General features: G+C 40.0%; 4 protein-coding genes across 8 annotated transcripts; 2 read left to right on the plus strand and 2 right to left on the minus strand.

Moving 5' to 3' along the window:
- Positions 1-292: 292 nt before the first annotated feature.
- Positions 293-17,063, minus strand: txndc16 (thioredoxin domain containing 16). 4 transcript variants are annotated; one of them, XM_026158263.2, is made up of 20 exons: positions 16,624-17,063; positions 16,185-16,355; positions 14,824-14,906; positions 14,668-14,741; positions 13,592-13,666; positions 13,249-13,370; positions 12,667-12,757; positions 10,488-10,656; positions 8,704-8,873; positions 8,560-8,620; positions 8,358-8,469; positions 8,090-8,236; positions 7,680-7,739; positions 7,117-7,315; positions 6,757-6,893; positions 5,663-5,741; positions 5,072-5,213; positions 2,982-3,169; positions 2,683-2,873; positions 293-914 (listed from the first exon to the last, which is right to left on the minus strand). In XM_026158263.2, the coding sequence occupies exons 2-20, from the start codon at positions 16,339-16,341 to the stop codon at positions 724-726; spliced, it is 2,448 nt and encodes an 815-aa protein (XP_026014048.2). In that variant the 5' UTR covers positions 16,342-16,355; positions 16,624-17,063; the 3' UTR covers positions 293-723. The 4 variants fall into 4 exon arrangements, with proteins under 4 accessions (XP_026014048.2, XP_026014045.2, XP_080153206.1 ...); XM_026158260.2 differs by having other exon boundaries at positions 8,325-8,469; XM_080297080.1 differs by having other exon boundaries at positions 8,325-8,469; positions 16,185-16,372.
- Positions 17,064-18,739: 1,676 nt separating this feature from the next.
- On the plus strand, positions 18,740-31,072 carry gpr137c (G protein-coupled receptor 137c). The gene is made up of 8 exons (XM_026158264.2): positions 18,740-19,463; positions 26,444-26,493; positions 26,798-26,905; positions 27,058-27,196; positions 27,873-28,022; positions 29,445-29,570; positions 29,662-29,786; positions 29,876-31,072. Exons 1-8 carry the CDS (start codon positions 19,089-19,091, stop codon positions 30,156-30,158), a joined length of 1,356 nt encoding a protein of 451 aa, XP_026014049.1. The 5' UTR covers positions 18,740-19,088; the 3' UTR covers positions 30,159-31,072.
- Positions 31,073-35,710: 4,638 nt separating this feature from the next.
- acp2 (acid phosphatase 2, lysosomal) lies at positions 35,711-46,150 on the minus strand. Its single transcript, XM_026159551.2, has 13 exons — positions 45,960-46,150; positions 43,968-44,063; positions 43,553-43,639; positions 43,234-43,294; positions 43,051-43,142; positions 42,864-42,962; positions 41,357-41,446; positions 40,658-40,741; positions 40,517-40,565; positions 38,045-38,133; positions 37,763-37,869; positions 37,470-37,645; positions 35,711-37,357 (listed from the first exon to the last, which is right to left on the minus strand). Exons 1-13 carry the CDS (start codon positions 46,047-46,049, stop codon positions 37,212-37,214), a joined length of 1,266 nt encoding a protein of 421 aa, XP_026015336.1. The 5' UTR covers positions 46,050-46,150; the 3' UTR covers positions 35,711-37,211.
- An 8,778-nt stretch (positions 46,151-54,928) lies between these two features.
- LOC113015828 (insulin receptor substrate 2-like) lies at positions 54,929-66,449 on the plus strand. Of its 2 annotated transcripts, none has more exons than XM_026158179.2 (3): positions 54,929-57,819; positions 58,006-58,487; positions 65,643-66,449. In XM_026158179.2, the coding sequence occupies exons 1-3, from the start codon at positions 55,148-55,150 to the stop codon at positions 65,645-65,647; spliced, it is 3,159 nt and encodes a 1,052-aa protein (XP_026013964.2). In that variant the 5' UTR covers positions 54,929-55,147; the 3' UTR covers positions 65,648-66,449. The 2 variants fall into 2 exon arrangements, with proteins under 2 accessions (XP_026013964.2, XP_026013965.2); XM_026158180.2 differs by having other exon boundaries at positions 58,009-58,487.
- Positions 66,450-71,211: the final 4,762 nt, after the last annotated feature.

The following is a 71,211-nucleotide window of genomic DNA, read 5'->3' on the forward strand; positions in this document are numbered from 1 at the left end:
AATTAGCTGCAACTAAATAAACATCACTGTCTTCATGCTTCCTCCTCGAGCTAGATTCTGACACCTGCACTCCTTCCAGCCCACTTTAACTCCTCAGTATAAACACTACAAATGAAACTGCTGAACCTAATGTAACGAGTCTGTTTTGAAAACGTATGTTGTCGAAGGTACAGATATTTGTTTCACCAAGTAGACGATATGACACGATGATAACACATAAGACTGGTTTTTGAGTTAATGAATGGAATGAACACATTTTTATGAATGCGTTCATAAAAATAGTTAAACACACTTTTTGTTTTCCAAAGGTTTATGACTTACAACGAAATTAAGGGACAGTTTACTGACTGACACATAATTAGTTCAGTTAACTGGCACATGAGCAGCTTTAAAAACAAAACCAAACAAAAACAGCCAATCAGATGCATCTACAAAGTTAAAAGAGTCACAAAATCACAGCAGTAAGAAATCAGACAATGAAACAGTCTCAATAAAAAAAAAATCCAAAAATAACATCCAGGAACAACTGAAAGGTTTAATAGCCAGCATGTCACATTAAAACACAATGGCAAAAATATTATTATTACTATTATTACATTATTATAATAATCTCTCATTAAATACTCAGTAACCCAACATTTAAGCTGTATATTATTAATAGAAAAGAAAACTTAAACAAAGAAACAGACAAATCAGATCAGCAGTGTTCTTTCCATCTGATGTTCAGAGTTCAGAGTGAGCGTGACGATTGTCACCTGTCATGTCCTCTACCACTACATGTTCTTTCACATTAACCTCTTCCTCCTCCTCCTTAGGAGTTTGCTGCTGGGCAGAGTCAGGTTCCTGCATGTCCATAATTTTCAAGAAGTCATAGAACTCAAAAGCAGGTGGCCAGCTATCCTCATCCAGCAAACCTACAGAACAAAAATATTTTATTATAATGTGAAGTTTCATACAGAATTAAAATGAATCATATTGTTAAAAGCATATTTGTCTTAAGATTAGAAAGTAAAACACAGGAATTTTCACAGGAATGTTGATACCTGGTGTCAGAGTGCTGTAACATCAATTTCGTTTGTGTCTTCTTTACTCATCAGTCATTTTAAATGCCAATAACAATATATCAGCAAATAGCTAATATTGGCCGATATATCAGTCGGGCTTAACTTCTCCAGTCTTCTTGAGTTTATTCTATATAGCCCAGGTTGTCCTGTTTTAGCTCCTTGGTTATTAGGTTTCCCTTGTGTCTTTGTCCTCTGTGTCCCTCTCTGTGTGTCTCTGTTTATGTGTGTGTCGTTGTGTCTTCTTTCCCTTTTCTCTTCCCATGTTCTCCTCCTTATGTCTCATTTCATCCCTCCCCTGCCTGTCATTTTTATCCCATGTTTCCCCAGACCGTCATGTCTCTCCTCTCACTCTCTGTGTCTCGTCTCCATTATCTGTTCCTGCGTCCCCCTCGTTATCTCCTCCGTTATCTCCCTAATCCATCTTGTTTCCTTGTGTGTCCTTTCCTCTCAGTTCCCGTGTCATGCTATGAGTTAGTCTGTGTCTTAGTGTTTCCTGGTTTATTTTGATAGTCTTGCGTTCCATGTTCAGTGTGTTTAGTTTTGCTTCTATTTATTTCTATAAATAAATTAAATAAAATTTTATTTATTTATAGACCATTTTTGTTCCTGAAGTTCAATTTATAATCGTCACAACAACTTTTTTCACTTTTATAAAATGACTTCAAATAATAATTTTAGGACTCACTCATATATGACAACCATCGCTACCTGTAAACTAAATGCGAGTCTGCAAACATAATACAGGTTTAACAGCATTTCCAAATCGATGAATAGTAAAAATGAATACATTGCAATCCAGCAGAAGAGTTTTGGTTAAAACAAGATTACAGCAAGTCAAAAACAGAACCTTAAGTCCTGCTGCATTAGTAAAAAGGTTGTTAGTCTGCAGTTTGTGTGCAGAGAATCAATTAAACGTTGTGCATTTCAGTGATGGAGACCAGCATCTTATCTCGGCTCTTGCCTTTATACACTCCAGAGCTAAAAGAGGACTCCAGATAGTTCGGGTTTCATATCTGAACTACGTTCAACAGTTATATTAACAGTTCTCTCACTGATAGAGAAGACTGCTGAATGTGTAGTCAGTCTTTATGGTGGGAATGTGACCACAGGTATTATTTCCATTTAGAAATATCACCAGTACAAGTAATTTCTCAGACTAACTGTTGTATGTAGAAAGGCAAATGTAAATAGACAGAAGGACAGCCTCTTGATCACAAAGGTCAGTCAACAATCACACACAATGTCTGCTTTTGTCGTTGCATCCAGTCTCATTTGATGACTTTGTGCGAGATTTTCAAAATGTGCTTGTAACTCAAATAAATTCCAGGTGACTAGAATCTACAAACTGCTAAAGGTAAATCTGAGGCATAGTTGAATTGTTTATTATTGATTTTTTATTGACTGGAAATTCCATCCAGACTAAGGTGACCTGAACATTACCTTAAAGATTTCAATCTTTAAGGTAATCTTGCACATTTCTACTCTCAATTCTGCTTTTAAGAGTGACCGGTTCATTAACTGTCTGTAATAAGGCAGAATTATAGCTGTATAGCATAGCTGTCTTGGAATTTATGGGATTGTAAACTCAGCTTTAAGCTTTCTCTTCTCCCCTCCTTACCTGTTGGTGACTCAGTACCATCCTCGACCCTTTGCAGCCAGTGAAGGACTGAGGAAGCCACTATGGGGGTGTTGGGTGGGTACTGGTATATTTGGTCTCCAGAGGGCAAGTGTGTGAGGACTAGTGCAGGAAGAGGGGGCATAGAGCCTACGTATGACCCCAGGACGGACATACCAGCTGGAGTGCGTCCACTAAAACAAAATATATTTTTAAAAAAAGTATAAATAAAAAAGTGGGGATTTTGGATTGTGTACACGATGGAAAAATAGAGCAGCAAATAAGCAGAAACAGAAACGTACAGATGGATCCAGCAGGCCAAATATCGCTCCATCGTTTCCCCTTCCGACTCTACTAATGTTCTCATCTCCTTCACCAGCGCCTGGTTCTGCCTTCGCCCAATCTTGTCCTCCTCCTCTCCCACAAACAGAAGGAGTAGGGCTTTGCCCAGCAAGAGGAAGGATGGCAGATTTTCTACAGTCAGCTCAGGCTGGGGATAGAAATCATGAAAAGAGGACGAAGAAGTGCCAAATAACTCAAAGACTTCAAATATCTGCATTTTCACAAACTCAGTCATCACACTACAAACCAGATAAAACACAGGCCAGTGAAATGAACAACATCCCAAATGAAAAAGAGAAGGTTTGACTTTGACACAATCAGCACAAATCTTGAGTTTCGGCTAATTATCCAAAGTTTACACATCACTGGTTTTTGCTGCACCTGCAACATCCTGCAGAAAACCTGCTTACAAAGGTCAGCACCAAGCATGTTAGAAGCAGCTGTTTACTTCCTGTGAAGAAAACTGCAGGTGGAATTTTAAGAGGGTCTGTCAATTAAATAGTGAGATGGCTGAGCCAATATTAAGTGATAAAGATTTACTAAGCAGAGCACGAGTACAAGGCTGCGACTGCAAAATAAACGTATCCATGAGAGTGGACGGTACTGCGAGTCATCTGCTGACAATGCACAAATCTGATTTAATGCTGACCTGTGCAATCTACTATAACTGACACAAATTACTGTCACGTTTCTGTTTAAATACTCTCCGAATTCTGTACAGTTAAAAGGAAACAAAGAGATATAAAACAAAGCGCCTCATCAGTCCCGTCAGCAGCTTTTAACACTAGCAGGGATTTTTCTGAGGGTGCAATTCTCCTTGAATTATATATGACACATTTCAGTCCAGGTCACTCTCTCACCATCATAAATAACACAGAAGCAAGTGTTAATGTCTCCATTTAACTCGTTTTATCAAGTCATATTCTGTGATTGATTGGTGTGAGGTCATCAGCACAGCCAGAGGGGAGAATGTGTCATTGACTGGACTTTTGATCCCAAGCTCCATGGAAGCATTTCCACAGCAGGAATCAGACCCTTAACCCATCTTATCATCCATCAAGGATTATCGAAGCATTACTCTGACCTGGCATGACCTCTGTATTTGGAAAGCCGTAACTAAACCACATGTGAAGCCCATTACCTGAGACTATGATACTATGAACACGCCATAGTGGCTTTTATAAACATCCAAGAATTGTATATTGTATTGTAATGTATTTTCAAGTGGGATTAAGGAGGTCCTCAAAGGCCAAGAAAAGGGTGGAGTGCTCACTCTGGGTCAGGGACAAGTTCCTGCCCCAAGTGGAGGAGTTTAAGCATCTCGGGTACTTGTTCAAGAGTGACGGGAGAAGGGAGCGGGAGATCGACAGACAGATTGGTGCGGCTGCAGTGAAGCGGACACACTGTACTGGTCCGTCGTGGTGAAGAGAGAGCTGAGTGTAAAAGCAAAGCTCTCACTTTACTGGCCGATCGATGTCCCTACCCTCACCTATGGTCACGAGCTGTGGGTAGTGATCGAAAGAACGAGATCGCGGATAGAAGCAGTGGAAATGAGCTTCCTCCGAAGGGTGGCTGGCTTCTCCCTTAGAAATAGGGTGAGAAGTTCAGCCACCCAGAAGGGCCCCAGAGTAGAGCTGCTGCTCCTCCATGAGCAACATGAGCGCTTCCTGGGTGAGGTGTTTTGGGCATCTCCCATTGGGACAAGGCCCTGGGGCAGACCCAGGACACACTGGAGAGTTTATATCTCTCGGAAGCTGGAAGAGGTGGCCGTGGAGAGGGAGGTCTGGGCTTCTCTGCTTAAGTTGCTGCCCCCACGACCCGGCCCCAGATAAGAGGAAGAAGACGGACGGATTATAGTGATTAAAATCAAGCTGGACTTAGTTATTCACTCACTATTCCTGACTGGATGATTGCATTGAAACAAGTCATCCAACTTGAATTTGTGACTAATTTTGCAAAAAATGATAAAGACAAGTGTACACACACACACACACACACACACACACACACACACACACACACACACACACACACACACACTATGGTTTACCATTGGGTGGAGCAGCGCAGTGTTAATGTGTGTGAGCAGCTCTTCAGCAGACGAGGAGGCAGGCAGTGTGAAAGGATGAGTGTGTGTCCTCCAAGATGGAAACACTAACACTGCGGGAAGGTCTACAGTGTGGTCTGCAGCCCTGCATAGTCAACATGCACGCACGCACGCACGCACACGCACAATATAAGTAAAACTAATAAACAATATTTTAAATGGTTAAAATTTAAATATTAAACATTAGAATCACAGCTAAGTTTTTAATGACAGGTATGTCTAAACCTTTACAAAATGTAACTACAACACTGATTAAAGCGTCTTTCCAAAGCCAGGTTGGATTATAGTAGGTACATGTAGGATTTCCACCCCTCAAAAACAAACTGCTTAACTGTCCATCTCCTAAAGCCTTTAAAAGCAATTGGAAATCCTACATTTCAAAGTTAGGAAAAACAGACAACTCATGGAACTATATTTTGTGCTTTTCAAACTTCAGCTACAGTGTGTTTTTCAAAACTTCCAGTAATTTAGGACTTTAAACTCGAAGAAGCAGTTTGCCAAATTGCCTCAACCTTGAAATGGTAGAGCTCGTACCATTTCTCTGCCAGTTCATCTGTCAGCAGTCCAGTCAGTGCGTCTCCTCTCAGGGACTTTGCTGCTTCGGTAAACGCTGCTAAACATGGCAATAAAGAAAAATTTGGAAAGAAAGAGTAAGTAATACAAGATACTGGAAACACACCGTCTATTTAAAATAACAAAGAGGAAAAGACTAAAATCAACAATGAGCAGAATCTGAACTCATTCGTTTGTGTTGTCCAGAACTGAATGAAAGCACAACAACGAGCTGCATTGTTAGATCAGGTGATATATTTCCACATTACCATGAACACTCACACTGCAATTTATTTTGACCGATCGCTCAACTGTCGCAGTGGATGCACCAAGCAAGCAGCCTCAGTGATATCAATGTGAAAATCCTGGGCGACTTCCTTCTGGAAGATTATCTTGTTAATAATTTTACCTCCTCATTACGTACGACTCTCAATACTGTAGCTCCTATGAAAGAGAGAGCTTCCCTTCATTGGTTCCAGTATCTAGTATATTTTCTCTGTATCTATTATTGTAGAGTCTACCTTACAATATAAAGCACTTTGAGATGACTGATGTTGTGATTTGGTGCTATATAAATGAAATTGAATTTATTGTGACAAAGCAGACAGACAGCTACTTTCCCACTCGATTGTTTACCACTCCCATTCATATAGTGATCATGTGTAGTGATCTGCCCCTTATTTATCACCCCCACTTTCCAAACACCAAGATAGCAACAGTAAAAACACTCATCTCATCGCTTTAAAACAGGAGTTCACAAACCAACAGAGGTCACAGTAGCTAAATGTATCTTTTATATATTAGCCAGAGTAAGTATTAGCTGATTACACCTACTCTGTTACTGTAAACACAATGCTAACATTGAGATAGCTTTGAATGTGAATGAGTACAGACAAAAGTGTTAATTAACAGCTACAAAACACCTCCAAGTATTTCTCCCCCACTCCCTTAAAAGTTCTTGTTTTGATTGCAGCTACTGGGAGATCTTCCTTAGTAGTATAACCATAACTAATAGAAGTTTAGCATTTGCACTGAGGCTTCCCTTGCAACAACAATGCACAATAACAACATCTTACCTGTTTGTGTCTGGGCCTCAAACAATCCCACAACTCTGTCAAGCTGGTACCCTGCTAGCTCAGGATGAGGCACTTCCAGAAGGAATGATTGCGCTTCCTCTAGAGTGGACAGACGAACAGGAGAAGCTACACGGCTTCTGGTTAAAAAAAATCAAGTCCACACAAACACACGTGTACATGTAAGTAGACTGACATTAAAAAGACAGCGCTACAAGACTAAACACACCTCCATTTCTATTTCAGGTTAAAGGGAAAGGATTGTACAAGTACACTAACTGCTATTTCATCAGTCCTTGATTTGGACCCGACTGAGGTTAAAGGCTTATATATGACTTCAAAGTTATATTCATGTTTTCTCACATCATGATGAAGCGATGTAGTGACTCACTACCCAGCATTCCTCTGAAGTGCTGGGCCGGATGCTGGGGGTGAAGAAGCAAGACACTGGGAAAGGCAGTGATTGGCTGGAAGGGGACAGCACTGCCTGGCTGAGCGGCGCAGAGGTCGGTCCATTCGCTGCAGTCGACCACACTCATCTGAACTTCGTTGACCTCTGAGTCTTAAGGTCAGTGAGAGCAAATCATGTGTTGATGAGTGAATTTTCTATCCATTGTTGCTATTAATCAAGTTTTGAAATGTGCAAATGAGGCCTGAATATTACATCTGCCTAGATAACAATCCTTTGTGGTTAAGGTAAAAGGGCAATTCATTCAGTACATGGATTTAGACGACTGTATGTTGGTTCACAAGGGGGTTTCATCTTTTGTAAATTTAGACAAACTGTAAAGCACAATAATAGGAGTCATAACTGACGTGGTACTGCCATCCAAACACACTTCTGTTCAAATACAGATCTCTGTTTTGACGTCTGCTAAAATAAACAGTGGAAACATAGCCCCCCCCAAAAAAAACTGCTTGTTTACCTGCAAGTCTCTCTGCAACTTCAATGAAAGAGCTGAGAAAAGCCATTGAAACAGCATCCCCTGGTGGGAGAAAACAGAAACTGCAATTTACTTGCATTTCATGTTCAAGAGGAAAACTTTTTTTTTTTTTTTTAAACATAAAGTATGCCTGGTTCATATAAGAGACATTATATGAAAGAGATGAATTCCAAAACAGTAAATATGGTGGTAGAAGTATAACTTCCATGGACAGGAAAAAGGCTTCATAAAGACTGTTAGAAGTACGGTAAATGAGCAACATTGTTAGAGTTTTATATCAGATTTTTCTGATGATTCTATACATGTAGTTTCTCTTTCCTGGTAAATACTGAATTTGTTGTATTAACTGCCTAAAGTGCCAAGACGCCTCTAAAGCAGCGACTCTGTCTTACATTTGAGGTAGAAGAGCACCACTGTGAGGCCACTCTGTGCTACTGCACTGTGAAAGTTGTCAGACGTCAGTTGGGTAACTGAATCCATGTCCGATAAGGTGCCTCTGTTTTCAAAAACTGCTGCTGCGATTTCATCGTCCAGCTTGCCTGGAGACAGATGCAGACACAAAAAAGTTAATCTCCTGTTCTCATTCTTCCTTTTCTTCATGCTTCTTTCACTCTTGAGTCCCTTTACCAAAATGTGAATCTTCCTCATCATCATCCACACCTTCATTGTCTTCTTCATCCTCCTCCTCCTCCTCTTCATCTTTTTCTTGATCTGCGAACAGCACCAACACCTCATCGAGGCTGTTTAAGGTCAAATACTTTACTTCTAAACTCTGGAGGTGCACACACACAAACAAAAACGTGGGTAAGAATAACAGGTACTCTCATTCTGTGTATTATCTCGTGCCATGTTAGAGTCACACCTTCTCAGGCAGCCTATAAGCAGCATTGTACTCATCAAGGGTTTTCACTGCAGGGCTCTGCCTGGAAACACACAAACCCATAAAAGAAATTATCTTAATGTCTTCATATCCATGCTCGTACATGTAGCTGGAGCTGTTGCACACCTGTGTACAAGCAGCAGCAGGGCGAGGCCTCGCAGCCTCCAGGCCAGCGTGGTGGCCGTATCGAGGTCCAGGTGCTCGGTTGCGGGATGAGAGAAGAGGAAGACCTGGGGAGTCTGCTGGTAGGGGAACTGGGGGGGCTGGACTGAGGAGGGGTCGTCGTACACCTCGGTCTGGTAAGGAAGAGACACAAAGTGTTAAGAGATTCTACTCCTGGTAGTAGGGTGGCTCTTTGTGCACAACATGCTCATGGTTACTTTTTTTGTAAATTTGGTAAGTTGTACGTTGCTTTTTTCTAAAGGTCTACTTACAAAACACAGCTGCAATGACAGCACAATAACCACATGATCTAATATGCTGTGTTCCTGTTAAAAGGGTGTTTTTTCTTCCCGCTGACGCCAAGTGCTTGCTCATAGGTGGTGATCTGATCGTTGGGTTTTCTCAGTATTACTGGAGGATCTTTAGCTTACAATATAAAGCATTTGTTATGATTTGACACTATAAAACTAAATTGACTTGACTTGTGAACTGTGAAGAAGCTTGCGTAGTGAGTCTTATATTGTTATTAAAGCTGCTTTTACAGGAAGCATCGAGTAAGTCCAACTTTTATTCGCACCTCAGAAACGTCAGCCTACAGGTAACTGAAAGAAACGTCACGATATGTGACTACTATACACAAAGAGAACAGGAGGCTGTGTTCTCCTTTTTCTTATGTTCGCTAGCCCCATCAGCAACATCTCCACTTAGAGACACATCAGTAGTTTTGTCTCTTGCATCATTTCATACACTCTTGTTGCTTCTTAATGACTGAACTCCTGAATTTCTTTTTGATCTTGCTCTTTTGTTTTGGACCGCTGAGTTTAACAGGTTAGTTTAGTTTAGTTGTCAGTGTCATGAAGGTTGGTCTATTTTACCCTTGCTAAATCACTGTGGTAACTTATGCTGAAGCCCAGCTTCTCACCGAATCTTTCACTTAAAATGTATTTTAGAGCAGGGATGCCTACTGTGAGGCCCGGGGGCTAGAAATGACCTGCCTAAGTGTCCAATCCGGTCAACTGGAAAATGTACTACGGCGGGGACATCCCTGCTTTAGAGCTATAAAGACTCATTGCTGAAGAAATACACTTTATACATGAAAGTTGTTAAGCCGTACCTTACTAATGCCACTGATTGAAGCCCAGCCAAAGAGTTACAGCAGCTGGAATTGCACCTAACAGAGATCAGATTAGAAAAGTGATCAGTTACATCTGTTGGCCACTTCTTGCCAATAATCTTCGTTTATTAAAATAAATTTCACTTTGACCTGGCAACAAATAAAGCGTTCTCAATTTTTCCTCTATGAGCTTGAACACACTGACTAAATATTTTAATGTATCTGAGGTGTCAGAGCGCTGATGTGCAGCTGTCACATTAGTAACAAACAGCAGGAATGACAGGGCACTGAGAAATAAAACACTTAAACAACTCAAGACAGTATTCTGTTTTTTTGGCATGTTTGTGAAGATCAGAAATTGAGAAGATTAACAACCAACTGCAGCACCGCTGTCTTGTCTTATTTGCATAGATCTGTATCACCAAATGAGCACAGACACTGAGCCTAAAGCAGAAAGAACACTGATAACAACCCTTATCTCTGACTGGGGTTTTGTCAAGTCAGCTAACGCAAAGAAAACTGAACCATGAACTTCACTCTGTTCGCACGACGCCAACAGCTCGATGACATTTTATACGCCAAATAACCTGATAAATTTTGCATTAATTTACAAAGTAATCCTGTACCAGCTTACAACTAGTGGAGCCTCCATGAGCTGCAGGAAGGAGTGGAGGCTTAAGGTGGATAGGGGTTTCCTCATGCGGGTCAAAGGGCAGCGCTCAGAGGTCATTGGGGTCATGAACCCACTGTGAACTCTGCAGTGGAGGAACCACACTCGAGGCGAAGGAGACGATTCGTTTACACTGAAAGACACACAGAGACAACTTCCTGAAAACACAGACTAACATCAAACACATTCATACTGTCGGGTCTTTAGTTTATAACATGAGAAATTACATGAATCCTTTTCTTTGTATCCACACTTGTGTGTTTGTCTATGCATTTCCAACAGGATGTCAGACTTTTCATATTTTCTCCCAAGTATTTGGAGTCAGACCAGAAAAGCAAAAATTATCCTGGGTATGTTAAAAGCCTGTTTCGAATGACAGTCCCTTTGGTTTTCACGCCATGTGAGTTTAAGGTTTTGAGCATGTATCTCTGAGGTCACAAGGCCACAGCAGAGACATCAGCTGTCATCTTAAACTTTCAGTAAATATCACACGAGCTGCTGTAGCTGGAACTACATTTGCTGCACAGCTGTAGGACACTTTGCAAAGAGCCTCAATCTCAGCTTCTTCTTTTCTATGTTGTGTTACGTAATATTCAAAGCGCTTCACTTGTTCCACATTTTGTCATGTTACAGCCTTATCCCCAGCTGGATTCAATTCATTTATCACCTGAAAAATTCTACTCACAATACCCGATAATGACAAGGTGAAAAACATTTGATTTATATTTTCGCAAATGCATTAAAAATTAAAAGCAAAACTAAATGTACACAATTTTTCACAGCCTTTGCTCAATACTTTGCTGAAGCACCTTTGGCAAAATTACAGCCTCAAGTATTTTTGAGTATGATGCAACAAGAAACACTTTTTGGGGGGAGTTTCTCCTCTCAGGCAGGATGGGGAGCATTGGTGCACAGCCATCGGGTTAATCGGGTTAAGTCTGAGCTCTGGCCGGCCCCTCAAAGGTATTCACAGAGAGGTCCTGAAGCCACTTCTTTGTTATCTTGGCTGTGTGTTTAGGTTGTTGTCCTGTTGGATGATAACTCAGCAGGTTATCATTAAGGATGTCTCTGTACATAGCTGGTCCCCCAGTTCGTGCTCCAAAAAACCATTCCCACAGCATGATACTGCCACCACCATGCTTCACCGTAGGGATGGTATTGGCCTGGTGATGAGTGATGCCTGGTTTCCTTCAGACACGGCCCACAGTATTCAGGCCAAACCAAAGTTAGTCCTTGTTTCATCAGACCAGAGAATTTTGTTTCAGGTGCCTTTTGGCAAACTACACGTAGGCTGTCATGTGTCTCTTACTGAGCAGTGGCTTACATCTTGCCACTTTACCACACGGGCCTGATTACTGAAGTGCTGCATAAGTGGTTGTCCTTCTGGAAGGTTCTCCTGGAGCTCTGTCAGAGCAACTATTGTGTTCTTTGTTACGTCCCTGACTAAGGCTACGTCCACACTAGCCCGGATAGATTTGAAAACTGTTTTCGTCTGAAAAACGCTCCACGTCCACACTAGTGTTTTCAGTCGTTTTCACAGAGTTCTGCGTCCACATTGAAACGTCTGAAAACGCTTATGTTCCAGTCCTGTGCATGCGGGAAAAGCAAGACGATTCGACCTGCCTCATTTTTGTCTACCGTTTATTTACTTTCCAGCTCTTTGAAACGTCGCAGTAAAATGTTGAGGAAAAGCACTGAGTTTTTTAAATGGACTAACAATGAGGTGGAGTTGTTGCTGTGAGTAACACAAAAGTACAAAGTTGCAAAAGCGAGTGAGAATTAAAGATGCGTTTTCAAAGCGCATTAGTGTGGACATAGCCTGGTGTGTCTTCTAAATGACATCCAAATGAATTTACTACAGGTGGACTCCAATCAAGTTGTAAAAATACTTATGTACATGTTACATTTGTGTGGGGTTTTTTTTAAATACATTTACAAGAAATTCAAGCGAACTAATGTCCCTTTGTCATTATGGGGTATTGTGTGTAGAATGTTTTAGTTGAAAACTGAATTTAATCTAACTTGAAAGAAGGCTGTATCGTGACAAGATGCTGAACAAGTGAAGCGCTGTGAATACTTCCCAGGTACAAGTGTTGTCATTGACGCCTGCTCTGTACACAAAGAAAGGCCAAAAAGAACATACCCTAGGTGCTTCAACACGGGTCCTCCTGTTATGAGAATAAACTGATATTTGGATCCATACACATAGGCCGTCTCCATAATCGATCTGTGCTCTTAAGAAAAAACAAACAAAGATGATACATTGAATCAATCACTGGGACAATGTGTGTCTTACAAAGTACGATCAAACCTATGAGTAGCTACTAAAAAGTTTACCATCTTTAATTTAGGACTTGGTGATATGACCTCAAATTAACATCATGATTTTGAATTTTGATCGATGAATGATTATGCATACACATACACAGGCTGGTGACCTGTCGCAGGGCTAACACAGAGAGACGGACAACACTCGCACCTGTGGGCAATGTAGAATCACCATCTGCTGGAGTTTTACAGTCGGCTCAGTGTTCGAATTACGCTCTGAGTCATGTGACAACACAAACGGTATGTTTTATAGTTTATATAAGTATTAACAGAAATGAAAAACAAAGAAACAAAAATAACAGACACGGGCAAGATTGTGATTGTCCGTTTTGATTCCTTTTGAATTAACTGCCCAGCCTTACATTAATTACTATCCTTCCTGTCCTTCTTCCCATACCTTGTGTTCCCAGACTGCAAACATAACCAAGCACAATGTCTTTCTTCCCTCTGGCTGCCTTTTCCATTGCGAGGAGGTCAGCGTCTGTGTGGACATACTTTATCTCATCACGTAGAATGGCGCTGGAAGAGAAAAGCCGTCTTCAGTTAAATGCCAGAAGTACACGTTTGGCTCCCTCCTTTCATTTTTTCCCCCAACAAAGCTCACCAAAAGACAAAAAATAATGAGTGACTTTGGTTCTGGTTCAATCTCAGTGGATCATCTGAATGTATGTGATCCTAAAGGGTTCAAAAGTTAAAGTTTCACAAAGGTCTCTACAACACAGAGCATAAGCCTTACTTACAACAAGACTTCGGAGACTATCGAGTTGACGTCAAAGATAGTGTCCAAATCAAAACTCAAGAACTCCTTACCGCCTCTAGCAACAGAAAGACAAGGGCAGATTCAACGAGATTGCAACCATGCAGACACAAAAACCCTCATGAAGGTTATAATGTTCAGTTTTTATTCTCACTGCTGTTGAAAGTCATTGATGAAACTTTATGGACACTGAATGTTTTTTTACAGTTACAAATTCTAGTTTTAAAGGGAAGCTGTTAAGAAGTTTACTGCATTACATTTCAGTTTCCATAATACTTTGTCCACTTCATTACTATATATTAGGGGAGTAGGTAAAAAGGTTGATACAGTAGCATTAATAGTGTATCTCAGTGATGATAGCTGGGATAATACCTTTTGTGTTGATTGTTAGAAATACAATGAGAGTAAAGTTTTCATTAATATGAGCAGTAGCCCTTCCAACATGTAGTTAGAACTTCCTCTGGACTCTGATGCAGAGCATTTAGGGTGGATGCCAACAGGTGGCAGCAGATATTTTCATACTGAGGAGCAACAGAAATTGAAGTGGGGGAGAGACCAGTTAGATATAGTTTGGTGGAATAACTTTGCCTGTTTAACACAGCCAACAGAGTTGGGATCTGATTGCTCATGGAGTCAGGAATCAGGTTGAAGGGAAGCTACGTCTTTTCCTTCTTGATGAGTCAGAGATCAAATTCAAACACAGAGCTAAATTACACCAATTTTTACATTAAATGTGAACATCACTTCCCAGTGTGAACAAATGCCAGTGAATTAAGTTGGAAATCACAGAGAAAGAGACAATCAGCAGATTTATTATCCTTATTTACAGACTTGAATTGTTATTCTTCCATTCTGTTACTGTAGCTTAGCATGATTCACACTTTAAAATAACCGTCACTTATTGTGCTTTGGCTGCTGTAGGTCCCACTTCACCCACGCTCAGAAACAAGCTATTTTAGTTCACTTTGCCCATCCTTTAAAACATCTTTCTTCTGATTGGCTGCCCCTCCATGTTCTGGTCATTTTAGAATGAACACATACTGAGACTTTACAACTCACCTGAACAAAAAAGCAGTGTGCAGCAGCTGTTCCTCTGCGCAGTACGTGTAAACCAGCTCTTTGTTACAGTTCACCTAAAAAGCAACGACAAAAAAGTGATTCAACATCAACTTCAATGACTGATGAAGCGCAGTGCTCACAGGGGTCTACACTTACCTTACCAACTAGTACTCCATAATCCTGAAGAGCTTCAACAGACTTCTCCAACTCCACCAGGAACAGAGAGATGGTCGGAGAGACTGGAAACAGAGGAGGCGACAAAGAGAAACGCCTTTCAGACACGGACTGCTTTCCATTAATCTGAATCCACACGTTTTAATGTATGATGAATTTTCTCTTACTCATCTTATGCTACACATTCACATGTATTAAAGATTTAATTTTTTTTATTAAACTGAACTTTTAAAAAACTAAACCTTAAAAAAAAATGTTGTTTGACATCATTTAATGACTGAATCTCAATCTGTGAACACATTTCAACATTAAATGTGTTTGGATTACAATCAGACTGTAGCTGCTTTGAAAACGTCACTCTAAATACATTTGATTCAGTTTAGAGCCTTAAAGTCATTTCAGCTTCAGCTTCACTCAAAAGTACACATCATTTGCAAGATCCAGCTGTGACAGACAGTTTTCCATTAGTGTGACCGATTACAGCACGACTAATAATTGATCATTGATCAGTGTGTAACATACAGTAAATGTTTGCAGTACTGCCCACACACAGAGTTAGAGTTGTGGACTCTACAGAATTGATTGTGAGCTGGTTATGAATAAACGTGATCGCTGTCTCTGTCCTTATATATTTATGACTCAATAACTGGGAAAGTGTTCATGTTAAGTACACAAAACAGCAAACTCCCGTAAAACTGGTATTTCTGTGTCTGTAAAAACATAACATGAGCTTTGACAGCAACTTTATTACCTTGGAATGGAATCAAAGCATCAGTCACCTGGTTCAGGAGGGGAGGAGTCAGAGAGAAACTGTCTCTGTGAACTAAGCCTGCCAGCAGGTCTAGTTCACAGAATCTGTTACCCTGGCAACTGACTCAGAATTTAATTTAATCGTCTTTCTGGAACAGAAAGCGAGAGTTTCCCTTATTTATGGTGAAAGCAAACCCAGAGATGTTAGCTAATCCTGCTTCCTGGAATAGGGCCCTAGCAGACAGAATGTCACTCACTATTTATGCACAGCCAGAAACAACACATTGATGTTCTGGTAGTCATTTTGGTCTTTTTAACCCTCCAGCATCATCTAGAATCTCTGCAAAGCTCTTCTTCATCTCTTCATGTAGAAGAGATGGCTCTCCTGCAAAAATGCCGCACAGCTCCTTATTTCAGTAAACTGACGTCACGTCAGCATGGCTGCTAATTTCATTAGCATGTTGAACTCATCAAAATACACTTGTTCAGCACGCTTGCATGTTTCACATCACAAGCCTGATAATGAGGAGCGTGGGACCTATGACAAATATACAGCAGCACAGCTGAGATAGCATGAGCAGTGAGCGGCCTACCTTGATGCTCAAAATAGATGAACATCATCTTCCCAGAATGCAATTTCTCATAAAAGTCCGCAGCTGTGTATTCAATCAGGTCTGAAGTGTTGGCCTTGTCTGTGCACCGTCCCGACCTCATCCACAGCAGGAAGACAGTAACACACATCCACATCATGGCTGAGGTGTGTTCTTTGGAAGAAACAATACTGTTAAAGGAGCACAATTGTATATATATATATATATATAGAGTTTGTAATAATCTCAGCTTCTGAAATTTCCAAACTGCGCAGGGGAGCTGTCATATTTGAGTCCTAAACAAGAAAAGGGGACGATTAAGGCTCGTTATTTTTTTATGTGACCCATACCATCTGCTATAACTGGTTAATATTTCTTGTTCGGCTCAATCAAATGAACAGCAGCACGCAAGAAGTGACAAAAAAAGCATGCTATCTGTTACCTGAAGAAGCAGACTGCAGAAAACCTTAAGGCTTAACTTGTTTCTTTCCAAGAGGTAAAAACCACAGCTAAAGCATTGTTGGAGGGAGAAACATCACAGCGATAATTATGAGCAAAAAACTATCTTACAAATATAAAACGTCCAAAAAGTCCAAAAACACCGCTTTAAGATTTTCTTAAAAGCTAATTCTTTAGCTAGGCTTGTTAGCTGCCTATTGATGGATATTCGTGCTAAGGGCTTTAAATAGCTAACAATTAGCTGATATTAGTTTTAAATTTAGAATATGCATGTCGCTATATGTCCGCGGGGAATCTAGGCCCAAACCAAAACTGTTTCCAATGTTATTTTTCGCCTTGATACACAATGAAATCTAAGAAAATAGTTCAAGATGTGACTCTCCAATCTTAGCAAAACACTGTTAAATGCTCAGTTACGACGGCACTTCCGGGAAGCGTTTCAAAATAAAACCACAATAATATATATATTTTTTAAATTTATTTATACGTGCAAGCAAACATGAAAATATAGCATATAAGCCAAAAACAAGGACTGTACAGTTATAAAGAGCTTGAAAGTCAATATCATGTATCACCAGCTATATTCTTCATCACAGCCTCTATTTCTTCTAATTTTTTAAGCAGTCCTCAGGAATGGTTCCCCAAGCTTCTCGAATGACATTTTAAGCTCTTTCTTGGGATGTTGGCTGTCTTTTGTTCTGCTTTCTGTCAATATTATCCAGCACTGCTTCAATAATATCGAGGCTCAGACTCTGGAGACGAAAAAAATCAATGACTGATTAGGTTTTTCTATCCAGGTATACTTTTATTGCCTTGGCAGTGTGTTTGGGCTCAGTGTGATGATGGAAAATTAAACTGCTGCCAATCAGATGCGTTCCTGTTTGTATTGCATGGCGGATCAGAATCTAACGGTACTTTTCTGCGTTTATAATTCAATCAATTTTGATAAGATACCCAACACCACTGGTTGAAATGCACCCCTAAACCTTGGCTGTTGTACCTCTCTTCTAATGACCTCTGTACAAATTGGTGATATTGATTAATATTCCTCTGGAAATGGTCAGGGACAAGGACAGGAGTGAAAATAAATGATAATTCAATTTATTTATAAAGCGCTAAATCACAACACAGTCGCCTGAATGCACTTTATTAAAAAAAGAAAAGAAAAGGAGCTGTGGTCAAAGGAGCTTGCAAAGAAAAGCGTCTGGACTTCTTTAAGTTACTTGAAAACGTTTCACCTCTCATCCGAGAAGCTTCTTCAGTTCTAAGGTCAAATGGTGGAGAGTCCCAGATATAAACCTAGTGGGAGAATCCCCCCACAGAGGGACAAAATGACCCCCTGATGATCCTCTAATCCCCTGAGCCAAGGTGTGAAACTGGGTGTGGGTCCCAATCAGCCAGAGTTTCGGGTTTTTGTCCCTCTGTGGGGGGTTACTTCCACTAGGTTTATATCTGGGACTCTCCACCATTTGACCTTAGAACTTTGCAAGCTCCTTTGACTACGATGACCTGGATGACTGAGAACCTTCACAGACAAAAGGAGCTGTGACTTCTTGAAAACAAAATAGAAAAACAATTACAGGCTGCTCTCTCTTTTTTTTAGTTAACGTAAAGCTAGCATGTGCGTTTATATTGAAACCACAGACGTTTTGGTGCCTCTGACTTTTTCCTTTACCCAACTTTCAGCCAACAGTATCTATCTGTTATCTATCTATCTGCTTGCGAGAGACACCCACTGGCATCCCTGAACCAAACACATTGTGGAAGGGTTTTGACTTGAGCAAATCACCAATCACACGCGCGCAGGGGGCGGAAACTTCCGCAGCTGACATCATCGTCACTCAATGAAGGAAGGAAGTTCTGGAGGTTGGGCGGCCTGATGAGCCAATGAAGCGGTGTTCTGATAATGTGGGTGTGCCACTGACGTTCACTTATGGGTGTTCGGAAAACAGCTACAACCTCCGGCTCAGGAGTCAGATGTTTTCCAATAAAACAAGGCTGGTGAGGAGCCAAGATGGCGGCCTGCGAAGAGCCAGTTTCCCTGTTAATTGGGACCGAGGGGGCGGGTCTATATAACTGCATCACAGCTGATCTGGAGGTTCCCCCCCCCCTCAAGTTGTTTTTTTGCAGAGAGCAGCTTTGCAGAGAATCACAAGGGGACCTCTCTCTTGTTTTCTTTCTCCTCTGTCTTGTTATTTTAACCTGGCGCTTTAGAAAAAAACTAAATCCAGCCTTTTTTTTTCCGTTTTCAGACCCGTAGCGAATTTAAAGCACAGCGCAGTTCCACAATGCCACTTCTTTTCAGAATAAACTGCTTTTCTCGCAATTTTTCACCCGCACCCCCTCGTCTTTTTTGTCACCCACAGTGAATTTAGCCCAGGTCTGACCCACTTTGAAGTGTGTTCGCCTTCACTGCACCTCATGTGTTAGTGCGAGCCGCCGGCGGAGATGTTTTCGGCAGGAGAGGAGGTTCATTCCCAGTTGTTTACCTCACTGAAGGAGTCCTCCGGAGCTGCAGTCTCCCCAGCACTGGAGCTCAGTCTAACTGCCGTCTACACCGTCCTCTACTCCCTCCTGTTTGTTTTCGTCTACCTGCAGCTCTGGCTCATTTTGCACTACGGACACAAGCGTTTCAGCTATCAGAGCGTGTTTCTGTTTCTGTGCCTGCTGTGGGCAGCGCTGCGGACGACGCTCTTCTCTTTCTACTTTAAAAATGTGGTGCAGGCCAACCAGCTGCAGCCTCTGGCCTACTGGCTGCTCTACTGCTTCCCCGTCTGCCTGCAGTTCTTCACCCTCTGCCTGCTCAACCTCTACTTCACACAGGTAAGGGTGTGTGTGTGAGATGTACAGGGTTTGTATGAGATACCAGATTTCATTAAACTGCTGACACTGCAGTTTTCCCTTCTTTTGGCCCTAAATGCAAGCATAAGCACTTACAGTTGGTCAGGGATGCCTTTATCCACCTGTCTAGTGCAAATGTCAGTCACAGGGGACTGGAAAAACACATCATCAGTGAAGGATCCAGTGCTCTTAAGGTCTTGTGCTGCCAGTTTGAAAAGTTTTAATAACAGACTATATGGATGTTGCCACTATGATGTCACTAAATCCTGTCTTTGAAGGCTTGAGCTGAAGGACATTGGCATGCTAACTTTTTAAACCACATGTTACAAACACAGGGTGTATATGACCGAGACACTGAGAGGAACTGGACAGTCAAACGGTAGGTAGGCCCAACCTAAAGAGAGCCTTCTGTACTCTAAAGGGGAGCAAAATACATAAAATGAGCATTATGTTGAATTTTCTAAACTAGATATTAACACCGCAAACTCATCAAGCTACTATTAGGAGTAGCTTGAAGTTCTTTTCTGAACTGAGCGGTTGCTGTTATATTTTAGGCCTGCATATAGAACAAAATGACTGTTTGCACCAGAAATTAGTGAGGGTGGTCTCTACGCTTGGAAAAACCCAGAAACCATTCAAATGGTCATCAAAACAAGTCTTTATTGATATATTCTGAAGTGTCGAAACTGGTCATTGAGAGTACAGTGGAGGTCGTCAAATGTCGTCTCTATGGGGGGAAAGAGGTATAACTGTGCTGCAGGTTTAATAGGGTGATTGGACAGCCTAGAAAGAGATTGGGTTTGCCTAAAGACAGAGAGACTTACCAGGTGAACCAGAAAGCACAGATCACAAGACACACCTGTAGAAAGTAAGAGCTACATAGAGGGACAGGCACAAGGTTAATGGTATGTCAAAGGTTTTACAGATAATACATCTTCTGTGTGTCATGAATTCAGAGCTGCATGATAGTTTATCAGATTCAGTAGCTCAGTGTTTGCTTTGTATTTCAATAAACAAGTATCACGTGTTTCACATAGACATACTTGTACATTATGAATACTTTTTAGCGGACCATGCATCAAAGGTGTAGGCAGCAATTAATTCACCTTCAGAGATTCATTGAATGCACGATAAAACGTGCTGGACTCTTGATGTTTTATATTGCACTCATCTGCCACTTTATTAGGTGCACCTTACTAGTTCCAGTTTGAATCTTCTTTTGACATTCAGAACTGCCTTAATTCTTTGTGGCGTAGACTCAGCAAAGTGCTGAAAACATTTCTCAGATTGGCATGATTGCATCACAAAGTTGCTGAAGATTTTGTCTGCTGCAAAGTCATGAGATTCTCTTGTTCTACCGCATCTGAATGGTGCTCCATTGCACTGAGATCTGGTGACGAAGACACAAGTTTAAGAGTATTTCAGCTTTGTCACATAGTTGTCCTATTACAAAGCTTAAATCGTTGTTATTCTGGTGGAAGCAGACATCAGAAGATGCGGACGGTGTGGTCATAAAGGAATGGACATGGTCAGCAACAATACCCAAGTTGGTTGTAGCATTTTTAACAATGCTCCATTGGTATTATAGGGACTAAAGAGTGCCAAGAAAATATCCCCACATCATTAAAACCCCATCACCAGCATGAATCGTTGATACAAGGTAGGATTGAGCCACGTTTTCATGTTGTCTACATCAAATTCAGACCCTGTTATCTTAAAGTTGGGGTAAAGACTGGAGTGGCACTCGGTGTTTGTGCTGGAAAGTCCCAGCAGATCAGCAGCTTCTGAAATATTCAGACCAGCCTATATGGAAACCAAGAATCATGCAGTATTTAAAGTCACTTTCTTTCCCATTCTTGGATACATCCTCACGTTTACACTTTAGTACAAGGGTGGAGAACTCCAGACCTCAAGGGCCGGTGTCCTGCAGGTTTTAGATAGCACCCTGGATCAACACACCTGAATCAAACGACTAGTTCATTACCAGGTCTCTGGAGAACTTCAAGACATGTTCAGGAGGTCATTTCGCTATTTAGATCAGCTGTGTTGGATCAAGGACACATCCAAAACCTGCAGGACACCGGCCCTTGAGGCCTGGAGTTGGACACCCCTGCTTTAGTAGGTCGTCTCGATCGTCATGCACGCCTGTATGCAGTGAGTTGTTGCCATGTGACTGGCGGATGAGAGCAGGTATTCTTATTAAAGTGGCTAATTAGTGCGAAGTGGTCATTCTCAGATGTAAGAACATTTCTGATTGCGGAAACCTTACATGCGGAAAATACATGTTCTTGTATATTTGGTTTATTAAGCTTTCCTAATTGTTTTTGTTACTTTTGGAGAAACTAAGGCTTGCAGTTTTAGTTGTTATGCTAATAAGCCTAAACACACTTTATGCTGAGCTGCTAATTGTAATGTCATACTTGGCCAATACTATTACTGCTACTACTAAAAATAGTAATAGTGATATTCCATCAATACTTAATGGATGGATATAAAAGTGTCTTCAATCTTATTATTGAAATATTTGTCATAAAGTGACAGTATCAAAGCTATCAATTTGATATAGCCAGTTTTTCATTACGTGGTGTCTAAAATAGCAGGGGTTCCCTCTAAAAATGTATGCGCAGCTAAATAAATATGGCCAGTGTTATCACCATTGGCCTACATGTTCTGGGCGGACTGGTTTGAAGCAGTTTGGGTTGGTTTTGAAAGCTTTGCAAATAGACTCTGTTCATGTCCTGGGGTGACAGAAGGTGGATTGCATTTGCTTCTAACCTCCATTAGTGTTTCCTGTGCAGAAAGTGGATTGGACTCAAGAAAATGTCCCTGTTTGCTGTCACGGACGCAGTTGTTTAACACCTGCTCATGCCAAATGCATCTACGCATGTTGGGATTGTCACATGACTGGCCAGCCCAGTGAACAAACATTTCCAGCTTGTGGTTTGACGTCTGGTCAGAAGCACCTCCACACTCTCGGCTGGTTCACTAATGTCTCATTTACATACAGGGAGAGTAAAAAGGAAGCCCATCCAACTGGCTAAGTGGAGGTTTGGTAATGAAACCAATGGTGTCCTATGACTGCTGATTAGTCATTGTTGCTTATGTGTAAATGCACACAAACTATGCTCCTTTTTAATATGAATAAAATTAGCTTTACATTTCCTTGTGTTGAAATAACAAAAATGAATCATGTCACATATAGTTTTGTTTTGCTTTGTTGTCACTATAGATTTAAATCTAAATTTAAATATACCCATGTTGGAATATCATGTGACAGGCCAGCCCAGTGAATGAACATTTCCAGGTCTGGCCAGATTTGAGTAATATATCTGAATCACATGTTCTTATAGTGTATACAGCTCAAACTGAAAGCTCTCTCTGCAGTAAACTATTGCAGGCTCAGTAATAGCAGAAAACACTTTTTGCTCACTTCTTCTGTTTGACCACCATTGTTATCTCTACGCCAGCGGTGGCTCAGCTGGCCTGCATGTAAGCAAAGTTACTCACAGCAATGAAGCATCAAAGAACTCAACTGTGCTTTGTAAAGAATTGAATAATTTTACAAACTTTCAGCTTTATTTGTCACTTTGCTTGTTACAAAAAATAAAACAGAGTTAGCTGGTAAGAATTGGAATTTGTGGGTTGCGATTGCTTATTGCTTGTTTTCTGCATTAAACTACCTTGTGACAATTTGCATGAATGGATATCAGAAATATGGCTTTGGTTAATATTAACTCCCAGACAAATATTGTCTTGTGTAAATGGGACAAAAGCCAAAAATGCTGGAAATCAATGGCAGACACTTACTGACACTTACTCAGGGTTAACTGGAAGCGTCTTCACTAACCATGTGACAGTGACTCATAAAGGGTCATTTTGCTGACTATCAAAACCCACAAAACGATATCATTTACTGTAAAAACTGTTAAGAAAACTCCACACTTAAAAACATGAAACAAAATCTTATTGTTATTGAAAAATGACCAAACTGGTAAATGTCTTGTCAAAAATAATGAAATTTATTATTCTTTGAGTCCAGGTATGGACCTCTTAGGGTCGTGACAAATGCCCCAGGGCTACTGTAACATTTGTAATTGAAATATTTAGCATTTTATAGATTTAAAAACTTAAACCTGCTAATATATAAGATTCTTATGAAAATATGCAGCATAATAGGAGGAATTCAGATCATCTCGCCATTAAAATAAGGTCCAAATTAAGAATTCTGATCCAGTGATATGTTTATATCCCAGCATAGTGAATATTTTAACTTTAGGTATTTTAATGTTTTGATGCTAATACTTGTGTATTTCTACTTTTGCAGAGTCATTGCTTTTATTTAAGAGTCTAAATACTACTTCTCCATCTTGCAAGGCAGTTCTTAAACATAAAGCAGTATTTAAAAATGTGTGTTGTGTCGCTTTTCATGTTAGAACTCCTGTACGAGAGCACAGAGCTGCACGCGAGCCTAAAAATTGTACCCAGTATTTTCTATGCCGATAGACTGGCATTCATTTCTCAGCAAATACTCTGACTTAACTTGACTTCGTTTCTGAAAATGCATTAAAAAGAGCTTCATAGTATCATCACAGACCTTTAGATCTGCAGGGCTTTACTATTGAAACACATGACCGATTCTTTCAAACAGTATTGAATGATTTTTTTTTTTTTTTCCACCTCACTGTTTAATGTTCACTTGCCTCTTTAGCTGAGGTCTGATATATTATCATGCAACTGCTGTGTGACATGCATGTGTGGAAATAGTGTCTTTCTGATGAGTTAGCTGTGACTCCTGGCATGTGATGTACTTCCCATTATTATACATTTTTTTTCTGCTTCCTACAAAAAGTGTAATGTAGTGATGAGTTTCCTATGCTGAGAGAAAACACAATAACAAATTGAACTATTCTCATTGTCTACTTATTAATAAAGACAAAGTATTGATAAGTGGACATTTTATATAGATGGGTTTTTTATTTTTTAATTCCATAACCTACATGCAGAAACAGTGCACATAAAGTATACACCCTGGTAGTCATCTGTTGCCTTGATGCTTCATTTCTAGGTTACCAATTACCTCCTCCTGGCCTACATTCTCACACAAAAGGCTCACTGATAATGTGTGTACGTGTCCATGTGTGTGTTTAAACTCAGCGTTGACTTGGTCAGTGTCCTGTGTGTCCAGTGCAAATGTAACATATAGTAATGTCAGAAATGGATGATGATTTCATTTAACGTTGCTCAAAGGCAAATGTTGGCGTTTCCCTGTTTGTACCTCATAATCGCTGAATAAAGACTGTTTTGCTAAATATCTATGAAAAGGGACTCATTCCAAGGAGCGAGTGAACTTGATCAGTGGATGTCTGTGTTCCAGCTTTTGTACCTTTAAGCTGGACTTGGGCACAGGTTAATGTTTTTTAGGCAGCTACTGATAAGATGTTGGCAACAAGGTGGCTGAGAGTCAATAGCTTGTGTAGTGCAGGTCTCAGCAGTTTATTAGCTCGTTTTTGTGCTGTGTGCAGCAGTTAGCATAGTATAGCATAGCATTGCATAGCAGCTAACATCATTTTATTTCATTTTTAGCTGTTTTACTGTTTAAAGAATATTCCAAATTTTTATGATGTTACAAAAATATGATTGTCACAGGTGAAGTATTTTAACAGGTTCCTATGTTTAAAAATTATCTAAAATTAGCTTATAAAATTAGCCAGAGCTGTAAAAGTCAAAGACATGTAGGGGTGGGGGGCTCTTTAACTTTCTGTTGTTGTAGAGAGTAATCGACTCAAGTTAAGCTGGGGCTGGGTCATACTGTCATGCAGTACCAATTTGAACCATAAGAGTTAAACAGGCTAATAATTGGGAGCACATTATGTGCACTGGTGGCACATAAATGTAGGTAGAGAACAAAGAAATATCAAAAGTTAGAAGAAAAACGGCACACATCACCCTTAGTGGTGAAAATGTTATTAACCCGTGCACACTGTAACTGAAAAAAATACCTTTAAAGACCAACCTGAAGAACTTGTCTATGTTTTGTGTTGCTACTCTCTAAATTATATGATCAGTGTGTTCTGTTGTGTCAATGGGGGGGAAAAAAAAAAAAAAAAAAAGATGGCTATAGACATATTTTTCATTTACTCATCTGCATACAGCAGAGCAGTTAGTAGTTGTTATTAGCATTTAGTTTCTGGCTAACATCTAGTTTGCCTTTACAATGTGAATGTTGCAATTTGATAATATTTAAAGCAACATGACAGTCTTGCCAACCAGTAGAGGTTTTGCAAGTGCAGCTGTACTGGCTCTGCTTGTGTCAGAGAACAGTTTTATTGCTCCATAGGGACAGTCTGTGATAATCAGTGAGTCATAAAATGCCCAAACATACAGAAATGTAATTTCTAAAATCAACAATATATAAAAGAAAAGCACACAATGTGATCCTGTCTAACCTTCAGCTAGAAAGTCCAAATTATGTCTTACTAGAAAAGCTAACAGTGCATGGATTAAAAGACTTGCCATATGTCCATATATCTGTTAGTGGTTTCTGTGGAAGTAACATCTTTGCCCCTATGATGTTTTTCTTTATCTTTGGCTCAGCCAAAAGGTGTCACTATAACTGCTCTAAACTCGGTTTTAGACAGATTACCTTTTTCTTGGCTCTATATAATATAATTGACAGTGGGTATCCCTAATATGGCTGGGTCAGGCATAGATGTCTAGCTGTGAACACTGAAGCCCCACCTACCTGTTGTTTAAATCATTTATTTGCGATCATTGGGGCAGCCAATGAGAAGAAAGTCAGCTTGAGGGGCTAAACTGAGACATGGGCTGAACTGAGGGGGCTACAGCATGCAAAGCTATTATACTAAATGCCAATGATAACAGTATGGACTGGAAGTACACTGTTAATGTACAGTATCTGCCCTATAATTGTAATAAAAGTGATATCATTGTCTCTTTCTCAGGTGATGTTTAAAGCTAAAGCCAAGTATTCACCAGAGCTCACAAAGTACAAGTAAGTCTCTTTTTAATCTGTAATATTTGTGTTTTTAAGTAAACTGCATTTAGTTATGCAGTATTCCCTTTAACCTTGATTATTTAAGACAGAATTCAGAATAAGTCATAAGATCCTTCTTCTGCTTATGGCTAGAGTCTCTCTTTTGTCTTTCTTATTCTTTATACAAACACACACACACGTGCGCGCGCGCAGATGGATTGCAGCTTCAACACTATGAATATTAATAAGTTGTGTGTGAATAACGTCACATTTTTGGCCATCCTTTTACTGCCTGTCTGTATTTGTCTGTTTCCCTCTCCAGGGTTCCCCTACGTTTGTTCTTCCTGTGTCTCAGTATATTTTTCCTGGTGGTGAATTTGACTTGTGCACTGTTAGTGCAAGGAGCTCTTGAACACTCTGAATCCCCGAGGTACACAAAAACCTTTAATCAAAACAAAACAGTCAATTGAATGTTTTCTACTTACTTGAAAATAACGGAGAAAACATTCATTCATAGCACAGTTTTAATTCTGAATTTTATCCCAGTATTTAAAGACATTAGCATAACCTCTGTGTTTCCAGTGATGGGAGTGTCAGACATGCAGTCTTGGCCCGGGTCCTGATCAACGACAGTCTGTTTGTGCTGTGTGCCATATCTCTGGCTGTGTGCATCTTCAAGATCGCCAAGATGTCATCTGCCAACGTTTATCTCGAGTCAAAGGTAGAAGGGGAAAAAAAGAAAAGAAAAAAGCATGAATTGTTCAGCTGCTTTTTCTTTAGATACACTGATATTACTTTCTTCTAATCAATAAATACAGTTAATACTCAACAATGTGAGATATTAGGAATTAATAATTTTGATGCTGATCATTCAGTGTCTTCAGATCATCCACTTTCCAACAGCACTGTTTGGGAAGTGAAGAAAACTGTAGCCTGCATATTTTCGTCCCATCTGCAGGAGTCTGCCATTGTTTTTATGATATAAACTGTCTTTATAACGTAAAAAAACAATTTATCAGGGGAAAAAAAATATGATCAGCTATTCTGCAAACAGCCACATGGGGGCGATTGAGATATTTTATCCTCCTTTCCCAAAAGTCCCAAAATTTGAAATTATTTTACACTACCAAAGTATAAAAACTATAAAGTAACCTTTACACAGGGAATAGTGAATGAATGAACAAGGTGCTTCTCTGGACACAACCTTAGAAATCCAATGAGAAAATATCATATCTCTCCTATAGTTCAATCTTTGGCTGTAGTCAGACATTTCTGTCACGCTAAAGCATCTGTTGTACTGGTGGATCACATCGGTGGCCCACATCTGACAATACATTACAGGAAAGCTGGCCGGCTGATGCGTGAGCTTGTAATAAGTGCAGAAATTCTTCCTTTAGGGTACATCCGTGTGCCAAGCGACAGCCATCGGTGCCATGGTGATTCTCCTCTTCATGTCCAGAGCCTGTTATAATCTGGTGGTGGTGGCCCTGACCCCACAGGACCGATTCAGTCCCTTTAATTATGGCTGGTACAGTGTTTCTGATCAGGTACTGTATCATGTGTGTTAAGTTATAGATATATCGTGTGTGTGTGTGTGTGTGTGTGTGGACAGTCCATCTAAGGAGATTTGGTAAGATGATACTTAATGGGGTAAAGGGCTTTGTTTGCTATAAATAACTATGTGTCTGTGTGAACTGACCTACATCTGAGTTCAGGCTTTGAGATGGACAGAGCTTTTTAAATCATTCCATTGTATATTTTGTGGGCAGGTACTGCACACGACAAACAGTAACAGATCTCTAACAGGAGTGTAATCTGATATTATTTCCTTAATCTGGCAGTCTAATATTCTTCTATCCCTTTGTGTAGCGTCTGAGCACTTTCAGTTTACATCACGAGAAGATATACGCATACACATAACAGACAACAATTGTGTGAATATTATTATTATTATTATTATTATTATTATTATTATTATTATTAATGATAATATGTATTATTTGGTATTTCTGTCTATGAAGATTATTTGCCACTAAATTACTAGCCAAACTATTCGATAAGTGTGTACTAAGTATAGCCCACCTGATATAAACCAATCCAGTACTTGTTTCAGCTTGTTTTCTCCTTAGTTTTAAACATGTGCATTGCTGTCAATGATGATCAAGGTTGCCCTCTGGTGGATACAGCATGGAACATCAACAGTCAAAACATGGTTGAAGGGTTTTGGTTTGGATTGGGGGGTTTTGTGGTGGTGGTTCACCTCCTTTTTGTTTTTGTTTTTTTTAATATTATAAATGCTGATAATGATAGATTAGCATGCACCTAATCTTGGCCGACAATATCATTCCATATTGGGTGCTAGAGGCTTTGCATGATTCATGAGTGATATTTGTCTGTCAGAAATATGCTGTTTTAACCTCTCTTTAAGTTCCATGAGACCCCACCCATCTGTTCTAATATTACGTAAACAAGGAAATTTTTTTTTAAACGTATGTTTATGAGATAATTAATAAAATTAAAACCTACTATTTTAGCTTGAGCTAGGAATTGATTAGCTTAGCTTAGCATACAAACTGAAAGGAATAGAAACTTGAGGTTTGGTAATTTAGTAAATATTTTTAACTGTTTCTTTTGGAGTTTTTTTTTTTGTCTACAAAAAAGGTACATGTGTAAATTTGTAGGTAGTTGGAAGCCATATTTTTAAATATATAAAGGCTAGCAGTTTCTCCGTGCTCCCAGTATTTAGGCTAAGCTGCGATAATTGCTACATGGCGCTAGCTACAAACTGGAACTTTGATATCAGAGTGGTATCCATCGCTTCTCAGCCTTCTTTATTATTTCAATATTTTAAGTTTTTTTTTTTTTTTAATTATTATTATTATTTTTAATTTTTTTTTTCAGTTATTTGCTGCCTTCAATATGTTATAGGTCAAAGAAAATATCTGTAATACAGCGTGTTCTTGTTAAAGGCTGACGTACAGGAGATCAGCGGTGAAGCCTACATTGTGTTTGGGATCATTCTGTTCTTCTGGGAGTTGCTGCCTACCAGCTTAGTGGTGGTTTTCTTTAGAGTCCAGAGACCCAACCAAAACCTGGTAAACTAAGAAGTTAAAAATACTGTCTCATGTAAACTTTTTCAAAAGTTGTAAATTTGAGACAAAACTTAAATATGTCTGCATCTCTCAGGCTCCAGGAGGCATGATCAACAGCCATAGTTTCAGCTCCAGGGCTTATTTCTTTGACAATCCCCGGCGGTACGACAGCGATGACGACCTGTCCAGAAGCATCAATAACAGGACTGATCGGGCCAGGTGGGTATGAACATTTGAAGTTAAAAGTCACCATTTTTAAATCATGTTAAGCTCGTCGTTTAAAAAAATGTGTTCTCTCCCATCCTCAGTCTCCTGTCCACCACACCTCAACCAGGAGCATCTAGTTGGTATGGCTCCATCCAATGTAATGCACCTTTAGCAGCAGGGGTGTCATCTGCCCAGCAGCCACCATCTTCCACTGCGCCGCTCCTTTTTGCCTATGGAAACATCCAGAGTCACCATCACCACCATCACAACTACTACTCCACCCCCCAGAACAACTACCACCATCACCATCACAGTAACTATTATTCTACGCCACAGAATTATCACTGCGGATCACAGACATATTTCACCACCCCACAGAATTAAGCTGGAGTGGTCATAAAGATAAAAAAAAGAAAAAGGGGGGGGAAGAAAGAAGAGGGACTAATTACTTAAAATGTTTTGTTTTTTCCTTGTCTGCATTCTGCTTAACAAACAGTGTCATAGCTTGTACTTGTACAATTTTTTTTTCTCTGGACCAAATTGTGCATCATAATTGGTTTGCCAAATAATTTTGGAGAAATGTGGGGGTATAAGGTTGGCACACCATGACTACTTGCTTTTTGAAAGCCATCTTTAAACAGAAACCATGGAACAATTTGCAGCACTAGTGGCTAATATGCCTACAAATGAAGATGCTTTTTTGCTGTTTAATATTTTGGTCAATAACTTCTTGAGATTGGAACCAATCATCGACTGGGAAAAATCATCACCCTTTCCTGGTCAATTCCACTCAGACACTATTTATTTTGACATATATACGATAATCAAGCAGGTATGTAAGCTAAAGTGGCTAATCATGAATCTGCAACAGTATGACAGTGACGAGTTTGGGACGTCTTGTCAAATTGTTTGGATCATGTGACGGTTTTTGCAATAGAATTGTAAAAATGCAATTATTTTAATTGGCAGTAGGCTAAGTTGGGAAAGGGCACAGCACTGCAGGTGGGCTTTTTCAAAAGAAGAACCAATTCAGTATGCAGTTATCGCACATTAACACCTCTTTGCACTTTTCTGAAAGTGAAATATTTCTTAAGCGTTATTAAATAAATGGCTACGCAAACACAAGAGTCATCAGCTGTAGCCATAGCTAAAACCTTTTGACAAGCTAGCTGCAGGAGAGAATGGTGTGGCTAGCAGCTAACAAGGAAAAAATATTTTGTGTGCCTGCCACTGTGTACTGATGTAGTTACATTTAAAAAAAAAAAAAAAGATGAAGCTAATAAAAAGTTTAATTATCATTCCTTGTTTTATTTGCCACGCAGATGGTTCACCTGAATGCAAAAACAGCCTAATCAAATTAAACTGGCCAGTGCTATTTGGCTAATGGACTATGAACAGAAACCAGAAATCTTGTAAGCCTACACATTCCTACATATGCATACTTTTTTTTTTTTTTTTTTTTTTTTTTTTTGGACAGAGATTTGTTCCCACAATTGAGATCTGGGAATGGTTTTTCACAATCCTCTTATGCTATAGAGAATGTTCTTGGGAAAGTTCAAACCTTTGTCATAATACCATTATAAGCTAGGCCATTAAAATCTAACCCTTTAAACATAGGAGTATCTCTTCACTATGAAAACTAAATTATGTACTTTTGCAAAAGACATTTCAAGATGTTTATCACTCTTAAGATCTAGTTTTGACAGGAATTAGCGTTTGCTAATTTGCCAGTGACTGTTGATTCAGCGAGTGCTAGGTTATACAGAGTGCTGACACTTTTGTTAATCTGTTTAGCAAGAAAATTAGCAGAGACCAAGAAAATGCAAGAAGCTAATGATTCCTTAGCTTCATGTGTTTTCATAACCAATTCCTTGACCAAACAGATCGGTAGGAATCTGTTTTTAAAGGCAAATTTATTACTTTTGTTAAAATGTTTCCGTTAAATTGTACCACACAAACAGAAAGGTGTACAAAAACTATCAAAAACCTTGCTACTTTAAGCTGCTGAACCACTTCTTTACTGGCACGTAATGTTGGTTGGGTCAAATAAGTTTACAGTTTTCAAAACTTGCAAAATACTGTTACATTTAAAGGTACTTTTTGTCATTACCCTCTGAAAAGTTAAATCAGCACTTTCACCACCAGGAGGCAGCATTTTAACAACAGGTGTACTGAATTAGGTTCACATTTCTGTTTAGCCACACCCTTGTGTCCTCAAGAGGCATCTAGATTGCCATTAAAACGAATGCATACTTAATGACTTGCCTGATTGACTCAGAGCGCCCTCTTGTGTTTGACATTGGTATTACAAAAATATGGGCTAGTTCAACTTGGCTGATATTACTTCAACACAAGTCACATATGTTGTGGACATGAAGTCATAGATTGATTCTTCAACTTGTAATAGGCACCCTTTTTTTTTTTTTTTTTTTTTTTTTTTAAAGAGTTATGTCCAGGAAAAAAACCCCAAAACAGTCAGATTTATATGTAGCAGCTGTATGGGTATCAATCTCAACAGAATCAGCCCGGTTGAGGAAGACTGTTTAACAGATTATTGCCCGAGCCAGACTTCAACAAAATCTGCTTGGCTTCTAGAGAATGCCGATGTTGATGAAACTGCTGATTTTGGATACAAATTTTAACAGCTACATCCAGGCAACCTTGGACAAAATCATACAATGAAAATTTGTGAAAATGTAAGACTGGAGCAAAAATTCTATCACATATTCTTATGTGAGAAGAAGAATTAAAATATATCATAGCTTCATCTCAATCACAATCTCACATCATACATAGGAGATTATATCATCAATATGTGGCCTACATCCAGTATTGGACTATAACTTGGCCCTTACTATTCGTTTGGAAGGGAAAGGTTCGGTGAAACGTGACCAAAAACTTTTATGGTACCTAATTCTTTGCGAGTTGTGAGGCGACGATTTGCACTTAGAAAAGAAGTTCACCTTCAATTTAAAAAAAAAAAACAAAACAAAAAAAACCCTTTTCAGGGCCTGAATGTAGGTTTTTCTTCTCAAACCTTGTATTTTCTTCAGTAATCATCGTTATTCTGTATTTTACCATTTATCCTTTTGGAAAGGAAAACATCAATGTGCCATCACGTCATCATATCTAATAGTTTCATTCCTTAAGGAAAATATTTTTGCACAAAAGAAAAGGTTGAATGATGTTGTTAATTGTGTCTGGCTATGTAATTTCTAATTGGTGTGTGAAGTAATTTGAGTCTGTGTGTTATGCTTTTCTACATTACTGTTTATTCTACATTAATTTTTACTGTCTAACAGATTATGCAGTTAATTTTTTTGCCCCATTGTTCTTCATAATGTTTCAAATGTTCCAAATCTCATAACAGACTGCAGCCTGTAAGCTTCACTTTTAATGGAACCTTTTTGCTTTATGACCTGGCTCACAAATCAGAATCCCTCAATCTCTTCTGACTGAAAGAAAAAATGTTTCCACATGGTTTTGGAACACTTCAACAGACTTGTAAATGACCATGCAAACTTCATACCACCAAAAGGGGGGGTGGAAGCAAGAAAGTGTCTGTTTGGTTCACTTTTGTGGAACAAATTAGCAATAAAATCGTTTCAATTGCATTTCATGCTTTCATCACTTCTTCAGCAGGTTATACTGGATATTCTGAAACACAGTGAAAGAAATGAAGTTCTCATTTTTCTTTTTGACCCAGCTGCAGTGGAGAATGCATGTTTCTGAAACGGTGCACAACAACTCAGTTTCCTATTTTCGTTTGAAGCTAGTAATACTTGTGTAAAAATGGTGTTTGCTCTTCCTGCTACAAAAAAGCAGTGATAACTGTTTCATGTTATGAATTGTTTCATCTGTGGCCATAATGAATGTAACCTACTGTGCAAGAGATCACTAATGATGTATGCAAGAAAAACACTACCATGTTTGAATAAAGGCCTACTGCACTGTTTTTAAGATGGAAATCGTTCATGTATAGAAGGTCCTCATTATGTTTGCTAACATGGATCTGACCAGTTCTGACTTCGCCTACGAGTACACACAGCAGAATTGACCAGCTAACAAGATTATGGAAATGATCCGAACTGAAGGTGAGATGTTAGCTATTCCTCAGAGAGCTGCAAGATGTAGCACCAGAAAACATAACAGCTTTGATTTCTGATTAGATTTAAGTCTCATTTTCCCTGGAATATGTAATTTCTTTTCATGTTGTGCACACAAAAAATAACAGCACATTTTGGCTCATTTAGCAAATGTCCATTCTTTTATTTATTTATTTTTAAACTGATTTGTGATAACTGCAAAATGCAAGTTCAAAGTACACATCCTCGTGGCTTAGACTTAAATTTGGTTCCTGAATTTACTTATGCAAAACAGACTGAAATATAACATGGACATAGCCAGTGTTACATCACCTATTGGTTACTGAAGTCTCGTTGTTTAACCCAGTGTATTTTCACTCAGCTGCCTTAACCTCCTAAGACCCGAACTCTTCCACGGTATGCATTTTTAATTTCTCTTTAATATTTGGGCATATTGGGGCCCAATGAATGTAAAAACAAAGAATTACCAGATTTTTTTTTTTATTACCTTATTTTTGTTTTTAAGAAAAATAAAATAATATCCACACATGAGGATATTCGTTTAAAATTTTGATAGAACAGTAGCAGTATAATGTCCTCGTAAGTGGCTATCAGGCCCATGTAGAGCAAAATTTAGTATTTTGGTCTAAATAACCCAAAATGTGATGTCCACATATGTGGACGCCAGGTCCTAGGAGGTTAAAACTGTTTTTTTCAAATACTTTACTATGAATAACGTTTTTTAAATGAACTTAAACTTGTTTTTCAGTAGACTTTTATACCACTTGGTTTTCTACCTGAAAAAAACAATTTAACCTATTTTAGCCCATTTAACAGAAAAACATTTTTACTCATTGATTAGTGTGTAATTATGTCTCCCAACAAACTAACGCATTCTCATAAACTTAGGATTAATCAATTAAAAAGACACAGGAGTGAGCACAGATTTATCGAAGTTGCCATGCTGCCCCACCATCTGGAATAAAAAAACCAACATGGACATCGCCGTTCCACCTGACTGCGTTTCAAGTATGTCACTGGAGAACAGCCATATATGTAGTGCACCTTGTAAGTTATTAATTTAAAGATCACAAATTGTAGGGTCTACCTTACAATATAAAGCACCTTGAGGCGACTGTTGTTGTGATTTGTTGCAGTATATAATTAAAATTGAATTGAATTATAAACTAAGATTATGCCAGCAACCAGTTCAAAACTAGGATTATGCAACTGAACTGGGAGGGGCAAGAAAACAGAATTTAGTCGACTGCTGTCTACTGACATCTAGTGGTGAGATTTTACACACTGTATTTCTAAAGGCACTTTTCCATTAGTACCTACTCCGATGGACTTGCTACGACTCAACTGGTTTTTCATTACAACCCAGTGTGCATGCTTGTTGTTGTAGAAATGCGTCTGGGTGTCCATAATGTAATTAATATGTAACATGAATGCTATAACAAAGGTGGGTGGGGTGGAAGCTCTGGCCATCTTTTATATGCAGTCTGAAAATCTCATCCAAAACTGGGTGTTTTCTTTTTGTAAAACATTGTGAGATACCATTAATGGGTTTTAATGACTTAAAGTATTAAAAAAATAAGGCAGAGAGTCAAAGATGCATTTCCAGTGTTCCCAAGTTCTCAGATTTTCATAAATGGATCGATTAAAAACGAAGCTGGGGGGGGCAAAAAACCCCCATTCAGATTACACCTTTAACAAAAAAACAAAACAAAAAAACCCCCCAAAACCCTAATGATTCTTCTTGGTAATTCCAAGAATACTATTTTAGTTTCTTGCTGCAAAGAGATTAAACATTGGGCTTAAGCCAAGCTGCCAATGTGCTTGGCAGCATTCAGTGACAGACCTCCCTTTATTAAATCAAACACAGATGGAAGATTTGAAATTACAAACAGCATAAAAAACACCATATTATTAAAAACATACAAGGCATCTTGATCATTAGGTGCTGGAGTCAAAACAGATCCAAAGCTGAAATGAATCAACCTTACCCCCAGTGTGCAAAAGCAACACATACACACACTGAGAGGCAGAATGAATGAAAGCACTGGCACAAACACACAGGTTTGCAGTTAGAAATATCCAGGAGAATGCAATGATATAATTACAAGAAGACATATGCTGGATTAAACCTCTTTAGTAAATTAATAGAACCAAAAGCTGCAGCTTTTACCCCATCCTGTGTTAACAGATCTGCAAAGCACCATGCAAATGCCAAAGCAAACAGATAAGTGCACCTCCACACCTCAACAGTCATCAAGTTGTCACGTTTAACACAGAAACAGGTTGTTAAGTAAGACTTGCACTAATATTGTGTAAGATTAATTACTTCCCATCAGGATATATTTTGGATTTATTCAGCGGCACATACTTGCATTACTGCTCAGATTCACACTTGTGAAGCATGATGCTGTGAATGGGTTGTATTGCTGCCACCTTTGAGAACTGTAATCATTATGCAGCATGTTGCTTGATTAAGTTTAACAAAGGCTAATAAACTCTTTGTGAACTGGCTGAAGGGCTAATGGAGACCAAATGTATGGCTACAGGAAATGACTGTGTAAGGCATATATTTTCCCAGTGTGGCACTTGGTGAATCTGAACGTACTCTAAACAAGCAAGTGGGGTTATGTAACATGTGATGTGCTGGAGAGGAGCTGACAAGACATGGTTAGCTTACCTAGCAGTTAGTCATGATGCTACAGTGCATAAACTGCCCATTATGGTTGCTGTATTGGTAGCATTATGCGCAAACTGTGGCGCGACCACAGCCCTGTCACTGTGTATACTAGATGGGTGTGCACTGCTGTTTGTGAGGGCAACTATGGTAAGTGTGATGGGTCCTTACCATTAACCATGTAATGCCACGTCACCGCGGAGTTATTAAGTGCAGCATCTGTAAATGACTCATTTTGCAAATGCCCAGAATGAGGCCGCGCTCTGACTGACCTATTAAGGAAAAAAAAATTTTTCACAGCACAGCTGTTGTCTTTTTAACTGCTATTATAAAAATCTGGATTCTTAAAATGCAACACCCAACCCCACCCTCCACACGTTTCATTAAAATCTACTCATTTACGTTCAATTAAAAAAATCTATATTTTCAGTCTTTAGCAATAAAGATGCAAATTTAAAAAAAATTTTTTTCAAGGAATGTTAAAACCAAGGATGTTCTCCGCTTTCATCTCGGGATCTAAAGTCTTGCTGAGTTGTTCTCTGGGTTGAGTTTGAAATTTTCTGCGAGCGGGTGGGTTAGAGTTCAAAGTTCATCGTCATCGCTGGTCTCCCAAGATGCAAGATTTGGAGATCTCCGAGGAAGGAGTTTGTGCTTCTGTCAGGAATCCTCTCCGCCTTCCTGGTTGATCACATGCTGGTATCCCCGGCTGTTTATTGGATCCTTGTGCCGACAAAGAACGCCGAGGAGGATGACAATGAGGACGAGGAGCACACATCCGGTCACAGCCAGGCTGGTGATGACCACTGCAAATATGAAGAAGAATGCAAAAATGGTGCAAAACTGTTTTAGTCTATTTTTTTTTTTTTAATGTTTACAGTCAAGTGTGTCATGTTTTATTATGTGTGAAGTGCTCACGTTTATCTGTGTGTTTTGAAGGGAGCTGACACTCTTTGTCTCTGTCGTCTGAGATGAAGACCTTTGTAATTGTTACAAACTCATCCAGGGGGCAGTCAAGGGAGCAGCCCGGTAACTGAAGCGGGTACGGGGGCTCCTTGGTGTTGTTCCGGTAAAACATGGACACTGAAGCAGAGCTGCGTGGACACGAGACAAAGACTTTTACAGTTTTACAAGTCCCATCATCCCACTTAAATATACTGTTATCAACTCAATGGAGTCTGTTTTACTGTGATGCTTGCGTGTGTGTTTACCCGTTGTCTTCCCTGTAGAGCTCAATCATGAGACAGGAGGCATATGGCGGCTGTATTCCATTAAATACGCTCAAGCTGGCCAGCAGAGCGGCTACAGTGGTGTCATGCTGTGAGGCACACAGACACACACATATAAAGAATAGTATAGGACAGCTTAAGCTAGCTTACTTAGCTTAGCAAAAACCAGAAACAGGGAGACTGCTAACATGGCTCAGTCAAAAAACAAAACAATCTTTTACCAACAATTCAAAAAGTTACTAATAAGTCTTCAAACTAGCTCACCGCTGAGAGCATCATCATTTTCAGCTGCTGTTTTGGGTCTGGAACGGCCATCTTGGAAAGATTCTTCACGATTTCACCCAGCAGCATCCCTGAAAGACAGACAGTAGATACTATTATCCCTTTAATGACAGCTCGAATCATTTTAATACTGTTAATAAATCTCCTGAAAAAACAAACAGCATTTGCAATTATTGCTCCTTCTAGTGAGTGCTGTGTGCATTTCTTCTTCAGTCACCTCTCTCACTCACTATGTGATAATAGACTCTCTGCATTGAATCATATCTTTTATTAATCTGTCTCTCTTCCACAGCATGTCTTTATCCTGTCTTCCTTCTCTCACCCCAACCGGTCGCAGCAGATGGCCCCGCCCCTCCCTGAGCCTGGTTCTGCCGGAGGTTTCTTCCTGTTAAAAGGGAGTTTTTCCTTCCCACTGTGGCCAAATCGCTTGCTCACAGGGGGTCATATGATTGTTGGGTTTTCTTTGTATGTATTATTGTAGGGTCTACCTTACAATATAAAGCGCCTTGAGGTGACTGTTATTTTGACTTGGTGCTGTATAAATAAATTGAACAGAAAAAAAGACTTTGTGTAACACAGATCCATTGTTATTCAAAAAATGATTAAAAAAGGACATCATGCGCCTTCAGACATGAACACACTGCAGATCATCATCAAGCCGTCACAAATACTCCCTTTAGTGTTGGATTTTTTCACCTACTCTTAACATATTTTTACATATATAAAAACCATGAGAAAATCAACAGCACCGCTGTTTTTAATTTATCGCATTCATGATGCTACTCCAACCTACTGCCAGATTAACCCCAGAACACCAACGTAGGGTGACTTATCCCACAAATTAAATTCTAAAAAACACAGAACTGGGCTGTAAACAACCACAGGCTGACTCTGTATGAAAGCAGAAATCTTCATTATATCTAATCTAAAAGTGTGCTCGACAGTCCTGTCTCTATAACTCAGTGCTACATGTTTGTTACCAGAGAGTAAGAGCAGATTACGTACTGTTTCTGTAGCATGCTCTTCTCTTAATCACATTTCCGTTTTTGAATTTTACAGAAACTGCACGTTTCACATATGCAAAAGTAATACAGAAGACCCTTGCCAAGTCACGGTGCAGAGTTCACAGATTTCTCCTTAAAAATGAACTAATTACTGTTCTTAGAAACAGAATTCACAAATATACTCCAAAATTTGTTTAATGGCTTTCTTTGTGTCAATATATCATTTTTCATGTGTATTAATGCTAAATTATTAATACTATATTTATATTTTAGTACTGTAGAGCGAACACAAAGCAACTGTAATACCACTGTACTCAGAGGCGGGAGTTTTAAAAGTATCCAATCCAAGAGTGCTATTTATCTGTACTTACTGCAGATGGAGTCAAGTATTCCTGCATCATAACCAGTGTTGGGTGTAATGTGTTACTAAGTAACGCGTTACTGTAATTAAATTACTTTTCCACTGAAAAAGTAGAGTAACTAATTACTGTTCATTTTTAGGTATTTTAATTACAGTTACTTTCAATGTACTTGCGTTACATTGTAAAATAATTAAACTTGCTGAATATCATTGTTTAATTTCAATAATTTGTCTTCTAAACGTAGAAGTAAACTCTGCTGCTTTAACATCGTTGCAGTGCAGGTGCTCGTCATTTTGCGCCAGTTTGCTGCATAGTCGTATTCTAAAGCGGAAGATGTCGGACTTGGCTGAAGCGAGTGGCTGTTTTTTGAAATGGACATATTCCCGACTCTTCACTTTTCTGAAACAAGCAGACAAGAATATTAGAGTAATATGTAAGCTATGTCCTGGGGAGAAAAAACTATCGGCCGCTGTTAATAGCACGAGTAATCTATAGAAGCGCCTGACACGAGAGCATAGACGAACACTTCTGAGTGATCTTTGTTCATCATCCATGGATAACACCGCGGCAACTCCTGCTAAGCAGGCAAAACTTGATTTTACTTCAGCAGCACAGAAAGCGTCTGAAGGTGAGCTTAAAACAATGATTGCAGGCTACATTGTGGAAGAGATGCTACTGCTGCGTACTGTAGAGTCTCCGTCTTTAAAAAAATGTATTTATTACTTAAAGAGTTTAATTTCTATTGTTTGCCCACTCAAGGTGTATAGGGATTTTAAGAAGTATTTAGTTAAATTACTTATTTAGTAATTAAGTCACTTTTCTGACACAGTAATTAGATAAGTATTTTAAATACAATATTGACTGAGTAATTAGTAATTAATTACTTTTTTAAAGTAACTTACCCAACACTGATCATAACAAGTGTTCTCATGTTTTTCATTTCGTTCTTCTAAAAACTCTAACAAGACACCCAAACACATACTTGGGTTATTGGGGTTTTGTTTTTTTTCAAACCACATCTTCTTGTCAGGCTGACGCTGAAACATAACAAATTTAGTTTTGGTAGCCACACACACACAGACACACACCTCCCTGCAGCCGACTCTTCTCCTGCTGTTCGTGCACCGCAAATATGACCTGCAAACATGTCACATTAGATAATATTAGTAAATATCAGTACTGAGATCAGAAACTTTAAATGAAAGCTGAGATGGAACCACAGCTTTTACCTGAAATCCAAAGTCTTTGAGCTTTTGGAGCTTCTTCATAACGTCAGGCGAGACCCAATCAGGAGCCGTCATGTTGTGCTGAGACTGGAAGGGGGGGGGGGGGGGGGGCAACACAGACAGACATAAAGACGAGTTTTTTCATACTTTCCTACTTAGTTACTCAGCGGTTGCACTCTGTGTCCCAGCTGTACTCTGCTCAAATGAAAATTAACACCATTTGGTGTATAAATGGCACCTTTTACTTTACTTTATTCTCACTAAGAGTAAAAGTGTGAACAGTGTAACAGTGGCACGCCACTGCTCATGCGGTCCACCTAAAGTCAGGCTGAAATGCAGGAAGTGAGACAAGAAAAATGTGAAACTGCTGTGAGCAGCACTTTGCTGTTCCTCAAACATTGTGTTACCAAAACTGTTCATCGTTTCCTCAAAATGGTCAGTTGAGTTATCAGAATAAAACTCATGTGACATATGAGATTTGTCCTGACTAGCACGGTGCTGTTATTTTGAAACTAAAGCAACGTGACGGCCTCTTTTAGCTGCATATCTGACAGCAGTAGAAAACATTGGATCATTTAAAACTGGGCCTATTCTGCTCTGACATGTTGCTGCTGTAAATAAAAACTCAACAAACCGGCTGACAGAGAATTTGGCTTTCCCTTGGTGTTTTTAGTGTGTGTGTGTGTGTGTATGTGTTCTTACCTCACAGAAGAGAGTGTCATACACACTCCAGACAGTTTCCACAGTGGTGTCCTTCAGCCCCGTTTTGTTCCTCACCAACTCTATGATATCCTGAAGAGAAGAACAAAGCAGACTTGTGAACAGTGTACCTCCAACTCTTACTCTTTATTCTCCAATGATAAAAAGTCATTTACAGTCATGTGAAAAAGAACATTTTCACAGGATTGTATGCATTCTTTGAAAAACCAAGTACACCCATGATTCAGTAGCTTTTAGACTGGAAGTAATCATTTTCTGTACGACTTTGTCTCTCTTTGGGTCGCTGTTCTTTACAACATTGCTTCAGTTCATTTTGTTTGTGGATATTTGTTTACGCAAAGCTCTCTTAAAGCCCTTTGAGGTCTTATTTCAGCCAGTTTGAGGTCTGGACTTTGACTACGACTGTATCAACGCATTGATTCTTTTGTTTGTCAGGATTGTTAGTGTGCCTGGGATAATTGTACTGTAACAAGACCTGTTTCAGCCAAGCTCTGGAGTACTTTGGTACACAAAGAAGTTCTTGGTCCCAGGTCCTCTGGCTGGAAAACAAGCCCAAATCATCACCCCTCCACCACCATGCTTAACAGTTGATATGAGGTATTTCTGCTGATATACTGCGTTTGGTTTTTGTCAAACATCTTCATTTAGTACTTTGGTCAAAGCTTTGTGATGTATTTAAACACTGCCATGTCAGGAGGTTTTCTTCTAGCAACCTTTCCAAATAAGCCGTACTTGTTCAGTCATTTTTATGACCATTTTTCTACCCTCCTGAACTTTAACATTTAACATGCTAACTGAATTTGTTAGCGAATTTGCTGGGAAGATTCCAGCATTTTGTTAAAATAGCTAAAATGCTCCAGATCAGTCAACTGCCAAAACCTCTGCTTTTATAGGGGTGATCACACTTGATTAATTCATTAGCAGCACCGAGCTGCTGCTAATCCTCTCAATTTCGATGAAAGCCATAAGAATGCACTTGAGTTTTTCACAAGTCTGCTCTGTGAAAATTTTCTTTATACAACGTTTGGGACAATGGCACGATTTCCCCTTTTGTATCCCACCATAAAGGATTTGAATGAAAACAAAGCAATCACAGCATGACTGAAAAGCAGGCTTTCACTTTTTCTCTAACAAAACTAAAATATAAATCATTTAGGAAAACTACACTTAAAAAACAAAACAAAAACAAACAAACATATACAGTCGATTTTTTATGCTTAAAGGTGATTGGCCAATGATCTGTTTTAAGGCCAGGTGTGGCTCATTTTCACAGCATTCGATGAGAGAAAACGTCTAAAGTTAATTCCATTTGTTTAATTTCCTTATATTTATAATTAGCTATCATTATATAAGCATAAAAACATGAAACTGAGTGCATTTCTAAACAGTCAATACATTACTATTTATATTAAATCGCTTGAATTAAAGCTGAGTCTATACGTCTGACCCAACAGTAATGGATAGATATACTAAAGAAGAGAAGCGGTACCTGGTACGTTGCAGTAACGTTTAAAAATTCCTCCGTGTGTTCGGTTTCATTCATCAGCTGCTGGTAACGAGGACAGTCTTTCAAAGGAAATGAGAGAAGCTAAAAAACAAAAAAGACATATTTCAGACACCGACTAACTTTTCGCAAACATAAACAACTTCAAACAGCAGTGACTTCATACACTAACCCTCTCTTCACTTTGCGGCACAGTGTGGACAGGTATCGGCTGCCACTTCAGGTTAGGGTTGAAGACCTGCTGGCCGCTGGGAGGATAAAGACCTGGATGAGGGGGGAAAAAAAATATGGCACGCCAAATGAGAAGAGTACCAGAAACAGCAGTATGAATATTAGAAAGAAGAGGTCTTCGGACCTGCGAGGTTGGCCTCGGCACTCATAAGGGTGCGATCGTAGTCTGTACTGCGAACTAAGATCTGAAGACAAAAGGCATTAAGCAGGTTAAGATGTATTATAGTTGAAATTTAGGATATCAACAGTCAAAAGTTAAATATTAAGAAACAAACTGCACAAAAACAGAGGCACTCTTCCGTCATATTACAGGAATTTGTGCGCTGGTGCGAACTCTGAAGAGGCCTCTTCTGTCAAATATTAACAAGAGTCACAGTTTGACTATAAAAGCTTCATGACGACTTGTCATGTGGACTAAAAGTGAAAAGGAGGCTCCATCTCACCTCGTGCCGGTTGTAGGATGCATTGAGGAATTTTTCGTATCGAGTCCTCAGAAACTGGCCCAGCTCAAAGTGCTGCTGCATCCCTATCTACAACGACAAATATGAAATAAGTTACACTCTGGCTAAAGTAGCAGAACTGTAAAATCATGTAGTATGTTAAAAATCAGAGTAGTATGGGCCAGCTGGTTGGTGTTGCTCAGGAGCCTGGCTGCAACATTTTGCATGACCTGTATTTATCTCATTTATCTTTTATTTTTTGTACAAACTTGGAAAACAGTAATCTAGCTTGTACCCTGAACACATTTTTCTGTATCAGCTTTAGCTGTGTGACAGCTCTACTACACACAATACTGCCTGCTGTAGTAAATGTAGATTTAACAGTTTACATTAGAATAAAAAGCAGTCTTGGTTATACCTGTGACAGCTGACCAAAGCCCTGCGGCCAGTCGCTCTCTTGGTGGGGGTCGGTGGGATAGGCTTTGACTGGTGATCTGTCGCCATGCCGAAACAACTGGAAAGGACAGAAGTTAAAGAAAGAGTGTCATGAAAAACTGGCATTTAAAACAGTTTAATTTAATATTTTCAAATATTCAAAGCTGCACAAAGTGTGCTCTGTGTATCATTTATACGCACACTGAAAGCCTGACAAATCATGAAATATTATTTTCCATCTTCATAAACATATTTTTAAAGTCTACCAAAGGTGCTTTGCATGAATTATAACGAAACAAGCTCTTACTCCTGGTGGTTCTGAAACTGTAAATCAGTAAACAGGTCAAAAATGTGTGTGTTTGGATTTTTTTTTTTTTTAGGAAAAATATTTGCCCGACAGTGCACATCACTGTTTGCAACATCTGCAGCTTATCTTGCATATACTGACAACAAAACCTTTGTTCTACTTTTATCAGTATCACTGGTGGACATAATACCCAGTCAGCAGACACCTGAAACTGCTTAGCAAACACTATAATGTCAAACCATTAGGACAAATGGCTTTAACACCAGTCCCCTAAAAACAGCACGGATAACGACTAAATGCAGTTTGTGTCATATTTAATAATAAGAAGGCTACAGTGAAACCTGTATTTATGAAGCAGGTCTTTTATGAACCCTAACATTGGTATGAGGGTTGATTACGATCAGTTTCAAGTGAAGGAGATCCTATTACAAGCAGTTCCACCTAAACATCCTACAGTACACATCAAATGGTTTTAAATTTCAGCTTTCAAACCACTCTAGAGAAATGCTGCTTTCTAGTTTACACAAGTCTATTTGAAGAGTGGATTATCCCTTTCTAATCTTATCTGTTCTACAATACAGTCTTGGCTCTCCATGTAAGTTTCTAAGAATGAGTCCAGGTATATCCTGATCTCCTATTTCACACTATGGCAACATTTTTGTTGCCAATGCCTGTTAAAACACATTGGGAACATGTGACCTGGAGCTCTCCCCAATACACAAAGTGTTAAAAAACAGGCAATTTTCCCTTTTCAGTTGGTAGTCTTAGACATGCAAAAAAAAAGATCCTAATGTGCACCACCCATAGAGCAAGCAAAACACATATGGACTGGAAGACAACAGAAAACAGTACATCTTGCAGTGTATAGCTCATTGTTGCCTCTTGAAGACAATAACTTCCTTATCCTTAAACACTTTGTTTTTCTTTAATGAGGCATGCCGGTGTTCCCGATCATCTGTAAATATTGGCTCTTTTGTAGTTTGTGCATCTGTTCTTTGACTATTGGGCTCATTCTACACTATCATCACTGTGACCTACATTTACACATTTATTGTTCGGGTTTTTTTTTTTTAAGTGTTTGTGTGTATCGACAGAGCTCATTCCAACTTCATTAAGTTCGCTAAGTTGTCACGTCAGAAAGGTAAGGCCTGTCATGCAGCTCCTGGTGCCAGCGGTGACATTAACATTACAGCCCACAACACCTCAGGTTTCTTACTAAAGTAATGATAGACACTTGCTAACAGAGTTAGCATGTAGTGAGGATTCCTGTAGTGGTTTCGTCTGAAGTCAGTGCACACCGTGCCATTTGACAATTTCTAATACTTTGACGTTGACATATTCCTTCAGTGTGCAGTCTTAGAACGGGTTAGCATTGCAGCCTTCTAGTTCAATACGATACTAGCTACTGGTGAGAGGCAAAACACTCAACCTACCTACTAATTTCCTAATGATAATTATTCGTGAATGTATTATTTATATGCCGATGTTTCTAAAAGACTCCAAAGACTTCTGCCAGATGTCATTCCTAGACAGGAAACTATACATGTTGACAAGTAACCGATGGTTACAGAAAACCTCCTAAATTATAAATGTAGTTCCGCAACCGTGTACACACTGTGGAATTCCGCACAGCTTTCGCGGCGTTTCAACACCTTCAACGTTACTCACCACAGTCGTATACACTAGTTTTCTTTCTGCCGCGGCTCGTCCACACACACAGGTCAGTGTGAAAACAAAGAGCACTGCAGCTGGCACCATGTTTCTGTCTGTGTCAGCAGAGCGCTAACCTGTCTTGGCTTCAGCTGCTAACTGGCTCGATTTCCTCTCTTGTGCGCGCTGGGTCAAGTCAGCAGCAGACTCGAATTACATCGGAAGTCGTAAAATAAACTGGCAATATTTTTAAAGGAAATTAAATTTAAAAAGAGGAACCATTGAGGTGGGCGTATTTCTGCTATTTTCATATGTATTCATAAAACCGACGATGATGTTTTTCATCCACATTTGCTCCATAATTACTGGGTCAGATTTTATTTCGAAACGATAAACGGAAGTGACAGAGCAGCAATTTTAAATTGTTATTGATCCCTTTATCCCTAGTCTTAAAGTGTATATTTATTTTCTTGCTCTTCTTATAATTATTGTTTGTTTACTTGCACTGCTGTAACTGGAGCCTCGTCGTCTCTTCTGTCTATATACTGGACTGTATGTAGCGGAGATGACAATAAAGTTTACTTTGACTTCAGCAGCGAGGAAGCGCACCGAGGGCTCTCGCGCTCACTTTTCGCATACAGAATTTCGAAAAAACATGCAAATTATAAGTCTGTATCATAATGTCGGGTGTTTTCGTGTTTGTTGGTTTGTTTTTATTTTGTTTTATTTTGCGAGTTGGTTATTAGATGCTGCTCCAGCCAGCCAGAGAATCCCCCGCCACCCCGCCCTCTCCTCCCTGTGCCGCAAGCAGCAGGCACCTCGCCCTTACTCCCAGCAAATGGGCGATAGAAAACCGATCGGTGCCTATGCCATCCCCAGTATGCGCTGGCATGACGTCGGGGCAGCATGAGTACGAGCAATTTTTTATTTTTTATTTTTTTTGCCGATGCCCGTGATGCCGCCCCCCACCACTATGCCGCCCCGGGCAACCGCCCGTGTCGCCCGTATCAAAAACCGCTACTGGATAAAGTACAGTATCACCGCAAATATGGTGACATTTCTTAGGTATATTTAGATTTAGTATACATAATGAGTTTCAGTGATATAAATAGATTATATAATTTTTATACAATTTATATATTAGATTATTTTACATTATACAGTTTGCTGTACGTTGTGTTTTTTGACAACAGAAAGGATTTTATAGCTTTACATAAATAGAACTGAGCGCAGGGATTTATATGAACTTGGAAATGCAACGTGGAAGCCAAATGCAGGAGTTACATTAATATTTGTTTGTTTGTTTATCTGTTCATTATTAGATTTTGTGTGTAACAGGAGTTTTTTGTCTTTTCCTAAGATTGTTATTCAATTGCGCCATTCTCATTTTCTTTGTTGGCAGCAAGAAGTGCAAAGCTCAAAGATGTTTACACCACAGCTACCGATCCTCAGGAGGGCTCAAAGAGCTGGAGGGCTTTCTTTATCTTTTGTCATCATACAATAGTAAAGTAAAATGAGGGCCTTAAAATTGTGCAAATTAACAGGTATTTATCTGTGGGTTTAGTTGTATATAAAATACTTGTAGGAAGCTGTACCAGTACAAACATGACAGTACAACAGAAGAGTAGGACGAAACTCGTAACATAAACAACAATTATGCATTACACTTCATGTTCAAGATTGTTACAAATTGCTTCATGGATTTGCTTCTGAAGAACTCCTATGTTGGCACAGCAGTTGAGGAGGAGGGAAGGAGTCCATAGAGCACACGGTTGTAGTAAACCAGCTGATAAGAGAGACTCGGGGGAGCAGAGGGGATGTGTCAGTACTGTAGCTGGATCTTTCCAATGCCCATGGATTGATCCCATACAAATTAATGGAAAGATCCCTGTCCAGCTGTTATACTTTTAAGAAGGTCCAAAGTCTCATCCTTTACTATTACAACAATTTTTGTCTGAGGGCATCTTCAAGGACAGTAACATCATGGCACTGGTTGGAAAGGCATCATAACTGCCTGTAGTTCTCAATTCACCTGTTTGTGTGGGCCACAAACTTAATCGTCAAGTTGGCTGAGGTGCCGCCAAAAGGCCAGTGTCCAAGTAAGGGCCAACCTCCAATTAGAGGATTAATTTATGACCTGATTGCCACAATGAAGAAGATAACAGATAACAGAGAAAAACTTCCTTAAACATCAGCGCTTTCAGAAATACATCTACTGTAATGAAATTTGTTGGCTACTGTTGTGTAGTCTGTTATTGTAAATTTAAATGTTTAATAAATTTGGAAATTAACTTCTACAAATCAGAGCTGCACCTTCTAATGTGGGATGGATGCAAAGTCTTCTAACAAAACCAGGTTTTCCCCCAAAAGTCTTCCGATTATTTAAGTCTTATTTTGAAAATTTCTAAGCTTTTTTTGTAAATAACTAATGGAACAAGTCATACAGCTACAAGAGAAATATTTGCATCTTTTTTTTAGCCCTGCTAGCTGCATGTCTTCATGATTAAAAAGCTCCTCTGATAACCCAGGCCTTTTCCTTTTCACAGGGAGTTCTTTCTTCCCACTGTCACCAAGTGCTTGTTCATAAGCAATCACCAGATTGTTTGGGTTCCCTCTCTAATATTTCAAGGTCTATACCTAACAATATAAAGCACCATTAGGTTGCTGTTATTGTGATGGTGCTATATAACTAAAATTTATTTGAACTGCACTGTGTCAAAATGGAGCAACCATTAGCAAACAGACGAGCGTCTGGGGTTTAGCATCATAATAGATGGCTTTTCTTTTAAAGACCACCTTTGCCAATATGCGTGACGTATTGAAGACGAGGTGCAGTGTGAAAAACTTCTTATCACTCCTTTAGTACATTAGCAAAGAAAGCCTCCTAATGACGAAGAGAAGATGTCAAATCCAGTTTAATAAAACAGGCAAACTAAACAGGTTCAGGATAACAGCTATGAGAAATCACTCTGTTGAATGAATGTTGGAAGTTTAACCTTTCTGCTGCATGCTACATTCATTTTTCAGTCCATTTTAATCACGCTGCAGAAATTGACAGTTAACCATCACACGCAGATATTTTATTTTTTATTTTTCGTTATTAATAAATATTTAATGCATTTCTATTTAAATCAAGGTGTAGGGGTATTTTCCCAAGAGCATTAAAAGGTGTTTTTTAGCCAATACAAACATAAGACTTTATAGAATATGATGCATCACTGTAGATTAAACAGTATGAAAGTATGAAATGTTTGACATCAGTTTTAACACCTTCAGCAGTCATTTCAATCCCTGTCACACTGATATAAGACATTTATTCTACTGAAGAGTTATTTGAAGTTTTGATCATTTACGTACAACTTGCCAGTAATGCAGTTTTACATGTTGCTTCTTTTGCTTTAAAAATGGTTTTTAAGAAATTCCTCCACCAGTCTCCACTGCGAGCTAATGATAAATATTTTGGGTGAATATATTTGATATTTATGTAACTACACAAGTCTTTGCAATTCTTCAGCCAGAAAGGTGAAAATGTCCATTCATACAGGCAAGCTGGCGAGATGATAAAAGAAAGGCAGCACATTATGTTTGAGGTCTGATTTGTCCTGTTTTTTTTTTGTTATTCTCTTTTTATTAAACAACCTATATAAACACAAATAATCCAAAATAAACATATAATCAAGAATAGACGTAAATAATAAAAATAAATAAATAAATAAAAATAAGAAAAACAGACGGGTGTACCCTCTAGTGTGTATGTACTCGCACACACATATTCACTCACACACCCATATTCTTAAGCATACATACACATACCTACTTACATATGTGTTCACTTGTAGTCTCATACATACTAACATATACATATAAACACATAACGATTCAGAAATGTGGCATATATAGTTACAGAGATTCAAACAAGATCGGGTCTCCTTAACCGGATGTAGTGTTTCCATTTACCCCAAATTTCACTAAATATATCAAACTGGAGTCTTTTAATGAAGGTAATTCTTTCCATTTTAAACATCCCATGTACAGTCTCATGCCAATCACCCAGTGATGGAATTTTCACACTAAGCCATTTCTTGGTAATAATTTTACGGGCAGCCAAACTCAGGATACCATACAACTGCTTAGACATTTTATCTACATTTACTGAGTATAAATATCCAAACAAAAGTTCGTCCCAATTAAAGGGAAGCTGCATACCAAAAATAATCTGCAACTCAGAGTGGATCAATACCCAAAAAATGTTGATCCTTGGGCAAGACCAGAACAGATGAAAATGTTTTACTCCTTGGGCCCCACAATTTCTCCAGCAATTAGAGTGATTAAAATAATGTTTACTTTGTGCAGGGGTAATAAAAAACCTACTGATACTCTTCCAACCGTAACATCTCCATGTATTAGAACTAGAAATTCTCCACTGAAAAGCGCACTGCTCATACCAAATGTTATCTGATATTGCTATATTTGTTTCATTTTCCCATTTTTTTTTGATGTAGGTAGTATTCCACTTCTTAACCTCTTGTATACCCTTGTACAATCTTGAAATCACCTTAAGGCCTGTGTCAGCCTGATAAGCCTTGACAAATATACTCAGAACAGGTAAAGAAAAAAGATCTGTTCTCTTAGGTATAAAATTATATAGATGATGCCTAATTTGTAAGAACCTAAAAAAGTCCGTTTTACTTAACTGGTATTGATCTTTTATTGATTGGAAGTCCCTAAGAATTCCCTTATCGTAAAACATACAATATGCCGTTAAACCTTGTCCAGACCATTTTTTATATCTTACGTCTAATTCATTAGGTAAAAAATCACTGTCAAAAGCGCACCATCTTAAAATCCTAACCTCTTCAATCCAATCATTCTTATTAAGAAATTGTAACCAGAGTTTTAAAGGTAGGTTAATCCATTGGTTTCCTTGATGAATTTGTTTTTTAATAAGTGTCACATCCCCTAGAATTGCCTGAATTGGAGAATCTTTTAAGGTCACTGTTTCTAGTTCTTTCCATCTCGCTTGATAATCTACATTACACCAACACACTAATGTCCTCAATTGAGCAGAAATATAATAGTCTTTCAAACATGGGAACCCCAACCCTCCTTTGTCTTTAGCCAACTGAATAGTTTGGTACTTAATCCGTGGTTTTTTCCCCTGCCATATAAACCTAGAGATTATTTTGTCCCATTCCCGAAATTGTTTGTCAGTTATTTCTACAGGGAGTGTTTGGAATAGGTAGAGCATCCTGGGCAAGATATTCATTTTAACTGTATCTATACGTGATTCAAAATTTAAAAATGGTAATAAATTCCATCTTTTAATATCCTCATTTATTTTATAACTTAAAGGATTAAAGTTTGCATTGTATATCTTAGACAGATCTTTAGTAATATTTACTCCAAGATACTTCATCTGCTCCGTTTCCCATTTCAAATTGGCTTTAGCCTTAATTTCATAATTGGGCTCATAGTTAAAAGTTAATATCTGAGTCTTCGATATATTTAGTTTATAACCTGATATTGAACTAAAGATCTCCAGAAGTGACAATAGCTTGGGGAAAGTAGTGTTTGGATTTGTCAAATAAATCAAAATATCGTCAGCAAACAAGGAAATCTTATGCTCTCGACCCCTAATCTTGACTCCAGTAATAGTATTGCTTTGTATTACACTTTGACTCAGGGCCTCTATGAAGAGAGCAAAGAGTGAGGGGCTTAGAGGACAACCCTGACGTGTCCCTCTCTGTAGGTTAAAAACATTTGAAAGCGCCCCGTTAACTTTGATTCTTGCCTTTGGTGATTTATATAATGCTTGTATAATCCTGATAAACGATTGATGGAATCCGAATTTATCCATGACTTTGTATAAAAATTCCCAATTAACCCGATCGAAGGCCTTTTCTGCATCTAAGCTCATAAGGGCCATCTGAATTTTATTTTTCCTAACATAATCAATAACATGTAGTGTTCGGCGAACATTATCTTGCGTTTGTCTCTGCTTAATAAAACCAGTCTGATCCAAACTAATTATCTGAACAAGAATATTTTCAATTCTTTTGGCAAGAATGTATGTAAATATCTTAAAGTCCTGGTTAAGAACACTAATGGGGCGGTAATTTCCACAGTCAAGCCTGTCCTTTCCTTCTTTAGCTATTATAGAGATAGAAGCCTCATTCCAAGATGGGGGAATTACTCCCGTCTTTAAAATATAGTTGAATGATGTTCTCATCAAAGGAATCAGTACCTCTTTCATTTCTTTATACCAGTCTGATGGGAATCCATCTGGGCCTGGGCATTTATTCGGTTTCAATTTTGTAATAGCTTTTTTAATTTCAAATTCAGATATGTCCTTGATTAGGGTTATATTCTGTTTTTCATTCAACTTTGGTAAGTCGAATGAATCTAAAAAAGATATCATACCTTTAATATCCACTCTAGGTTGTGTATATAGTTCTTTGTAGAATTTTAGGAAGGCTGACTGTATATCTTCAAGTTTATACACAATGTTATTTGTTTGAGGGTCCTTTATTTTATATATTGTATTTTCTAATTGTTGTTTTTTTAATTTATAAGCCAGTAATTTAGCAGATTTGCCTCCTACCTCATAGTATCTTTGTTTTAAAAAAACCATATTTTTTGATGATTTGTCCTGTTTAACAGTGGAAAAAGATGTTTTTGTATGTTTGTGTCAGTGTGGCGGTGGTGGGGGCACAGTCTCTGCTTGCCTTTCAGTAAAGTCACCACATGGTACTGATTAAAAGAGCTAAATATAAAGCTTTGTACTGATCTGGTATCACACTCCCTTCAGTCTTCCATTTGCCACCGTTTTACTTTACTAGTGCAACTATGACTATTAACATTGGATTTTACTGGTTTAAAAAAATGTAAAAATAAACACATTTATTTTAAGAAACTTTATTTTGGTCTACTGTAAAAAAAAAAAATCATAATTTCACCCAAAGAATTCAGAATAATTAATATTATCACAATAGCTAGAAAACATGAGGAACAATAACTTTATCAATTAAACTTTGTTTCTGATGTGTTTGGCAAATGAATTACAATCAGAATTTGAGTATAGGGATGTGTAGGCTGTGGATGTTTACTAAAAGAGACACTCTGTTTTATCCCTAATGTTGTCAATACTGGCAGTTGAAAACCCTATAATTACTAAGTAAGGGGTCTTTCAGTTGTATCGGGACCATTTAAAGTCTTTTTTGGTCTAGAATAAAGTTCACTGAGCCGGAAAGAATCCTCAAACATCCTACGTTAATGACATTATTACTTTATTGTTATCATACTCTGCTTTCATGACAAAACAGGCAGCTTGTTTTTAACATGAAGTGAAAGTTACTGAGCTAAGACATAAACTGAAAGCGAAATAGGAGCAAGCGAGTTAAAACTGTAAACCACACCTTTGGCACGTTGTTTACATGTATAGTATTCACTCAGTCAGTATTATTAAGGTTTTTATTCCTCATTAGAACATTATTTTGAAACACAACTAATGATGGGCTGTAAAATCATTTAGATAAAAGTGAAACCTCTCAAATATTTACCCAGAGCACGCTTTCCGAAGTTGTCTACGGTGAGTTATGAGAAAACGTAAATTAGGGGCATAAATCATTCTTCATGTTTCTTTATGTCATAATCGCATTACACTGAATATAGTTTTGCTATTCAAACTATGATATATCCATTAGTACTGAGGTCTAAAAGGTGCATCAGACAAAATTAACAAAATCAAAATTTAGGCTTTGGATTATGATACTTGGAGAAGGTGTAAAATTGGTGTTATTGCATTTTTAACTGAGCTTACACTAAAGATGGAAGAGCCCACGAAAAAGGCATCCAAATGAGTGCTTAAATAAACCCTGTACGTGTCGTTCCCATCAACAGCAAAACAACCGTATTCGGCACCCTTCCCTTCATGTTGTCGCCAAGGCTGCCAGTCAAATGTCAACAACAGTCCCATTTGTTGCTGCCTGCAGCTGTTTCTAATGCCGAATGTTGTGTGCAGGTTTGCTCCTGTTCGTACACTTTATAAATATGATCCAGGGAAAGTTTTGCTTTGTTTTCCCCGAATCACACGCTGTGCAGTGAGCCCAAGAAAACAGATGATGGCAGCATTTCCGCAGAATTTGCTCGTACATAAGCCTCTGATGTGTTTACTTCAGCCTTTCCTACTATTCTCTGTGAGATAGCTGTTTTTCATTCAGTGTGAACATTTTGGAAATAAAGTACAACATAAGCATAAGGGAATACCGAACCCAAGACTAAAAAAAAACAACGAATTCCCCAACATTCTCTGCTTTTTCATTCCCCATCATTTAAAAAAAGACAGTTTTTAAAGAGCTAATCACCCTAATTATCACCGAATATAGTCGGGCAGTTGGATGTGAGCATAAATGGAGATGCGCTCAAATAGGAAACACGAGGTTCCAGTTGGATAGGAATACCCACAGGTATAAAAATAGGCCACAACACGCCTTATATAATAAGTGGGACGTCAGGCTTGTTTACAGCGTCCCCGCTTGAGAAATAAAGGGTTACAATCCAGCATTATGCTGCACATTTCAAATCCCCCATTAATCCAAACGGGCTCAATTGGCCTGCCAATCACATCGACAAACATGGATATATTTTGAAGTGAGGTGTCGGTGTTTTAAAAGAAAAACAGAAAAAAAGAAAGAAAACACCCCGGAGGGGGCGGGATGAGGTAGTGGGGGTGCGTGACGCTTTCGTTTTACAGTGGGAAATAGGAATTCACGTTCCTCAATGGACTCGCTGGTATTTTCGTTTTCTACGTGAGAGAGGTTGCTGTTGGAGAAGCAGGGAGGGAGGCGGGGTTTGTTTGTTTCAAGTGAGTAAAACAGCCAATAGTCGGCGACGCTTTGGCGTGACGGACAGGCACGGCCCCTGCAGGACGCCCCGCCCCCTTATGACTGTGTGTTTTATTCTGTTTTTAGAGCAGCAGCGTCACATGTTGTTTTTCTCCTGGATCAGATCAGTCTGGTCCCCACTGCACTGTTGCTTCTGCCGTGGCGGACATATCCTGCAATGGATTAGAGATTTTTTTTTTCTTTTAGCGGTTTGTATTATATATTTATAAATAATTTCTTTATTTTGCGTTTTGCTGTGAGTTTCGAACAAAAAAAGCAAGAGGAATTTGCCGATCTGGACTTGAAAAGAAAAGCGGAGGGAAAATGACAAGTCCTCCGGCGACGGGAGGACACCTGTTATCTAATGGGACGAATGGGGTGAAGAAGTGCGGATACCTGAGGAAGCAGAAGCACGGACACAGGCGATTTTTTGTGCTCCGGGAGCCGATCGAGCGCTGCCCGGCCCGCCTGGAGTATTATGAGAGCGAGAAGAAATGGAGAAACAAGTCCGCCGCGAAACGGGTTATAACTTTGGACTCCTGTCTGTGCGTAAACAAACGCGCCGACGCCAAACACAAGCACCTCATCGCCCTCTACACCAAGGACGAATACTTCGCCGTAGCTGCAGACAACGAGCAGGAGCAGGAGAGCTGGTACAGGGTTTTGACTGATTTAATAGCTGAGGGGAAAGTGTATGACAGTCCTGCTTCCACTTCCTCTCTAGTTGGCTTTGAAGAGGCCAGTTATGGACTCCTCACTCCGGCAACACCTACCTACAAGGAGGTATGGCAGGTCAACTTGAAATCCAAAGGTTTAGGTCAGGTGAAGAACCTCACTGGAGTGTACAGGCTGTGTTTGTCCAGCAGGACCATCAGCTTTGTGAAACTGAACTCTGAAACAGCTGCTGTCAGTTTACAGCTCATGAATATCAGGAGATGTGGCCACTCAGACAGCTTCTTTTTCATAGAGGTTGGCCGCTCTGCGGTCACGGGGCCCGGGGAGTTCTGGATGCAGGCGGAGGACTCGGTGGTGGCACAGAACATCCACGAAACGATCCTGGATGCCATGAAGGCCATGAAGGAGCTGTCTGAGTTCAGGCCGAGGAGCAAAAGCCAGTCTGCTAGCACCAACCCCATCTCTGTGCCCACGCGGCGCAACCTGAACAATCCCCCCCCAAGTCAGACGGGCCTGGTGAGGAGATCCAGAACCGACAGCATGGCAGCCACATCCCCAGGAAGGAAGGTCACGCCCTGTCGGATAAGAACGTCCAGCGAGGGAGACGGAAGTGTGACCCGGCCTGTGTCAATGTCCATATCTGTAAACGGGAGTCCCACCAGTCCAAACTCTGGGAATCCCCTGAACAGATCCTACACCCTCAGCAATGGGCGCACCTGCAGGATGCTGGAGTCCACATACAACCTCCATCACAGCCGCTCGATGCCAGTGTCCAACTCCCCTCCCGCTGTCTCCAGCCCCATTAGCATGTCTCCACGAGGGGGGGGCAGGATCTCTACTCCTGACAAAGCTAGGCGCCCCTTCAGCTGCAGTGCCTCCATTTCGGGCTCTCTCAGCGATACTGGCTTCATGCTGTGTGATGATTACAGTTCCAGTCCAGGTGAACTCCGGTTCCTCCCCTTTACTCGCAGTGACACCCCCGATTCCCTGTCTAGCACTCCTCCTTCCCGTGACACTAGTGACCCCTGTGGCTACATGATAATGGAGGGAGTAAATGGGAGCAGGTGCAACAGGGGTGAGAGTCTGGCTTACAGGAAAAGAACACACTCCCTCACCACACCGCGTCAACAGAGGGTGGTAGCGCCGTTGTCCTCAGCCTCTCTGGATGAGTACACGCTTATGAAGATGACCCACGGACAGAACTCCCACTCTGCCTCACCCAAAGTGTGTTACCCGGAGGATTACGGTGATATTGAAATCGGTTCATCCAGAAGCTCCAGCAGCAACCTTGGTGACGATGGCTATATGCCCATGATACCAGGTATAGCACCTCAGTCTGGCAAGGCAGACAACTACGTGCCTATGAGCCCCATGTGCGTCTCTGCACCGAAGCAGATTGTGAACCCTAGGGTGCATCCTCAGGCGGCTGCCAGTGGCAGCTACAAGACCAACTCCCCTTCCTCCAGTTCCCTAGAAGACAATGGATACATGAGAATGTGGTGTGGCGCTAAATCCTCCATGGAAAGCCCAGATCGGCATGGTGAATACATGAACATGTCCCCTGGAAACCCACCTCCTCTCCAGACTCCACCAGATTACTGCTTGGGCCTGCTGGCTGCTGAACCCACATCAGTTAGATCAGCATATCAGACCGGCTCCCTCACACTACCTGCTAAACTGCAGGCCTCCAAGAATGAAGATAACAGCCAGTATGTGCTGATGAGTCCCCAGAGTTTGAGGCAGAGACCTGGGGAGTCTGACTATTATTCAGTGATGCAACCCAGTGCAGCTCACTCCTCACCGCTGTGCCCCTCAGCACCCTCCCCAATCAGACACAGCCGGGCTGAGAACCTCTCCTACAGGGGGAGGCTGGGCAGGCCTAACAGGCTGTCTCTGGACACACTCAGAACCCTGCCCAGCATGAATGAACATCCCCTCCCAGGGGAGCCCAGGAGCCCTGGGGAGTACATTAACATCGACTTCAGTGGTGCCAGATTCTCTCCGCCCTCTGTCGTATCCACAGAGAGCCAGTCTTCATCATTGGGCTCCAGCGGTGGGGGTCCTGGGAGGTCATCTCTAGCAGACTACATAAACCTGGAGCTGGGATCACACTCGCCCAAGGATGCTGACACTCCTGCTGAGCGCTTGGACACACTCCCAGAGCTAACCTTGTGCCCCTGCTCGGAGGAGGATGGCGTATACCATGTGGATAGTGAGAAAGACTCCCAGGGCCTCAGTGATGAGGTGAAAAATGATTACACTGAGATGACATTTGGGATGACCAGTTTGCCCCCACAGCTCGTACCTCTGAACGCAGCAAGGTGTGTGTCTGTTTGTTGTGTTTTATCACTAATTATTATTTATTTAAAGTATTTGGTTGTGTGTTTTGGTAAAAAATCCTGGTTCACTGCAGGTGGCAACAAAACGTCATTTAAATTTAATTCATATTTAGTTTTAGTCACATTTTTAGTTATTTTTATCTTAATTTCCCTGCTTCTGTTTTCCAGTAGTCAGGGCAGCAGAGAGAAGATGCGCTCCATGGAAGACCAGGGTATTCCAGAGCACATTGGGGTCTTCCTGCTCGGTCCAAACTCCTCCTCCACAGTGGACCCTGACTGCTCTGCCAAGGTAATCAGGGCAAATCCACAGGGACGCCGGCGCCACAGCTCTGAAACGTTTTCATCTACTGCCACTGTGACCCCGGTCTTCGCATCCTTTGCTCGTGGCGATGCCGTGAAGAGGCACAGCTCAGTGGAGAACATCTCGTCACGGAGCAGCGAAGGTTCTGACGAGGAGTACGGCAGCCCTGAGAACCGGCAGAGCTCAGAGGGTTACCCCAATGGACTCAACTATATTGCCTTGAACCTTGAGAAGTGTGAGGATCTGGTCGGCTTCAAACCCACCAGCAGCTGCAAAGGGGGCATCAATGGATTGCACAGCTCACCATATGTCTGCCTGGGATTCAAGGAGGCTGCAACCACTGCCAAAGGTGGGTCAGGTTTATGTCAGATACTGCTGAATAAAATATCCAAACAGTCAGATTTTAGCACAGGGAATGAAGGGTTTCAGGAATGTGGGAGGCATCTCTTTAATTAAAAAGAAAGCGGTACTGCACAGATGAAAAATTTGGGAGGAAAAAAATATGAGAGACTTGAATTTCCTCTAGATTCAAATTCAAACTGGCCCTCAGCAGCGGATGCTGCCTTCAAGTGCTCATTTTAAGCTTCTACTTTTGAGTTCTTCTGTGAGTAGTTAATCTCTTTGTGCTTAAATGTTAGGGTGCTACTGGGAATTGGGAGTGCCCACATAAAGCGAGGAAAGCAGCAGCAATTTTAAAGATACTCTTAACTGCTTTTAAGATCACTATCAGAGAATTTGCAGTATTTCCCACAACATGTGAACACACCATGTGACTGCTATGAAACGTGACCAGGCTGAGGGCTGTGAAGTAAACAAGCACCGTGACAGAGCAGGATGCTGCCTCGCTGTTGCTGTCGTGGGCTGATGATACCGAAAATACAAGCTCAGAGTTCCACCAACGCTTATAAAGAGTCGAAGTTTGTTGCAAAAATGGGCAGAAATTCCAAATTAGAGATTCATTTTAAACCTCATGCAAAAAAATTCCAGAGCAACTAATAAGTCATTAAATATTTATCTGTGAAGTGTATGTAACTGGTTTACTGTGGATGGTTATTAGCAGGCATAACCCAGTTGTCGATGTCACGGGAATCCTAGTGGAGGCTTCCTGTCAGCTGTAATGTCTCTCTGAGCCGCAGGCATTTCCGGCTGTTGTTTTTCAGTTGGGTAGGCATTAGGATGTGTTGCACATCAATGTGACCTCTACAGACCCCTTATTCCCACCATCCTGTGATCAATATCCCAGTGAGCAAAACAAAAGCCCCAGTGTGGGGCAGTAGATGAAAGGATCATGGGGGAAGCAAACAAAAAGTGCTGTGGAGTGGGGGGCAGCACAGTTTTGACTTTAAAGCTAAGTGTGACTCTTTGACACCCTTGCCATCCAACTGAGACATGCAGCTCACATGTGCTTGCAAGTACGTAGAGGTCGGAGGGGGTGGAGGGATGTTGTACCCCCCAATGTGAGGCCCAGTGTAAGTGGATATATGTGCATGTCCTTGTGAGCAATGACTAGGGGAAAACAACAAAGCAGGGCCATCAGGTAACTGGATGTCATGGTCTGCATTCCTGGCTGAGCTGGTTAGAAAAAGTTGCTGTGAGAGGGGGTTTGCTTTTCTCTGGCTCCAGGCCGATTGAACAGACGGTGGCTTTTATTTTACCACAAAGCCTCATGTGAGGAGGTTTGATTTTTAGGATGTAGAAATGGGTAGGGGGGGGTTCTGTTAAGTTATTAGTATTTGGAGAGTCAGTGGCACTCTGGTAAATAAAGCGGAATGTAACAATACCGAGACAGTGACATGTTTGTTTTTGTCTCTGCAGGCTTGCACGTGTCCCCAACTCATGTTTTTGACAAGTGCTAATATTTTTATGACACTAATAAAGCTTTTGAATTGACCATGGAGAGGAAGGGGACAGGGGGAGGGAACATACATGTGGACTCTAGCACGTACACATAGGGTGTTTTTTTTTTCTCTCTGTTTCTTCTTCTTTTTTTCCCTTTTTTTTTTTTTTTTTTCCAGCGGTGGAGCCTGTATCCTTAAATGCTTGGCAAAGATGTGCATAGGGAGAGAGAGTGTGTAGGCTGTGTTGTTTTCCAGTGCTGCCTGCCTTTTTGCGGGAGAGCGAGTAAATGCGTGCATAATGGGGCAGGATGGCACGTGCACTCCGCTGCCCTTCTGTCTCATTAGTCTGTTCACTTAGAAGAAGTAAGCAGAGAGAGAGAGAAGGAGGCAGGGGCGGCAGAGTGCTCGGTAGAAAGGGGAGGGGAGGCTTTCTGGCTTTTTAAAGGAACAAATAAACTCATCTGTGAGGCCCCTCTTCCACTGAGGTACATTCTGGGAGAGCGGGAGCCCTTGTTTACCCGGTTCCTCTGCTGCGCGGTGAAGCAGGGTGAAGGAGGTCAGAGCATTCTGCAAGGGAGGATTTTGGCACCTGGCCCCGCTGGCGGAGGGCTTTGATCCCGTGTTTATAGGGACGGCACACTGGGCTCCTGGACCGTGTGCCACTCTGACCCAAAAGTCTGCAGGTTTTCAATACAGCCAAACACCCCTGCTGATTAATTTTATACTCGCAGGTAAATGCAGTTTGGCCCGGTGGGTAACTTTCACTCTAAAGTGAGGATTAAAGCAACTAAACACCCAAATTGCTCCTCCTTCCATGTGACAGCCTTGCATTTTGAAAAAAAAACGTGACGTGCTGCTTCCTGGTTTGTTGTTTTTTCTTGTTTGTTTTTCTCTATGCTCCACCTCCAGTGAGCTTAAATGCCTGGCATAAGTATCAGGAGTTTGTTTACCTCCTGTTTTGTCAGGGAGCCAGGCCATGTGACTCAGAGGCGGTGTTTACTGCCGCGCTTACCCAAGTAGGCTGTCTCCACTTGCGGCCCTGGCTAGCCGCAGCTCAGCCAGGTGGATGTTCTGTACCAGACTCAGATTAGCCAAGTCAGCCGTCTCTGTTTCCACCACCTCTGACTAATACCTTTATCTGACGGCACCAATCAGCTCCTGCTTCCTGTGATGATTGAAGAGATCATTCCTAATGCTGTATTGATATGATTGTCCTTCACTAGACTTACGGCTGTACGTTTTGTTTAAGCATTGAGGGGAACACATTAGGCAGTGGGTTTGGACCTGATCTGTTTGACTGTCAGACACTTTCCTTAAAATTAGGTGGATTTCACATCTTTTTTGCAGAAAGTTGTGATGCAAGCATCTTTATGTAAAAAAACAAGCATCAGGAATGGATGAAGTGCATTCTGTATCACTTTTTGTGGAAATAACCTGCTTAAATGCTCATGGTGCAGATGTGTTTGTGTTCACGTTGGACACTTTGCATGCATTCAAAACAAGAGATCCATATTTTGGGCTGATGCAAAACGACTGCAGTGATCACAAAAGCATAATTTCCAAAATGTTGTTAAAGGTGAAGTTTGCCCTTCTTGCAGCTGCTAACCAAGCCATGCACTGTTGCCTCTGAAACCTCAGCTTCTTGTTGCTATTTCCAGTCTGGAAAGTGCAGAATCAGAATCTGCTTTATTGAGTACACGTGTATGTGTATGCATACAAGGAACTGGGCATTCAGAATTCTTTCTCTGCTGTTAATATACTTATCAGAATAGACATAACAGTCATCTGTACAGTTGTATCAAATTACAACATAGCAGCTCACCATTCTGATGAGTTTCAGAATGAGTTTCTGACATGCACAATTTAACTTTTAAAAGCAGCATCCATCTCTGTATACTTTATTATCAGCTTGGACTGTGACATAACAATCTTGAGCTCCCTTGAGCTTAAAAAAACCTAGTGTTTAGCAAGAGATTTCTCAAATGTATCCAAAACAGAACTGCAATAGCCAGATCAAGGGAAGCTATATAATAATGGCGTATGAAATGATGTCATCTTGTCTTAAGATACACGGTACAGTTTTGGGTTGCACAAGTGATAGTGTGTGTGTGTGTGTGTGTGTGTGTGTGTGTGTGTGTGTGTGTGTGTGTGTGTGTGTACTGGATGAATTAAAGAGGTCCAGGAATGGAGCTCTGTGGCACACTTGTAATAATAGCAAGGTAATTTGGTCTGAAACCTTTGGAACACTACTGCTAGAAAGACACTTATTGAAAACAGAAATAGTTAGCAAACTAGTGAAACTTTCCAAAAACTGGAAACATGCACGTGTTATAAATCTATACCTAGAATAGCGGTGTTTATCTGTGGGCTTCAATTTTAACTAAACATTAGCAGAAGGTGGGAAATAGACTGAGGCCTAAGGGGGCTGCAAGTCCAAAAGGAGCCCTGCTGTGTCACTTCAAGTCCCTCCTGAGTGCTAGTGGCAGATGGCCATTTTCCGGAGTGCGCATGGGTTTGTTAAGGGGGGGGGGGTTAAACACCTGCCATCCTGTTCTTTCTTTGCACACTGTCATTACACTGATTTCCCTTACACATGCATACAAACTACCTGGTAAACGTACATATATCCTGCTATATTTCTCTCTGCAGTACACACCCAAACTCCAAACCGGTTAACCCCCCCACCCCCACCCCCAACCCAGACCATCTGCTGCGCCCACAGGCTACAGAGTGTATCAGTTCTGTGTGTGTGTGTGTGTGTGTGTGTGTGTGTGTGTGTGTGTGTGTAATTTGTTGGCCAGATTAGAGACATCCGCGTCCATCTCCTCAAATCCCACTTCCCCCCTGACGTCATTCGGTTGGTTGTATTGTGAGTGATGTCATTGCAAAGTGCATGCAGTGGGTAAATGCACCCACTGCATGCACTGTGTATCTGTTACACAAATTTCCACTGATTCGTGTCCTTGATGTCAGAGGGGGAAGCAAGCAAAAGCGGTCTAAGTTGCCCAGCCATGCATTACTAAGTTACTCAGAGCATGCCCAGTAGACCAGGTTGTTATTCAGTTCCCAAACTAAGGGCTGAGATTTGTGTTATGCGTCACAAGATAAATGGTAGGGGGGAAAAGTATCTTGTTTTGCTTTTTTGCTAAAAATGGGTTTTTGTACAGGAAATTCAAACTCCATTCGAAATATTAAAACTTGATGGCACAATTACTAGCAGATAAATTGTGCATTTAATGGTTGCATTGGAACTATTGCATCCTCTTTAAATGTTTACCCCAACAAAGAGCTCTGTTTGGATTTTACAGCCACATTTAAAAAAACATTTATTTTTTTTTCCGCAATTTGTGGATTTACTCCTAAAGATGACACCTGATTGTACCCATTAGCCTGATTGCACAATCCATTCTTGCTATACCCTGACCCTTGAACACATACGCATGCCGGCTGTTAAATTGTTTATTTACACCTGCATCAGAGGAAAATTGAAGTTGGGATCTTACTAAAATAACAAAGAACGGCAAACAACCAAAGCAGGAACTCCAGAAATGCCATGTTACATGATATATGGAGAACAAACACGTAATGCCAAAGGCTCCTATGTCAGAGTTTCCAATGGTGTGTGTGTGTGTGTGTGTGTGTGTGTGTGTGTGTGTGTGTGTGTGTCACGGCTCAGTGAGAAGGAGGGGGGCTAAAGTAGGCCGGGATGTTCCAGACAGAAGCGCTAGCTGCTAGATAACTGCGTGGCCAGCGTTCCCCACATTTAACCAGCCACGGCTCCAGATGAGATTATAGCCTCTGCGGGCAAGATTAGACGGCCAAGGGTAGATCAGCAAGAGCCGGTGGATGCTCCATGGAGAGGAGCTGGGGAATGCGTAATGTAAGGTGCGGGCATTTAGGATGTTTTGTCCGAATTTGAACATGTTTATAAAGCTGAATTCAACAGAAATCTGACCCTGACTGTAAAATGATCTCGTCATTATAGTCAATCTCTGAAAAATCATATAAGATCGAGGGACTTATCTTTGGATTTAGTGATTAACATCTCTAACATCCTCCTCAGCTACACTATCATCTTATGGGGCCTAAAATATCTTCAAAAGATCTAAACGTGTGGTTCTGTGAAAGAGAACTGGGCTGCTTGTTTATAAGAGCGCTGAATGACAGATCCAAAAATGGCAGCTTTTCAGGAACTAACACAAACAGCCTGATCGCTGCGCATATTTGAGGTCGTTCAGCTGGCTTTTTTTTTTCTTCCCCAGGGTTTCATCAGCCTTACAGTGCTAAAGTTTTTTTAGCTCAAACTGTTTAAGGACATTGATGCTCCCTGTCTTTTTCAAATCCTACCGCGGCTGCATTTCCACAGAAAGAAAACAAATGTTCCATTCTTATCGTCTATTGCAGCATAAATGCAGCCACAGTTCCTTTCCGTTTGTTTAATATTAGAGATGCTGCTGTACCGCTTGTAGCTGCGCTAAGCGTGTGTCCAGAGCAGCATGACAGGAACACCCACCCCCTCCTCATCTTTCTGCATCCTAGATTATGTAATTATGCTTGCTGTGGATGAGCCCCTTTGCCCCACCACACACAAACTGTCCTTCAAGTCTTTCCTGGGCTAAACAGCTGGTGTGTTAAGATCAGAACATTACTATCCAATAAGGCCCAGCATACACACAAACACACTTTTAACACCTTCAGCTGCAGGATACTTTTTATTGGACAAAAGATCTTCATATTTAGTCAGTAGCAGCTCTAGAAATGTGAGGTCAAAATGACCCAACATTAGCTCTGTGGATAAGAGGCATAGCTTCAAATACCAAAGTGCCTTTAAATCAATAACCAGGCTAGAGTCAGATTATACAACATGTGTGATATTGATGTAAAAAAAACAAACGTGTTGTTGTTTTAGATGTGTAAAACTATATGTTCAGAACTGTCCCATGTGTGTGGCACCCACTTGATATTTAAGCTGTTTTTCCCTGTGCCTCCTTGTTATTGTGACACACAAAACCCTAATCTGAGCCTGTGAATGAGTTCACTCTGTACAGTACATGTGTACCTTACAGAGTGAACACTGTTCTCTCAGAGGCCCTCATGTCTGTTGCCTCAAGAGAGCTGCTTAATTGGCACCAGTGTTGTTTGTGGGGAAACTATCAGACTACTAACACGGGTCATTTCCTTTTAGGATGACTGTTACAGTTTTCTAGTTAAAGAACTTGTGTTTTGAATTGTCGAAGAACCAGATTTGTCAAGTCATTGGATGTTTTGCAGCATTAAAGGTGCAGTGTGGGTCTTTTTGGCCACTAGTGGTGCTATAGAGCAGCGTTTGGCCAGCTGACCTTACAGGTGCTTTATGAAAAAACAGTTCTTAGATCTTGGATGATATTTGCACAAGATTTAGTCATTTTGTTTCCAAACAAAGAAAATTGAGGCTTTAAGTCTCCATTCATTAAACTGCTTAAAGTGAGGCTTATTTGCGTGGATTTACATGCCAAGAATTTGAGTGTGCTTTGCTTGACAGTTGGATGCAAATGACCAAATATGCATATGATTGTTAGAGGGTGCAAGTTGAGGTGTACTAGTTTATTTGGCTTAGCCACTGTAAGAATGAAAATGTTAAATATTTTTATTAACTGTTGTTTTCTCTCTCTTGTAATCTCTTCCAGACTGAAGGACTTGATCTGTCCTCTGACTTGGCATCTTGACTGACCTGCTGCTCAAAAGGAAGAGAGAAAAAAAAAAAAACAGAAAAAAACCAACAAAAAAACCCAAACTTTGCCCTTTTACGGGGCTCTGCAGCCCGAAAAGACTGTGTGGACCCTCGGCATCACAAATACACACTTGGGACACAAGCAGATCACCATCTATGCATGTCATGGATTTGCTGATGGCAGGGCAGGTGTGTTTGTGTGGATGGGTGTGTTAATGTGTTGTGAATCGGTGTGTCTCCTGCACTTTTAGAGGCCATTTCTCCTGTGACCCAGTTTTTGGCACAAGCACAGAAGATAGTCAGACAATAACAGAAGTCTAATGGTACCCAAATACTATTTATTTACTTGAGGGTAGTTTTATGACTGCCTGCATGTGTGTGCGTGTTTCTGACAAAAATACGACCAACAGTTATGCCAGTGAACAATGAAACCTAGAAATGGCCAAGGGAGAGAGGATACTAAGGTACACTGAGTATACTTAGATTAGATACTTTATTTATTTTTGGATGATGAATGTCTGAAAAGACCTACACAATGCCTTAATGTCTATACTGTCCTTATGTTTTCTATGAAACAAGTGATAAATATTCTATTATTGTATGTTTGTTTGGACCTACATCTCTATATTGTTATTCTCTTGTGGAAAGTAAAATGCCTAGTTTACCATTAAATCTATATATTATTTAAGAAATGTACAGTACTGTGGGGCTGCTTGAGAGCTGATTTATTGTATTGATATTAAAGTATTTTCTTAATTAATAATTTCTTATTAATTGTACCTTAGTTTATTTTTTGTCCAATCAGAAGTGCTGGACTAAAAGAAATATATTTCTAAATGTCTTCAAGAGTTATGCATGTCTATATAACTCAGCTCAGACCCCCACAACACCAGGCATCTGAATGCACTGTACCTCCCACAGCTCCTCAGTCACTTGAGCCTGAAAACCTCACACACTCCTACCTTCAAACCTACGGCCTGCTGTTTAGCTCGATGCAGGTCGCCCTGCTGTGATATCGTTTGACTGTACAATTGTCTAGGCGAGGTGATAACGGAGGGGTGGAGCCAACGATAGCTGTTGAGGTTGGGGAGCGCAGTTGAGCCGATATCTGGTCGGCAAGGGAGAGCTGAAGAAAAGGGGAACGGGGCACCGAGGGGGAGGAGGGCTGGGCAGCAAAGAAAATGTAGCACAAGAGAGGCCCACAGCCACATGTGACACCCCCACGGAGGCTCACGGAAGAGTCAGCTGTCTGGAAAATATGATTACTTTGCAGACAGTATAACAAAATTAGAGCTAGCTGAAGAAAATTATATAAGGTTACGAATTAAAGCAAGCCGTTGTAATTGAATTATTATGTAATAATTGGGGCAGGGATAGCTCAGTAGGTAAAGTGGTCGCCCCATGATCGGAAGGTCGGCGGTTCGAATCCACTTAACGGCTACCCTGAGGTACCCCTGAGCAAGGTACCGTCCCTACACACTGCTCCCCGGGCGCCTGCTTAGTGGGCTGCCCACTGCTTCACAGAGTGAATGGGTCAAATGCAGAGAAAAACAAGTAATTTCCCCATGGGGATCAATAAAGTATCCATTATTATTATCATTATTATTATTATTATTAATTATTTCGTGACAGTACAATGCATTAGCCCAAGCAAAGAAGAGTAGAAGTCAGCAATAGTAATAAATATAATGATAACTAAATGGACATAACAAAGATGTATCACACAAATGTGTCTATTTAACGTTTGCTATTATTAGTTACCATTAGCCTGTGGCTACCTGTGACCCCCCCATTAGCAACTGTTTATTCCAGACCAATATATGTCTGAACTCCTAAGAGAACAATCTGTATGTGTATGTTTTTCTGTTTCTGAACATGCTAACATACTGTGTAAAGCTAATAAGTCTAAAGAAATTTCAGAAGTAAGCAAACTGGCTAATGTTATCAAAAGCTCGGTAATGCTAGGACTGTTAGCAAATGTTGCTAATGTTAACTCGTAGACACAAAACCTTTAACTTTACTGTTTGCAATATTCACAGTTTAATTTGCTAGAGGAAAAATTTGTTATTTCCTCTTTAGAAAAACTGGCTTGTTTTAATTTGATGAATCCAGTTGGGGGGAAATTATTAAAAGAAAAAACAAATCTGAATCAAGACTCTTTCTGTGAACCTCCAAAATGGCCGCTAGGGTATTTGTTTTCAAGGTAAATTTAAAGCACTCTATCGGTATCCTAACTGTGGTCTTTGTGCCGTCTGCTGTGGCAACTCCAACTGGCTCTCTACCCCTTTAGTGTACAGTAGATTGTAAAATTTTATGTCTGAATGTATCGTTGAGCTGGTGGAAACACCTCAGAAACAATGTGCAAATGGTTTTGACAAGAGTGAAATAATATTGGAGCTTTACCACACTAAGTCGTGGTATCTATTTATCTTCATAATCTTGAATGTGTATATTATGTATATAGAGTTTAACTAAAGAAAAAAAATCTATTGGATATACATAAAGTACTTAGATTTAAAATATGTTGCGATGATATTCCTCTGTAAAGACTTTGGCTACCGATTTTTTTTAAAGAGGGGACGGGGGCGTTTTGGGAAATACAGTTTATGTTATTCTTTTCTCCCTCACAGTGACTATATGGGAAAAAAAATTATCTTTGTCTATTTTACTATAGAAATCTCTTTGCCTTGTTGACACACTTTACCTAATGGCATATGCAATAGTGACATGAATAAAATCTAGTTTACAACTGTGGAACCAAATGTAATGTTGCATTGATTTCTTTTTCTTTATTGTGATGAGCAGGAGCTGCTTAGCTCTTTGTACATTTCTCTTTCTGCCAAGTGTTTTTGTTTTTCCATGGCTGGGAACTCTGTTCGCGACATGTCTAAATGCGCTTTCCCCATTTCTGTGTCCATAGACAGATTTTTCTTTATCCACTCATCTTTGATTCACTCAGTTTGAATGTGTTGTCTTCCAGTGTACATAATTCAATATACTGTTTATTGTGATGCACACAAGAGATGATTATAATGATTTATAAATTTTGGTAGTCGAGTATTGCTTTTGTCTGTATTAATTATGAATAGCAAACCTAAGGAAATAAATGAATTTATTTAAAGAGCTACTGTTTTTGTCCTTATTTTTTCATTACCATGAGTTGTATTTCTTGCAAACTACATCATAACAGTAATTACTAATTTCTTTCTTTGTTTCATATGTTTAATACATAATACATAACATGCATCATTATGAAGCCAAACTGCACGGCAATATCTGTTTACATCTACAGTTTGCTAGCTAACAAGCTCATAATAAAACCAAGACAGGCTGCAGCAGCAAAATCTAGAACTGATCCAGAAAGAAGTGTCTGTTTGATTGCTTATGATTTGTAACATTACACCCACACTCACAACAGTACTTTTTAAGGCACGGTATTCTCAATTTAATTTAGAAAATATCCCTGTCTATATGAAAACACGAACATCAAGTCCTGTCAAAGGCATGCCAAAGAAACAAGTTGTGATATAACCCCAACCATATAGAAAAACTGGCCAATAAGATGACACACAATCTGACTAAAAACCAAATAAAAGTACACAGCTTTGATGCTGCAAGACAAAATCTTATTTTCCCTTTCCACAAGTAAAAACACAAACCGAGTTTCCAAAAAAGCAGTTTTTAAAAGCTCTACTTCCAGCGACCTAAAATGCTGTTTACATGTGCATGAAAGGCCAAAATGGAGAGTAAAAATAACTATGTAAGTATGGACAATGCCAAAGAATGTTTTTTGCTGCTATTTTACACAGTGCATTATTTATCTAAGTTAAGTTCAAATGTGCAAAACTATGTTAAATATATCTGCAAATATGTGTCATTAAAGTGACCGAATTCATATAATAACTATGCTTTTATTAGATATTTTATTTTAAGGGAAAAGGAAGGAAGGTTTATAGATCCTAAGAAACATCTTTAACAGCTCTAAATGAAAGCGTAACTTTAAATGAAGAAATTAATGAGATAAAAGAAGAAGAAAGAAACACTGGGGATATCATCGTATATTTGGCACTTTGTCAAACAGCTCCCTGACTGTGTGTGAAGAGAGGAGGATATCCTTTCTCTGTCCTGTGGAGAGTGAAGAGCTGGAGTCTCCAGCCAGAACTTTCTCTCTGTGTTTTTATTTCAGGCTGAGGCAGAAGCAGGAAGCTCATACTGAGCCAATGACTTCCTGCCAAGCCAACTGGATCCAGAAAAGACTGTGTAGTCAGAGCTGGAAGGTCAGGAGATTCAACACGAGAGTGGTGTCAATTTGCATTCTTGCTCTCCACATGATAAGAAATAATTTCCTGAAATGTCTATTCTTTCAAACTTGAATCCATTTATTTTTAAAGATTTCGTTCAAAAGAAATTGCCCCAGTGGAGTTGCTACACTAAAATATATTAGCAATAGTGTATTTGTATAGCTTTCCTGTAGCCACAACGATACATTTAGTGGGTGTGCTGAGGGTGATCTCATTAGTCCACCACTGAAAATGCCTTTCATTAAAACTGATTACATCTGGACTACACTGATATTCCAATAAGAATCTAGTTTCAGACAGGCACCTTAAGTCTCACAGTGTAATTAAAATGCATCTGTGACCCTTTAATAATCAATCAGCATTGCTTTCTAAGTCTCCCATGTAGACACAAAAATGAGCACACACACAAGCAGCCACTGAGGACTCACCTCTAGCTGATGTGTATTAATTAGCAGTATGACACTGTCATCGGGGGCTCTGCACTGCTGCCAGAAAGAAACCAGCCTTACATAAGACCCCTCTAGCAAGCCACCAGCAGGAACACAGTGTTCCTCACCCCTCTCCACACTGACTGTCTGAAACTGAATTTTTATTTTTTTTAAATCAGCATCATTCCTTTCCCTTTTCTTTAAAAATCTTTCTATGGGCATTTCTGATCCAAAGGCAAACCACAGGAGAAGGAAAGAAAAGCAGCAGGTTTTTGCTCTGCAGCGCTTCTGTCATTGTGCTCAACAAAGGGGACTAAACAGTTTCCTAAACAGAGTGGATTTCTCAAGCCTGTGCTACAACAGCTAAGGCTTCCTAAATACAGTTTACAGGATGCTGCTCTCAAAAAGTGTGTGTGTGTGTGTGTGTGTGTGTGTGTGTGTGTGTGTGTGTGTGTGTGTGTGTGTGTGTGTGTGTGACACACACACCGTGTTTTCATATCTTTGTAGGGACATCTAATTGACATAAGGCTTTCCCTAGCCGCGTACCCTAACCATCAAAAATGAATGTGTAATACCAACTCTTAATCTAAACCTAACCTGACACTAAAACCACATTTTGAGTCTGACCTATAAGGTTGTTGGTCCCCACAAAGATATGTAAACACACACACACACGCACACGCACACACGGACAAGCAGCAAAGAATTCAGCCTGGCTGTTGAAGCTGAACATCATTTTTCTCTTTGATTTAGTAGCCTGGCAACCTCAACTGTGTGTAGATATCTTTGAAGATGG

The sequence above is a fragment of the Astatotilapia calliptera genome, chromosome 23 (assembly GCF_964374335.1).
Source record: "Astatotilapia calliptera chromosome 23, fAstCal68.1, whole genome shotgun sequence".
NCBI classification, from domain to species: Eukaryota; Metazoa; Chordata; class Actinopteri; order Cichliformes; family Cichlidae; genus Astatotilapia; species Astatotilapia calliptera.

Excerpts from the sequence above, each read along its gene's own strand:
- txndc16 (XM_026158260.2), bottom strand. The coding sequence starts at position 16,341 with ATGATGTGGATGTGTGTTACTGTCTTCCTGCTGTGGATGAGGTCGGGA. Across the intron at positions 6,894-7,116 it reads CTACATCGCTTCATCATGAT|AAGCCGTGTAGCTTCTCCTG; the intron begins GTGAGAAAACAT and ends TTTTTTAACCAG. Across the intron at positions 5,742-6,756 it reads TGAGGCCCAGACACAAACAG|CAGCGTTTACCGAAGCAGCA; the intron begins GTAAGATGTTGT and ends TGCCATGTTTAG.
- gpr137c (XM_026158264.2), top strand. The coding sequence starts at position 19,089 with ATGTTTTCGGCAGGAGAGGAGGTTCATTCCCAGTTGTTTACCTCACTG. Across the intron at positions 26,906-27,057 it reads GAACACTCTGAATCCCCGAG|TGATGGGAGTGTCAGACATG; the intron begins GTACACAAAAAC and ends CTGTGTTTCCAG. Across the intron at positions 29,787-29,875 it reads AACAGGACTGATCGGGCCAG|TCTCCTGTCCACCACACCTC; the intron begins GTGGGTATGAAC and ends TCCCATCCTCAG.
- acp2 (XM_026159551.2), bottom strand. The coding sequence starts at position 46,049 with ATGGTGCCAGCTGCAGTGCTCTTTGTTTTCACACTGACCTGTGTGTGT. Across the intron at positions 44,064-45,959 it reads AACTAGTGTATACGACTGTG|TTGTTTCGGCATGGCGACAG; the intron begins GTGAGTAACGTT and ends TGTCCTTTCCAG. Across the intron at positions 42,963-43,050 it reads TGCCGCAAAGTGAAGAGAGG|CTTCTCTCATTTCCTTTGAA; the intron begins GTTAGTGTATGA and ends TTTGTTTTTTAG.
- LOC113015828 (XM_026158179.2), top strand. The coding sequence starts at position 55,148 with ATGACAAGTCCTCCGGCGACGGGAGGACACCTGTTATCTAATGGGACG. Across the intron at positions 57,820-58,005 it reads GTACCTCTGAACGCAGCAAG|TAGTCAGGGCAGCAGAGAGA; the intron begins GTGTGTGTCTGT and ends TCTGTTTTCCAG.